At 39.3% G+C, this 72,089-nt stretch overlaps 3 protein-coding genes and 1 long non-coding RNA gene across 4 annotated transcripts; all 4 read left to right on the top strand.

Annotated features, from left to right (window-relative positions):
- Window positions 1-32,607: 32,607 nt before the first annotated feature.
- On the top strand, window positions 32,608-40,146 carry LOC120442722 (carcinoembryonic antigen-related cell adhesion molecule 5-like). The gene is made up of 9 exons (XM_039619863.1): window positions 32,608-32,701; window positions 33,062-33,214; window positions 33,747-34,025; window positions 34,398-34,664; window positions 35,032-35,304; window positions 35,457-35,714; window positions 39,294-39,325; window positions 39,461-39,543; window positions 39,909-40,146. Exons 1-9 carry the CDS (start codon window positions 32,608-32,610, stop codon window positions 40,027-40,029), a joined length of 1,560 nt encoding a protein of 519 aa, XP_039475797.1. The 3' UTR covers window positions 40,030-40,146.
- A 4,198-nt stretch (window positions 40,147-44,344) lies between these two features.
- LOC120442657 lies at window positions 44,345-45,545 on the top strand. Its single transcript, XR_005614835.1, has 4 exons — window positions 44,345-44,589; window positions 44,883-44,914; window positions 45,015-45,080; window positions 45,281-45,545. It is a non-coding gene; the product is annotated as an uncharacterized LOC120442657 (long non-coding RNA).
- Window positions 45,546-48,959: 3,414 nt separating this feature from the next.
- LOC120442652 (carcinoembryonic antigen-related cell adhesion molecule 5-like) lies at window positions 48,960-61,681 on the top strand. The gene is made up of 10 exons (XM_039619532.1): window positions 48,960-49,059; window positions 51,275-51,595; window positions 52,091-52,369; window positions 52,638-52,904; window positions 59,052-59,324; window positions 59,477-59,734; window positions 60,100-60,205; window positions 61,175-61,206; window positions 61,342-61,424; window positions 61,506-61,681. The coding sequence occupies exons 1-9, from the start codon at window positions 49,014-49,016 to the stop codon at window positions 61,386-61,388; spliced, it is 1,629 nt and encodes a 542-aa protein (XP_039475466.1). The 5' UTR covers window positions 48,960-49,013; the 3' UTR covers window positions 61,389-61,424; window positions 61,506-61,681.
- Window positions 61,682-66,937: 5,256 nt separating this feature from the next.
- Window positions 66,938-71,826, top strand: LOC120442654 (carcinoembryonic antigen-related cell adhesion molecule 6-like). The gene is made up of 6 exons (XM_039619534.1): window positions 66,938-67,055; window positions 67,819-68,139; window positions 68,830-69,144; window positions 70,072-70,338; window positions 70,915-71,187; window positions 71,345-71,826. Exons 1-6 carry the CDS (start codon window positions 67,010-67,012, stop codon window positions 71,617-71,619), a joined length of 1,497 nt encoding a protein of 498 aa, XP_039475468.1. The 5' UTR covers window positions 66,938-67,009; the 3' UTR covers window positions 71,620-71,826.
- The last annotated feature ends 263 nt before the right edge of the window (window positions 71,827-72,089 follow it).

The following is a 72,089-nucleotide window of genomic DNA, read 5'->3' as shown; positions in this document are numbered from 1 at the left end:
GCTTCACATAAACATCGTCATGGATTCCCTCTTACTTTTGCTGTTTTGCTTCCACCACGATAAAATCACACTTCATGCACAGCTCTCTCTCTCTCTCTCTGTATACTTAAAGAACAGTTTCCCGTCTAAAAATCTGTTTTCTGCATAATTCGCTTGCTACGCACAAGACTACCGTTGTTCACAGTGCTGTCGCTGTTTTTTTCCTTTTACTTACTTCCGAAAAGAAAACCTAATTTCTGCTGTTCAATGGGCTACTGAACAAATTTAAACTTTTTGAAATTATCCAAAATGCAAAACGCTTAGCCGTGTCTCTAATAAAACCGCTGTAACGTCAGAGGTAATGTTCATATGTTGATTAATGGTTTTCTTTTGTTTTTGATGTACTGAGGAATATTTTTATAAAATCCCAGGCCAGGAAAATCACCTTCATGTTTTTCTGTGTTTTATCTTCAGCTACTTTGACACAAAGGCATCTGTTGTGATGCTTACACCTTTGATAAAGTCTTGCGGGTGTCAGCTTTCTTTTTATAGATACAAAAATTATCTATTAAAAGAAAGCTGACATAGAATTATAATGTTTCTGACTGTCTGAGGCAAAATTTCCCAGATTCAAATCGAATTGAATCTGTCAAAAGAGCAAACACATTTAGATAAAGAAACGTACTTTTAAGCATAACATAATAAAAATCCCAAAATCCTGAAAGCCGAAACAGCTTCTGATTTTCTGGACCGGCTGCGCCCGGTTTTTAGACAGCATTCAGGCCTAGATTATGAAGAAGCCCCAGAGAGACCATACCAACAGCAACTAAAGAACGCATTCTTAAACGGTCTCCTTCCCCCAGTTAGGGCCCATGTTGAAAAACACTGGGTAACAATGAACACCGGTAACCTAGCAGATGCTCTGCAGTATGCAGAACATGCAACCCGAGTGGTAAAAAAGAAAGAGAAAGGAGGTGTTTTCACTGTGGATCCCGAGACAGGATTCATAGCATTTGCTGGTGGATACAGAGGACAGAGACAAGGACAGCAGAAAGGAAAGGGAAAGAAAAGTGGTGGTTATAAGGGTTATAAGGGAGACAGGGGACAAAGGGGTGAGAGAGACAATCGCTGTTATATTTGCGGAAAAGAAGGTCATTTTGCAAGGGACTGTAGGTACAAAAAGGAGGATGACTCAGGAGAGGGTCAGAGTAAGTGACTAGAACAGGAAACGAAAAAAGAAACAGAAATATTCAACATAGAACAGTTGCTCCTAGGTTCTGAACACAAACCTACAGTAACAATCCATGTGAATGGCCAACTCATGACCATGTTATGTGACACTGGAGCATGTAAAACAGTGCTAAATCAAAAGCCCCAAAATTTAAAATACTCAAGTGACAACCTGATAGTTAAATCTGCGTCAGGCCACACCAGTGTTAAATCACTAACAGAAGAACTGTTACTAGTACACAATGAAAGCAGCAGAAGTTGTAAAAATCAATGTATATATGACCCATCCTGCCCAGTCAACCTTCTGGGGAGAGATGCTTTAGAGAAACTAAAGATCGGTGTAGTGACAGGGCTAGAAGGCATGTACACTAAACTAATGTTACATGAAGAGCAAAGTCCTGAGGCCCGTCAGCTCAATGTGTGTAAGGGACAGGGAGAACCCTACTATTATTGGACACTAGACCTGCCTCCATTAGAACCCTTGCAGCGTATAGCAAATCGCTACTTGCCAACCCATTCAAGAAAGCTAGACTTTGCTGAGTACCACAACACCTTAAGGTTCAAACAAAGCCCAGGTCATGACCCCATATATGACCAACAAGTGCACAAACTAGGACCACAGAAACTCACACTGCAACACCTCTATGTTACCCAAAGCGGTAACGCAGTGTGCTCTGTAATACAGCCAGGAAAGGTACAAGAGCTAAACAGGATGCCAAAACCACATGTGTCAGTAGCACGCAATGACGACACGGACTGGAAAGACTTAGGCCACATCCTCACTCAGGTGGAAAGGGACAGATATGAGAAAACTGAAGAAACACATGAAGGGTGGCTTCAGGGCCGTAGAACAGGATGTATGAGGTACACATTAGGGTGGGTACGCACGACACAGCCAGCAACCCATATGACTGACTGCGCAGATGCACACATGCATGAAGTTAGTGAGGGTTGATACACACTCTTTTCCTCTAGTTCTCATCCAGAACTAGAGGAACTATCTGCTAAGCTGTGGTCTACAGGACCAACAGACGTAGGACTAATTAAAGGAGCAGATCCTGTCGTAGTAAAAACCACCACAACTTACAGGCCAATAAAGCCACAGTATCCCCTCACAACAGAAGCCAAAGCAGGAATAAAACCAGTAATTGCAGACATGGAAAAGGCAGGCATTTTGATAAAAACAACTGAAGTAACCTGTAACACGCCCATTTTCCCAGTGAAAAAAGCAAATACGGGAAAGTACCGTCTAGTACATGACCTCAGGGCAATAAATGAAGTAACAGCACAAATCCCACCTGTGGTAGCAAATCCACATACAATTCTGAATCAAGTGACCCCCAAGGAACAGTGGTTTTCAGTTATAGACCTGTCTAATGCATTCTTTTCTGTACCACTACACCCTGACTCGCAGCATCTGTTCGGGTTCACTTTTGAGGGTCAAAAGTACACATATTAGGGATGCACCGATCCCGATACTGGTATCGGGTATCGGTGCCGATACTGTAAAATGTGTGCGTACTCGTACTCGTAAAAGTCAACCGATACCATGAACCGATACTAATGTAGCCCGGATGGGAATTTGGTAGTACATACTCATAATTCCCATGGACTTGAACGCCACATAAGGTGTTCACAGTTCACAGAAGAGAACGGCATGGAGAGATGCACGAGGTTAGCTGAACCAAAGTGAGAGACTCGGCTAGTTTTACTGAGGTTAACTTGCACAAAAGAGTGTGTGACTAGAAAGCTAACGTGTGAGAGCTTCGCAACAGAGTGTGGGTGAAGTGACTTTTTGTTTCAACGGTCGCACCACCGTCCGTGGAAAACTGTGTTTCCAGCCATGACCGCCGAGGCTAAAGGCTAGCCGGACTGCTTGGCTGCGCCACGGAGGCAGCTGCTATGGACTGTCGGAGAGCTGGACAGTGACTGGCTAACGCGCTGTAGCAGAGACAGCATCGGGTCTGCAGGGAGTGGATTTAGTGTGGGACTGGTGAATGGCGACCTACCGAGCAACGGAACTGTAAGTCAGACTTTTGTGCTCTTACTGGGGAGAAGAGGATTTTTCTCCATCGTCCGGCGTGAGCAGCAAACAGGCCTGCAACAAGTGTGAATGTGAGTGTGTGTGGCGCCCATGTGTGAATATTGTATGTTTAGTGGATTTATATAACGTGTTTTGGAGTGTATATTAGTGAGTCACTTACCAAAAGGTGATAACATAAGTTGGGTTGTTTAATATAATTTGAAAGGGAATTATTTCATTTATACAGTGTATTTCATTTGGTTAAGGAATTGGAATATCATTTGAGTTTAAAAAAGGGATGTGTTGTACAGTATTTGTCTCTGCCCTTACGTTCAGTAAACGTTTCGTTTGTGTTAAAGAGTTGTGTGGGGTCGTTTCTTTACTAACTTGTGTGTGGCAGAAGTATCGGTTTTTGTACTCGGTATCGGCAAGTACTCAGATCCAAGTATCGGTATCGGATCGGTTTGAAAAAATTGGTATCGTTGCATCCCTAACACATATACGAGGTTACCTCAGGGCTTCCAGAACAGCCCCACTCTGTACGCAGAGGCTCTAAAGAGGTCCATGACACTGTGCACACTCCCCGCCCCGGGACAGTTTCTCCTGTATGTAGATGATATACTCATCACAGGGAACACACTGTAAAGCAAACACAATGACAGTGTTACACCATTTAGCTGAGCAGGGCCATAAAGTCTCACAGCACAAACTACAACTGTGGAGCCAAAAGGCCACATACCTCGGGCACGCACTCACTGGGGAAGGGAAAACACTGTTAGACAGCAGAAAACTAGCAGTACAAAACGCTCCAAAACCACTCACGAAACAACAGATGATGAGCTTCTTAGGGCTCTGCAATTTTTGTCGAAGCTGGATACCTGACTATGCTTTGTTAGCTCAGCCTTTGCAGAACCTAATTTATGGTAAAAATCTGACACTGAAAGATAAAATAGAATGGACACCAGAAGCAGAAGAAGCATTCAGTAATCTGAAACTTGCACTCCAAACTCATACAGTCTTAGCATTGCCAGATTATGACAAACCTTTCTGTTTGCATGTAGACGGAGGTGCAGGCTACATGAAGGCTGTGTTGACGCAGGCCTTCGGGGAAAAACAACGTCCACTTGCGTTTTATTCATGCAAATTAGACTCAGTTGCATCAGGTTTGCCCACGTGCGTGCAGGCCTGTGCAGCTGCAGCAGAGGCAGTTAAGAAGTCTGCTGATATCATTCTTGGACACACATTAGTTATCAAAGTCCCACACGCTGTAACCTCCATCTTGTTGCAAGCAAATTTGTCTTATCTCACACATGCCAGACAACTTTCTTATGTAGGCATTCTGCTTTCACAGTCACACATCAGGATTGAGAAGTGTGGACGATTAAACCCCAGCACACTTCTCCCAACTTCGCAAGATGGTGACGCACATTGCTGTATAGAGACGCTAGATGAGGAAACAAAACCGCGCGCTGACCTTCACAGCACCCCACAGGCTGGTTTCATTAATGTCTTTGTAGACGGTTCAGCGTCCAAAAATAGCCTTGGGCGGAACTGTGTGGGCTATGCGGTAACCACAGTAGACACAGTTTTAGAAGCAAAAGCACTAACTTCCTCACACTCTGCACAGAGTGCAGAACTCACGACCATCATACGTGCCTGTCAACTGCATGAAGACCGAGACATAAACATATACACTGACAGCCAGTATGTCTTTGCTGCTGTGCATCATTTTGCAAAAATCTGGCAGAATAGGGGGATGGTTACTTCTACTGGCAACCCAGTGCAACATGGGAATCTTTTAAAGGCACTGTTGGAAGTGATAATATTGCCGAAACAGTTAGCATTATGTAAATGTGCTGCACACCAGAAAGACAACTCAGAGGTCACTAAAGGCAATAACTTTGCAGATCAAGCAGCAAAAGCAGCAGCACAACAAACTATAGACACATTAATGTCTGACTCCTCAATGCAAATACCACTTGATGTGCTTATAAACGAACAGAAAGCTGCACCAACTAGAGAACAAAAGAACTGGTTAAAATGTGGAGCACGGCTAGAGAATGATTTGATGACTTGTAATGGCAAACCAGTACTACCAAAATCCCTACACAAAACAGCAGCATTAGTGACACACGGTTCTACTCATGTGTCGACAGGAGGAATGGTAGATATACTCTCTAAACATTTCTACACCCAAGATTTCGAAACTTCAGCAAAAGTATTTGTCAGAACATGCATGATTTGCCAAAAACATAATGCACAGGGAAACCTCAGACCAAGAAGAGGTAATTTTCCCACACCACCTCATCCTTTTCATACAATCCACATGGATTTTATTGAGCTAAATGAATGCCAAGGCTCAAAATACGCTCTAGTGATCATAGACGTATTCTCAAAATGGCCAGAAATCTATCCAGTAAAAAAAGCAGACGCCATCTCAGTTGCAAAATGTTTATGCAATCACTTCATTCCAACATATGGCATCCCCACTCTGATAAGATCAGACAATGGGACACATTTTGTTAATGAAGTAATCAGTAAGGTCTCTGAAGCACTAGGATTCAGCATCAAACATCACTGTGCTTACCACCCTCAAAGTGCCGGACTCGTGGAAAGAACTAACGGCACAATAAAACAGAGACTGAGAAAATGCATGAAAGAAACAGGGAGACCATGGCCTGAGTGTACAGGCCTAGTAAAAATGTGGATGAGACTGACACAAAGTTCTCAGAAACTCACACCTTTTGAAATCATTCGGGTAGACCATTTCCACTACCAATCACAAGTGAGCCTATAGATAAGTCAATAAGAGAAACTACACTAGCCGAATGGATGACTAAATTACTTGAAAATAAAGAGATTGTTCTAAACAACCAACTGCCAAGTGACATCTCTCCAGTGTCTTGCAGGTTGAAACCAGGTGATTGGATCCTGATCAAAGTACTCCAAAGGAAAAATTGGAGTTCACCAAGGTGGGAAGGTCCTTATCAAGTGCTACTCACCACACCTACTGCCTGCAAAATAGCAGAAAGACCATCTTGGATCCATCAAAGCCACTGCAAAAAAGTGAGTGACAACCTAAACGTTTAGACGCCGACACCCCTAACTCCTGGTGATCTATTGGTGGAGGGAGGGCTGATCGGGTACACCCCGCCTTCTTCTTCTTGCCGGTAGTCTACTCATCAGAGGTCACAGGTGTGTCTGGTCATCATGAAGACACTCGTCCTCCTAGTGGCTATTGTTGCACTCCTGGTGAGTTTATTAACACTCACCCAAGAGGAAAAGGATGAACAACCCCACCTGCAGACAAGATGGACACATGACAACTCACATCTTCGTGACATGACACAAGACCACATTCACCCATGGATGAACAACGCATGGTATCGATATATACATGACAGCACACCCAGAAAAGACTGCTATGTTTGCTCCTATATGCCCCCAACGACACAATACGCCACCTTGTATGCGAAGGGAATGGACATAATTCAAGCAAAGTGTGCATAAGCTACGCCAGCCTTGGGTATCAATTCCAGGGAATCGTGGTCAACCATGAGGAACCTCTCCAGATAGGACTGCGAAATGGCACATGTGACGAATGGTTCTGGGTTGACCTGAAAGTGAAGCACAGAAGTAAGGCTAAATCATTCCCAGTCTTTCTTGAAAACAATGGGAATTTGAGCCATAGCCTATGCTACCGCCAAGAGAACGGATCCACGCCAATGGGAAACACCACCAACTGCAAAGCAGTACAGACACACGCTCCTGGAGGGCCCGTAAAGAGCAACAACATCTCAAATGGCACCTTCTGGGTGCAAGGGATGGCCTGGATCTGTGGCCAACAGGCCTATTTTATCCTTCCTGGGAATTGGACAGGTCAGTGCGCTCCCATTTTCATATCTGACCACACTTTCAAGATAACCATGGACGCCACGTCAACTTTGACGTCAACAACAAGGAAAAGACGAAGCACCCCGGACCTCAACCAGCATGATTCTGTGTGGGGTTCCGATGTCCCAGAGGAATTCAAACTTTGGACTGACAGACAGAAAGTTACTCACGCACTCTTCCCATGGGTGGGGGTAGGAAAACACGCTTTAAGGATAGAAACTCTGAACTACCGCTTTGGACTTTTTCTGAATGCTTCATGTAAAATCGACGACGAACAGGATCAGGAAATTGACGCCCTGCGCATTGCAGTAATGCAACACAGGGTAGCATTGGACATGATTCTCGCCGAGAAAGGCGGACTATGTATCCTTTTTAACAACACATGTTGCACATACATTCCAGATAATGTGCACTCACCGAACATGACTGATGCTCTGAAAACACTCAGACAACTTCGGGATGCACAACAATGAGACTATGCCACAAACGCAGAAGACTGGCTTACGTGGCTTTTAAGCAGCTCTTGGAAGTCCCTGCTGATTAAAGGCCTTGCTTTTGTTGGTGTTCTTCTGCTGTTGTTGTGTCTGTTCACTTCATGTGTCATACCTTGTTTGAAGAACATGGTATCAAAAATGGTAACTGCTTCAATTCATGCTTACATCACCCTATCACAGAATGATGAAGATGATAATGAGATAGACACTTGGATATAACATACTCACAAAACCCACTATTTTATGATGTCTTGGCTAAAAATGTCTATAAGTGGCCATAGACTGATGCACTGTTAGTGGTTGCTATGTACATATATAGAAGGAAAGATCAAACAACAGGTGGGAATGTCAAAAGATTTCAGGATTTTGGGATTTTTATTATGTTATGCTTAAAAGTACGTTTCTTTATCTAAATGTGTTTGCTCTTTCAGTATTAAGCTTAAATGAAGTCACACTTTGTGCAGACTCCTAAATGGGGAAGTTACAATCTGTACACCACAGGAAGCCTGCACGCAGCACGGGTCTATTTTATCGCTTCCTGTATCTCTTCCTGTATGTGCTCTATGAATAAAGACTGCTTTTTTTTTACTGCAGGGTGTGAGTCTCCCTGAGTCTCACCCGTGTACACGTTAAACCTGTCTGAGCGTTTTTATTCTGACCTGAGTTGCAAAACAGGAAAACTCCTGACAGAATCGAATTGAATCGAATCGAATCGAATTAAATCGAATCGTGGATCAAATCGATTCGGGACCTTGTGAATCGATTCTAGAAATCAGTGACGATACCCAGCCCTATTATTGAGCGAGTTCCTGAAACTCGACCAGAATTATGTGCAGTATTATTCGGACAAGCTGACATTAGACTTTAATGAAAATAACTCAAACTCTTCAGACCTGCCATATTTCATGCTAATCTTTATATATTTCACAACTGTTTTATATGTTTGAGTAACAACAGCACTTTTCTATTCTTCTCCCGCAGGTTTCAATGAAGGAGAAGGTGTGTTGCCTGATGGCCCTCTGAATGCAGCTGTAGGAGAAACCGTGATGTTCACTACAGCACTGACTCCAACAGAGAAACCGTTTCAATATGTGAACTGGAGTTTTAATTTCTCTAAGCCTATAATATTCATAATTAACTCAGAAGAATCTATTGGACCTGGGTATGAAGGCAGGATCACCTTCTTCCCATCTAATGCGCCTTTGGAGCTCAGGAGTCTCACTCTGGATGACACTGGACCTTACAGTGTTAACATTGTAAAAGATGGAACAATCCCAAGTGGCCGAACCACTCTGGTGATATACGGTGAGCAGAAGTAGAAATTCAACAACCTAATTCCTTTTGCAATATTTAAGCAAGTTTATATTATATTGAACATGTAAAAATACCTGTAATGATTAGTACGTTTTTGTTACATTTCTATTGTGCAACAAGACATTCTTGCAATAATTTGTCTTATTCTTAAGACTGTGATATTAAAGACATTTAAAAAGTGGCTGTAAGAAACTGAATGGTTTATTTGAAGGTCATATTGATCCACATACAACAAAGAACAAGCTGAGAACTCAATTGTCTCATTTATTCTGTTCAGAATAGTCGATTAAAGGGAGTTGATTTATTTATTTATTTATACAAATTAAAATATTTCAAGATTTTGATTGGTACAGTACTTCTTTCAATTATTGCTATTCTGTCTTTGTAGGTTGTGTATGTAATATATCCTCCTTAACATGACATGGTTTACCTGGAATTGGATTTTAATCATTTTAATGCTTATTTTCTGTTGTTGATGCCAACAATGAAACTATTTTGTTTTTCTTTCACAGAGAAAGTCTCCAATGTGTCAGTAACTTCCAGCAGCACAGACTTGGTTGAGTTCAGTGGTTCTGTCTCTCTTTCCTGCTCTGCCTCTGGATCCTCTCTCTCTCTTTCCTCTGGTTACAGCAAGTGACAGAGTTCAGCTCACTAATGGAGGCTCCAGTCTGACTATAATCAATGTGACCCGCTTTGACCAGGGACCATTCAGGTGTCGTGTGTCCAATCCTGTCAGTACTGGTGCCAGTGATCCAGTAAACCTCTCCATCAGCTGTGAGTTACTACTTATAAGCTCATTAAGTGAAAATATTTGCATACAAACATCAGAGAAAGTTTAGATTATTGCTTCAGTTTAGTAAGAAGGATAAAACTTGATAAACATATTTTTCAGTCTAATCAACTCCATTGTAAAACTATGACAGTTTACATCACACAGTGTGTTGTTCTATTTATTTACACTCGATAGAGATTTATTAAATGGTGGGAAAAAATAACAGGTACTGAAGTTGAAATGAGCTACACAAATTCACAAAAGATGCTAAATATACTTTTAATTTTCATACAGTGACACTTTTTTTCATTTACTCTTATTTTTTGATGGCCCAGAAAATATCAATTTGATCTTATCTCCATCACAAGGATACTTTGATGTAGGGTCAGACATCAGCCTCTCCTGCTCAGTTGGATCCAGACCTCCTGCCCAGTTTAAGTGGTTTCTGAATGGAGATCAGCTGCCTGATACTGGATCAGAGCTCAGACTGATGAATGTTCAGATGAGTCAGAGTAGAAACTACAGCTGTCAGGCCTTTAACAGCAAAACTCTGAGATCTCAAACATCTCAGCCTTCAGCCATCACTGTGCTGGGTAAGTGTAATTTATTATTCATATATATAGCTGATAGAAAAAGCATCTCAATTAGATAAAATATTTACAACACAGCCATAAAATACCTTTAAAACAAAAGAAAAAACAATATGTACTGTTTGCTTAACACATGCCTATTATGATAATAAGGTTGGTTAGGATTTCATTACACGCTGTGAACTATACTAATATAACTAAACCTTTGATTACACTGTAGATTAAAGTGACTGAAATCTGATTTGGTTTATATTAGGGATGCAACGATACCAATTTTTTCAAACCGATCCGATACCGATACTTGGATCTGAGTACTTGCCGATACCGAGTACAAAAACCGATACTTCTACCACACACAAGTTAAACTTAACCGGTAGTAAAGAAACGACCCCAGACAACTCTTTAACCCAAACGAAACGTTTACTGAACGTAAGGGCAGAGACAAATACTGTACAACACATCCCTTTTTTAAACTCAAATGATATTCCAATTCCTTAACCAAATGAAATACACTGTATAAATGACATAATTCCCTTTCAAATTATATTAAACAACCCAACTTATGTTGTCACCTTTTGGTAAGTGACTCACTAATATACACTCCAAAACACGTTATATAAATCCACTAAACACACAATATTCACACATGGGCCCCACACACACTCACACTTGTTGCAGGCCTGTTTGCTGCTCACGCCGGACGATGGAGAAAAATCCTCTTCTCCCCAGTAAGAGCACAAAAGTCTGACTTACAGTTCCGCTGCTCGGTAGGTCGCCGTTCACCAGTCCCACACTAAATCCACTCCCTGCGGACCCGATGCTGTCTCTGCTACAGCGCGTTAGCCAGTCACTGTCCAGCTCTCCGACAGTCCATAGCAGCTGCCTCCGTGGCGCAGCCAAGCAGTCCGGGCTAGCCTTTAGCCTCGGCGGTCATGGCTGGAAACACAGTTTTCCACGGTGGTGCGACCGTTGAAACAAAAAGTCACTTCACCCACACTCTGTTGTGAAGCTCCCACACGGTTAGCTTTCTAGTCACACACTCTTTTGTGCTGGTTAACCTCAGTAAAACTAGCCGAGTCTCTCACTTTGGTTCAGCTAACCTCGTGCATCTCCCCATGCAAGGTCCCGTTTTATGCTACCTTCACAGGCCTCCAGAAAATTAGAACTCTGAAAAATATTTTAACTCCCTTCAGAGTTACATACCATAAAATAATACTTTTATGATTAACGTAACAGTTTGATTGCTCTAATTACCTGTATTTACCTTGCGACATATTACAGGGCAAATTATATTCAGGGTAGAGTTACATCACATAACATCAACTGTGAACACCTTATGTTACCGTGGCGTTTAAGTCCATGGGAATTATGAGTATCCACTCCCAAATTCCCATCCGGGCTACATTAGTATCGGTTCATGGTATCGGTTAACTTTTACGAGTACGAGTACGCACACATTTTACAGTATCGGCACCGATACCCGATACCAGTATCGGTATCGGTGCATCCCTAGTTTATATGCAATTTAGCGTTTTTTAACGGTGTCAACCAGAGATCCTACATAATTTGATCTTTTTAATTATGATTTGGTTTAGTCTCACGCTACTACTGCTCTTCCTCTTCATCCCATGTGGGACACAGGGCTGCCCATGATCTGTCATCTTACCATACCAGGGTTTAAGCTGCAAACACATCTAACATAATGTAATACTTAATATATAATATTAACATATAATATTAAGTATTGGCTAATATAACATAAATAGTTATTTGGATATCAATTCTATTTATGAACAGAAACAATAAGTCTCTGTCTTGACACCTAGAGGAACTCAAATAGTTTTTAACCTGTTTTAGCTTACTGAAGCTCTCACTACCTGAACAGTGATCGGCAGTGTGCCAAATATATACAGAGCCTGACACATTTGTGCAGAAATGATCTGGTTATGTGGATTATAATGATAATGTGTAAAACTTCTTTCCAACCTCTTTACTTAAGTAAAATAAAAAGTACAGGCTCTGAAATGTACTCAGAGTAACAAAGTAGCTCCTTAAAGGACAATTCTACCAACCATTTTTGTACAATGTTATGGAGGGCCCATCCAGTAAAAGCTAATTTAAAAAAAAATACTTTCTGTTGCCTACATATTAGAGGGTGACTTTGCCTCCACACCTAAACAGGAAAATGAGTGCAGTCATCCATGGGGTGAATGATGGGCTTCAGCAGGTGGGGAACCATAACATCTGTGTAGTGGTTCAGCATAGGGGAAAAAAAATCACCACTCACAAAAAATTCTAATTTGAGGTTCAGTAGGTTTTCTTTGTGTACATGATGTGATCAGCTGACCTGCTGTTCTTTGTTTGAAAGTTATAATTCAGTGAATGAATATAAATCTCATCATCTTAAATGTAAATTCATCTCTGCTACACTTGATGTAAACAAAATCTGACTATGAGGACCACAGGTACTGTGTATCAGTCCAACACAGAGCTTACTGTGAATTCACTAGATTACTGCAAACTAGCCTGTTTATCCTGGACAAAACTACTAGTACTACGAGTATTTTATGCCTTATTTGTACAAAAAGAAGTTAAATACAAAACATCATGTACAGATTCAATATGTGATTAAAATTATATCATTGCATATAAGCTTTTGTGTGTTTGCTGATGTTTGTTGAGCTGATAGAAACATACAAATTGAAATTACCTGACACTTAAAAAAAAAAAAGTCATTCCCTTGATGCTTCCTCCTCTTCTGTAACACTAGCTAGATTCTGAAATACTGCTTCGGACACCTGCACTCCTTCCAGCCCACTTTAACTCCTGAGTATAAACACTACAGATGATACCATTGAAGCTAAAGTAATGAGTCTGTTTTCAAAATGTAAGGAGTAGAAAGTACAGATAGTACAGTACAGATTGTTTTTTTAAAAAAAAAGAAAAGAAAAAAGACATACTTAAGCCAAGTATAGGATACCTGAAAATTCTACTTAAGTACATTAAAGAAGTATTAGTTCTTTGTTACTTCTCATCTCTGCTGATCATCAGTGTAGTCATTTGGGCCTCATTTAATCACCTACTTTTGTTCTTGTTCTCCTATTATTTTCTTTTATTAATATTTTTTTTTTGGCAAACAGAGAAAATCTCAGCTGTTTCTGTCACACCATCAACAAACCTGCCAGTTGAGGGGACCTCTGTCAACTTAACCTGTGAGGCTTCTGGCCCAGTCTTTACAAGAAACTGGATGAAGGATGGCTCCGAACTGACCCCGACTGACAACATGACCCTTTCTGACAATAACAGAGTGTTGACCTTTAACACTGTGAATAGGAAAGACAGTGGAGAATATTTCTGTCAAATCAGCAACCCCATCAGCAGTGATGGAGCTAAATACATAATGATTGTTAACTGTAAGTAACATCCTGGTCAGTCTACACTTCTTGTTCATGCATACAGTAAAATAAAGTCAAACATTGAGTTTTACTATTAATATGATATGTCGTCTAGTAATGTAGAATTTTAAAAGTAATGAACACATTTATTGGTTTTACCTGTTTTTCAGATGGACCAGAAAAAGTTCAAATAAAAGGTCCAAATAAGATAAATGTCAAAGGCACCTTAAAACTGATCTGCTCTGCTGAATCCACACCAACTGCCAGATTCACCTGGTTCTTAAATGGGACAGAAATACCAAGTACTTCAGCTGAGTACATTAAAGAAGAGGTTGAACTTTCTGACAGTGGCAACTACACCTGTCAAGCATGGAATAATATAACTGAGAGAACATCATCATCAGCTGTGCATGGACTGACTGTAACAGGTATCTGCATGTGTTTATACTTTTAGATGGTACCATTGATAGTTTAAAGGGTGGTACATTTGCTCTAGTTTTCTATCAACTAAACTTTGGAGGTTTATCTTCTGATAACATAACAGTTCGAACTACTCTTTAACAAGACATTAATCGTTGGCAAATTGTTAAGTGAAACCACATAGTGCATCCACCATTTTCACAGATACAAGTACTTTTCATGCAATAAGACATTTTCACCAATCAAAAGTCCTCTGATAGTTTTAAAATTATAAAATCAAATAAAGACGTAAGCTATTGGGTAGTTTTGAAATGATAAGACAATTGTGTGTCAAAAAATATTCATTATCTTCATTTATACTTTTCTAGATCAACTATCAGGATGTGCTGCTGGTTGCATCGCTGGAATAGTAATCGCATGTTGTGTCCTCATCGCTGCAGCTATAGGTGGAGGGTACTACATTTATAAGAAAAAGTAAGTGGAGAATTTATTTGAAATATCACCAGGAAAACATGTTTCTTCTTTAAACATACATAATAATAATATGAATAATAATGTAAATCATAGAAAAATGTCTAGAATTCAGTGGTACGATTCAACAAATGGTTCATATTCTGCAAACAGTCACTTTCTAACGTTCTACTTCTGCTGGTCTCAGAGTAATCACTAAGGAGAATAAATTCTTTTCACTGCTTGTTTATGTTAATCATTCAAAATAAACGTTTCTATAACAAACGTGGATTTCTTGTTAAATTCAAACATAACATCAGTGTTAAAGTTTTGTGCTGCATCTAATTGCATGACCACATTTTACTAATGCTTCATTTCAAATATTTAGATTCAACAAAAACTCTCAGAAGCAAAGCACAGGTATGTTATTTTTTTCTCTTTTTTAAATCTAAAGTCATCTTACGCATCTGTTATAGTAAAATAAAGAAATTAGAGGATCAAAATTATTGTCTTAATGGATGCCTACATGCACTGCAACAAATCTTTGTTTTCTTAGAACAAGGAGAAAATATGTACGTGAACATGCGCATGAGAAGAAAATAAAAAATATAAACCGAGTGATGACCTTCACTTTTCAAGGTAAGTTTGAAATATATTATCACTGTTAATTAAGAAGGAACAAGTTTCTTAATTAACAGGAATATTTTTCTATCTCTGTAGGTGGTGCATCTTTAGAAGTCTTCACCTGCTGCAGGAGGAGTAACATTATAGTTTTTGTTCGCTTAACATCCTATAATGTTTAACAAAATATGTGAAGATGTTTTACTTAATAGCTTATTACTCTGCATCAATAACTATTAATATTTTCTCTGTAATAAATTTTCTAATATTCACATTGCTATTTTATATAAATAAAGCTCCATATATGTGTGTTTGTTATCGTTTACTTTTATTGTAAAATAAAACAACCAACACATCACACTTGTGTCCCCAGCTTTTACGTAAACATTTTCCTTATCAGTCACCAAATGAGGTACTATACTGTTTTACATGAATTTGCACATTAATGTTAAAATTATAAAACATGTTTATTTAAAAGTGGAACTTTATGAAAAGCATCAGTTAAGACTGATAACAGGAGGTTGTCAGTTTGTGATTTTACTCATTACTCTGTCATACGTTTACCCCTCTTTGTGTCCCTATCAGGGACCAAGCAGCCAAGAATATACAGGCACAAGTATAATCCTCAAAAATGGGTTTTATTATACCCCAAAAAAGACAAAATTATCACAAAAATTCAAAATTACAGAAACAAACTATTTTAAGAACTAAGTTGGCTCATAAAAGAGGTCAACTTAACAAAATTCTACTCAAAAAACCACTTAAAAAAAACATAACTGAGCAAACTAACCTGCCCAAATGAGAGACAGCTAAAGGTTATATAATAAGCGAATGAACCATGTATACACCAAAGGTGAAAACCACAGAGATAATAGTTAGCCATGATACAAGAAGAAACCCCATTCCCCCCGGCGTGGTCACAACAGAAGTCCATTTTATTGACCTCTGCAATTAAACCAGCTCCACACTCAGCCTCCTCTTTTACTCAAAACAGGAAGGACTGGAGCAGCAGCCAGCTAACTCAGAAAGAACAGAAAATAATTAATACAGCATATACCCATGGTACCATAACAAACAATACAAAACAGGCTCTGTGACATCATTTGGACTATAGCGTACTGCTGTCATGTATTACAAACTCAAAAGTTTAAATTGGTTAATTTATAATCACTGAAGCTTTACAGCACAATATAAAAATAAGACTTAAATCGAGCCTTAGAAACCTCGGTGTCAGATTCGACAGCTCGACGTCTTTTGAGCAACATTCCAAGCGGCTGGTCCAGAACTGTTTTTATCATCTAAGGAATATTTCAAAACTCAGACTAATGGTGTCAAAGGCTGAACTTGAGATGATTATTCATGCTTTTATTTCTTCCCGTTTGGATTATTGCAATGGTCTTTTTACATGTTTTAACAAATCAGCTTTAAATCATCTTCACACTGGGCAGAATGCTGCAGCATGACTCTTAACAGGCATCAACAAAAGATCTCATATCACTCCAGTTTTGGCCTCCCTTCACTGGTTTAGGTTTCATTTTAAAATTTTTGTTCTAACCTTTTGTTCTAACCCAGTTCTAACTGGGGAGCTACATGGTCAAGCTCCCCAGTATATATCCCCCACGCACTCGATTTAAAACTAAAAAAGAGAATTCCACAACCATGGTGCCCCTGCCTGAAAGGCCCGATCACCACAGCTGTGGAATTCTCTTCCACTGTACATTGATTCTTTTAATACGCAGCTGAAGACATTTTTATATAGACAAGCTTTCAACTAATTTGTTGTTTTTATGTTGTATTATAGTGTTTTACATTGTTATATGTTGTATTTTCATTCCTTGTATTGTGAAGCACTTTCTGATTTTTATCTGTGAAAAGCACTATATGAATAAATTTTACTTACTTACTTTGTGTGTGATTGCATAGTTTGGGAGTGATCACTTTAATAGTGCTCCACAGAGTGCTGCAACCTTTGGCTTTTCTCTCTTTTTACAGACATGTGTTCATCACATATTGCAATATGACCATATATCATACTTGTTTTTAATCACACATAAACAGTTAAGGGTATAAACTTGAACCAGGCAGTTGATCATCTGTATTAAAACAACTTACATATTTTATTATTAAAATTTATTATTTGATTATTTAATCAAATGATCTCATTTCTCTCTCATCCCTCGGGGAAAACGCCAACGTGCACATTGGCGGTTGACCTTAGATCTTACTTTTACAATTAACTTTCTTTCAAGTTGACTCGAAAATGCATTATATCTTGGAGTGTGTTAGGAGGGCAGTTGGCATAGGGGGGAGGTAGTAAAGAGTTCAGTCTTCTGACAGCCTCGTGAATGGAGCTATTCAACAGTTTAGTGGGGTGGAGGAGAGATCAGGCCTTCTTGGCCACAGCAGCACAGCTGATGTTCAGTGGAAGATGCTGGGAATGACTTCTCCTGAAATCTGCCATAATCTCTTTGGTATTTTTCACATTCAGGAAAAGGTGTTACTCCTGGAACCTACAAGTTAAAGTTTTCATTCCCAGGTGTCTGAGTTTTTCTATTAGTTGCTGCAGAATGATTGTGTTGAATGCTGAACTGAAATCTACAGTTCTTATGATCTTTGGGTCAAATGATATTTGTTTGACCATGTTAGATATACAATAAAACGAATAGTTAAACAAAAACTAATGCAACATAGGAAGAAAACCTTTTGTTTTACAAATCAGGTAAAACCCTTCATTGTATTATCACTGTTAACGTTGTGTTGGCAGCAGCACTGCTACTCCAAACAAAAGGTTTGTCACAAACTAAGCAAGTGACCAGAATGTCACGTCCTGGGTCGGTGAGCCAGTGTTTTGAGTTTTGCATCATTATTGAATTTTGATTTTGTCATAGTTTATCTTTTCTAGTCTTTTGGTTTCTGTTTCTGTGTTCTATGGTCGCTGTCTCCCCCGTCAGCCGTATCCCTTGTCAAGTCCGCATCTGTTATGTTTCCTGTTTTACTTTGAAAGTCTTTGTCCCATGTCAATGTATTGAGTTTTGATTCCCCTTGGTCTTGTCATGTCAGATTACTCCCAGCTGTGCTCTCCTTCTGTGTCTCATTCCCCTCGTTATCCCACAGTGTATTTAAGCCCCGTGCTTCTCTTTGTCAGTGTCATGTCGTCTGTGTTCCACCCCTGTGTTATGTCTGGTTTCAAGACTCTGAAACATATACAAGAACAAGCAACATGAATCATGATCTGCACATAGTTCTTTCATGTTCTGACACAAAGTCTTGTTCATAGTCTTCACAGTTCGTAGTTTCTTCCCAATTTAGGTTCTTGTTTAGTTGTTGCTCCTGTTCTGCTCTCATTTTGTTTTGTTCATCATCTCCAGCCACAATAAAAGGCTCACTTTTTGTTTAAAGTTAATTTTGTCTCCTCTTCTGTGTCCGCACCTGGGTCCTCCAAGCACCCTCCATGCAGTGTGCCCCCGCTGACTGTGACACAGAAGGCCAAAGATATAAAGGTCTGGATGACCTCTAATTTTCTGCTTTTAAATTCAGATAAAACTGACGTTATTTTACTCGACCCTGACAAAAAAAAAATCTTAAATATGGTGCCTAACCAGATACTTTGGATGACATTACCTTGGCCTCCAGTAACACTGTGCGGAGTTACCAGATATATCCTTCAATGTGCATAACCTTCCTGTCGTGTTCGGGTCAAATCTGACCGATTTACAAATTTAAAAAACTCATAAATATTGTGTTTTGCATCTGATTGCCTCAAGGCCTTATGTTATCCTCCACACTATGCACTTGAACATATAAAAGTGATGAACACCTCTTTCGTTGAATTTTGACTGTTTTAATCAACTTTGTTACATCTGTGGTGTTCCTGGTAAAACGTGACCGCCATAGGAAATGAATGGAACCCCCCTTGGCCTCTGACCTACTGAGTTGCCCACTGAATGACCACTGAACAACCCACTGACCCACCCACTGACCTGAATTTGGTGGTGAAAAATGTTTCTTATGTTAATTTCAGAGCTGTTCAAACAGACCGGTCAATTGTGACACCTACTTACAGAGAAGTCCTCCACTCTCTTTACTAGCGTGTTGTCAGGTAGATCAGTCACTTCACACAGGTCACCCACAGTTCAAAAGGATACAGAAACAAATAAGTTAAAAAACTATTATCTTGTCCAGAGACAGGAGTCAGGCACTGCCTTAATTAAGAAGATACTGTAAGCCTGCACTTTTCCTGCATGAAGGGGTCAAAGGGTTAAACATAACAGGCACGGGTCAAAGAAAGCTGTTTCTTAGTATATAACAAACAATGTTCAAATTCAAATTTTTATTTGTCACATACACAGTCATACACAGTACGATATGCAGTGAAATGCTTACACAACTGCTCGTGACCTAAGGAAAAAAGAAAAGGCTATGAATAAGATAGGAAATAAAAATTAAAAAGGGTAAATTTAACTAGGAAGGAATAAAATAAAATATATATATGAATTTGTTGAAAATAAAATAACTGTACAACACAAATTAGAATGAAGGGTAAATTTAGCTGGGAAGGAATAAGATAAAATATATATGAATTAAAGTTTAAAATAAAATAACTGTACAGCAAAATACACAATACACAGTATAGAATTATATAAGAATGTATGAAGAAATATAAATATATATACAATAACAGCAGCATTTTACAAGTATTAAATGGAAATGGAGAAATATAATGTCCAGTGTTGTGCAAACCACATTGTAGGTGTCTTGTGCAGTGCAAATATGCTTAAAGTGATTAAGTGTAAACAAAGTCCAGACTGTCCAGTGTGTGTGTGTAAGAACCATATATGTGGGTCCGTTCTATGTGGTGGTGTGATGATTGAGAGACCGTATCGCCTGCGGGAAGAAGCTCCTCCTCAGTCTCTCTGTGTTGGTCTTCAGGGAGCGGAATCGCTTTCCTGACCTCAACAGAGAGAACAGTCCGTTGTTGGGATGGCTGAGGTCCTTCACGATCTTCCTGGCCTTGGTCCAGCACCGCCTGCTGTAGATTGAGTGCAGGTCAGGGAGCTCGGAGCGGATGGTGCGCTCAGCTGATCGCACAACCCTCTGTAGAGCTCGTCTGTCCTGCATGGTGCTGTTCCCGAACCAGGTTAAGATGTTTCCCGTCAGGATGCTCTCTATGGTGCACGTGTAAAAGTTCCTGAGCACCTTGGAGGGCAGTCGGAAGTCTCTCAAGCGTCTGAGGTGGTAGAGACGCTGTCGGGCCTTTTTCACTATGGTGTTGATGTGACAGGTAGAGACGCTGTCGGGCCTTTTTCACTATGGTGTTGATGTGACAGGACCATGACAGGTCCTGCGTGATGTGAACTCCGAGGTATTTGAAGCTGTCCACTCTCTCCACTGGGCACTCGTTGATGACGGGGTCTGGTAGTTCCTCTCCTGCTTAGTACTGAAGTCCACTATCAACTCCTTTGTTTTACTGACGTTTAGAAGGAGGTTGTTCCTCTGGCACCAGGTCTCCAGATTCCTAACCTCCTTCAAGTAGGCCGTCTCGTTGTTATCAGAGATAAGGCCCACCACGACGGTGTCGTCAGCAAACTTGATGATGGTGGTGGAGCTGGTAGTGGCCACACAGTCATATGTGTACAAAGAGTACAGCAGGGGGCTCAGAACACACCCCTGGGGGGCTCCAGTGCTGAGAGTGGTGGAGGCTGAGACATGTCCGCCCATCCTTACTGCCTGTGGTCTGCCAGTTAGGAAGTTGGAGATCCACTGACACATAGATGAGCTGAGTCCCAGGTGCTCCAGTTTGGTGGTGAGTGTGGAGGGATTATGGTATTAAATGCAGAGCTGTAGTCGATGAAGAGCATTTTAACATATAATTCCCCTTCTAGTGTCCAGGTGAGTGAGTGATGTGGAGGAGATGAGAGATGGCATCGTCTGTGGAACGATTTGGACGGTAAGCGAACTGTAGTGGGTCCAGTGTGTCTGGTAGTGAAGAAATGATGAAGTCTCTGACCAGGCGTTCAAAGCACTTCATCACTACTGAGGTGAGGGCTACAGGGCGATAGTCATTGAGAGAAGCAGGGTGGGGTTTCTTCGGGACAGGAACAATGATGGACTCCTTGAAGCATGTGGGGATCACCGACTGAGATAAAGAGATGTTGAATATCTCAGTGAACACAGGTGCTAGCTGGTATGCGCAGTCCCTGAGGATACGACCTGGGATGCCGTCTGGTCCTGCTGTTCTACAGAGGGTCAACAATTCTCTTTGGGAACAACCCCCACTAGAGTTTAAATACCTGGGATCCCCCATTTACCTGGGATCCCCCCCATTTACTTTTATAACTCACTTTCTTAGATGAGAGATGAAACATCTGCACAAAACTTCCCAAGCTCCTCAGACGACAATGACCTGGATGACTGAGAACCTACACAGATCTATTGATTTCTCTTAAGTTCTGTAAAAAAATAAATAAATAAATACTGCGAGAGGAGAGTTTTCTTTTCCTTTTTGTACATCTCTACTAATGCATAAAATATTTTGTACAAAAGAGTTTGAAAATTGAATAAAAAAACTATAATAAATGTAATGAACTTTACATTTAGGTCTTACTAATGACCAATACAAAACACCAGGCTGGAGGCACCAAAGAGTTTGGATACTCTGTAAACAACAGCTTAAATTAAGTGCTAAATTTAATATATGACATTATTGAGTCATTTTTACCTGCATAGATATTCAACATGATATCAGAGAAATGATTAAAACATTTTTAGCAGTCTTTTACTGCAACTTTTAAGCTTTTTTTAAATTTCTACTTTGTATTTTAAAGCTAAAGGTAGTATAATACAAACCTTTGACAAAAGCCTCAACTCCTCACCATGACATAATTCAGATAGACCTCAATGAAATATTTTAATGTTTATTTTCAGCCCTGTTGTTAGTTGAGATCAAAACCATTTTACTTTTTATTTTACAAAGTCAGTCTGCTCCTGCTCTGGATCCTCACCTCTTTCCTCTGATTCAACGGTTACAGTCATTTAGGAACTTGGACTCCATTAAAAGTTGAATGGCTGACAACTTCCTCCAGTTTTAATGAACAAAAAACTGAAGTCCTCGTTTGTTCCCCTGACAGGTTTATGCCTGTGCCTTTAAGCTCTGGTTCTCATTGCAACGTTTGCTAAATAGTCTCTCAGTCTCTGGGGTAACTTTTGACTCTGCTCTCAGTTTGTATGTTTTACTCAAATCTCTGGTTCAGTCTTATTTTTATCTCTTAAGAAATATTGTCTAGTTAAGTCCGATTGTGACACACTTTGAACTGGAGACTGTTATTCATGTATTTAATTCATTGTTCATTGGTCTAAGCAAAAACTCCCTGGGATGTTTACAGGTTGTTGAATTTCCAACACTGCTGATACTGCAGTTATTACTGTACAATAACATAGCATCCATTCATATATCACCAACTGAAAACAATTTGAGTGTCGTTAAGTATAAAATACACAAAGAAGAGCCAGGTCTCTTGAACAGATAGAATCCTATATCAGAAAACATAAGACAACATTCCCCTTTCAAAAAGTCAAACGCCTGGTCTGCTCACTTTTAAGATGTTTACAGACTGTTGTTAAAGAGGGATCTTATGGAGATCTTTCATAAATTATTTGTCTGTAACAATAAAAAATTGGAACATTATCTCTAAATTTTTAATTTTTTTAGTTGCTTCTATTTTCACAAAAGGTCTGCATCTAGCATCTTAATGATTACTTTAAATATAAAATAAATACACCCAATACACAGAGGTTGTACCCCTGACTTTCACATCAGCTTATCACTTATAAATGTGGTTCTGTAATTACACAGCGTTTTAATGCTGAAGCCTGTTCACCTTATAAAAAGTTTGGATTTACATAAAGCCTTCAAATTTGACCCTTTCAATTTATAAGCTACAACATACTGCCCTCATGTGGCATGTCTGTAGTTCTGCAGGCACTATAGTGTGTAAAGACACTGGGGAAAGCAGTATTGCAGCTCTTCATCTCTCCATCATATCTCAGTCTTCCCTCTCTAACAAGTACTGTAGCAAAATCAGCACATCTACGCAACTCTTGCTGCAAGTATGACAGTGATGCAAATAGACGCAGTAAAAAAGACTTTCAGCAGCATTACAAGATTTGAATGTAACTTTGTGTGACAGAGCTAATCAACAGTGTAGTGGAGTGGAGGAGATATTGGGCCCTCTTGGCCAGTGATGTGGTGTTATTCAACCATGAGAGTTCCTCAGAGATGTGCTCATCCCGCAACACTGTGCTGCTCACTCTCTCCACTGTTGATGTTCAGTGTGGGATGCTAGGAATTACCTCTCCTGAAATCGACCACAATCTCTTTGGTGTTTTCCAGGTTCTGGAAGAGATTGCGGTTTTTACACAAGTACTCTCACGTCACACTGTTGCTTATAAACGCTGCACTGGATCCCCACTGAATTCAGAGTCCATTTGAGGATTCTGGTTCTGCCTTTTAGAGCTCTTCACAGACAAGCACCAGCTTAGATCAGTGAACTTTTACATCCATACGTCCCCAGCGGGTCCCTGAGGTCAAGTGCTTCATACGAGGAGGAAAACTAAAGGAGACAGAGCTTTTACCACAGTGGACCCAACACTCTGGAAGGCTCTCCCTCTGAGACTGACATCTGTGGACTCACTTTTAAGCTCAGCTTTTAAGATGTTTGCATTTCACATGACCTCACAATAAGGCAAGACAAATGCATAATAACTTTCATTTTTCATTCAATTGGCTTTTTTTCTACATTTAGATGGTCTGGAAAATATCAGTTTGGTCTTATCTCCATCATATGGAAGATTCTGTAGAGTCAGCCATCTGCTGTACTCCAGTTTAAGTCATTTCTAAATGGTACTAAGTTCTCTGATAAAGGATCAGAACTCAGACTGAAAAAAATTCAGATGAGTTGGCATAGTAACTACAGCTGTCAGTCCTGTAACAGCAAATTTCTAAGATTTCAAACATTTCAGCCTTCACCAATCTCTGTATTGGGTCAGCTGTGATTACAAGGTTTTTTACATACAATATTGTCACAAGTCTTTACCTGCACCCTCAGTCATTTCTGCTTACTTGCTATTTGTCAAATCATTGAACCTTTGATATTAAACTGCAGTTGCTCTACCTGCCCAACACTATCTTCAGACAAACTGGTGTTAGTGTGAAGCTGATGGACAGAGAGCAGCACTTAGAAGCTACAGAGCCAAAGAAGGGTTAATTTTGAAATTGCTGTTCAGTAGAGTCTGTGCGGAAATGTTTAACCACACATTTTTTTTAAAATCGGTTAAAAAAATATGCCAGTTGGAATTTGCAACATACCTCAAAACTTGCAACAGGGACAATGAAATGTTTAAAAAAGCTAAGCAGTACTAAAAAGAAAAAGTTAGTGGAACATCAGTAACATGACTGAGTATAACGAAGCATCTTAGCAAGGCAAAGTTTTCCAAAGCAAAGATGGGCAGAGGTTGATCAGTTTGCAAATTCCTGAACAGTTTCAGAACTATGTTTTTATCATATTAAGAATTAAGACTGACTCTTTCATCATCAAATGTTGGTTCAAGCTTTAGGACAGAAGAAGAGCAATATGTGAACATCCTCCAAGAACACTGTGTTCATCTGTGGGCCAAAGCTCATTCAGAATGAGTTGAGGAAAAGTGACAAAACTGGGATAATCACTGCTAAAAGATATGCACACGTTTCAGAGCAACATGTGTTCCCATCCAGAGATCTTTTTCAGAGAAGGCCGGGCATATTGCAAGAAGAAAATGCTAAAGCCACATACTGTAACTACTGCCATATAATAGCATGACTTCATATATCATCAACTGAAAACATCATGAAATGAAAAATACAACAAATTAAGCCGAGGTGTGTTTATCAGCCCCGTCAGTTTATCAGTCCTAAATCAGACAACAATGATGTGTATTGTTATTTTGACTACTACTATTAAAGGTTGTATTTCTGTGAAAAACGAATACTTATGACAATAGAGAGGAGGATATTTACTTACTTTTATTTATTTGCTTTTTAATTACTTGTTATGTGTGCATTGCAAGGAGGGAATGAAAGGATGAGCATTTAGTAGAACACTGGGTTAATGATTAACAGGTTCAGGAATTTTAACTTAACAACTTCACTTCCTTATGACACAATATATTGAAATCAACATTCATGTACTGATATCAGCAAAGGAAAAGTGTGTGAAAAACACCGCTTTGGAAATGGAAACATTTCTGATTTACTTCATCATTCTCGGGACAGTCTCAGGTGAGCTCTCACTGCTTGATGTGGCAGATAAAACACTTCGTATGCTCACTCTCACTGCTTTCTCTGTACAAAACCTACTTTTGAAATTATATAATTGACTTTAAAGTTTCACTTCCTCATTGTCATTTTTATGTCCTCAAAATTATTTGTTTCAGTAACATTTCTATTACAGTCTTCATGAGATATCTGTTGTTTGTTTTGCCCATGCTTTTTTTCCTTTTTGGTTTTGCTTCTTTTCTGCTGGTGTACTCCTCTAGATCTCATTGTTGTCTCAATTAAATATTCTTTGGCCTTCCTGCTTTTCCTAATTTAAAATACAAAGTTCCTCATGTTCCTTTCATGTTTGTCTGTTCATACAAAATCTACTTCTGAAAATGTATTGACCTTACAGTTTTTAAAATATCCTCAAACTTTGTTGTTTGACTAACGTTTATATCACAGTCTTCAGGGGATATCTGCTGTTGGGTCTGTTCCCACAAACCCGCTAATTCTAGAGACTTATTCATCATGAAAGAAAACAAGACAGTCAGCGATCGATCGATTACTTGCGCAAGGGAGGCCTCATCTGTGCTCAGCACGAAAATGACCCCAAATCTGGCCTCCTCTCGCTGCCTTTTATTGAGAGACAGTGTCAGTGTAGATTTCATTCATACACAACTCCTCTTCATTCACCTTCTATCGATGCAAAAGTTCACAGTTAATACATGTAAGCAGTTAACCTGCTTCTCATTGATCTCATACACAGTAAACTACATCCTATACGTAAGCAAATCAGTGTCAACAGTCCAAAAACAGGAATTAATATTTTCAAAAGAAGATGCCACCAAGGACCAGACATTAACCAAGTTATCCAGCCTTGTGGTGCATCTACTCCTGTCGTGCGATTCATTATGTATTCCTGCAAGTAAACAACTGAATGTAACAGTCAACAAGAAGAATCAACATTCTCAAAAGTCATATGTCACTACAATACAACTGTATACAGACATAGACATTCAAACACATCAGTTGACTTTATCGTTTGTCCATGTGGCTCTCAGCTAACTTCAACTTCACTGTAGCCTGGTCAACACCCTTCTTTATGACTCCTATCAACACCCCCAGATCTTTTCACTATAGGCATCCTGTGGGGGTTAGAGTCAACTGGTGAATTATCCGCATTTACAACTCTTCTCCTGTCCTGTTGTCACCACAGGAAAAGCTTTGTAAAGGAAATTGGATCAAGGTGTTTTGATCTTCTTGGCTCACAACCTCAACCAGCTTAGAGAAGTGTTCATGATGTAAATGTAGATAAAAGGCTTCTCTGTTTGCATCCTTCTTGCAGAGGACAAAGAGAATACGTGATGTTGTATAAATTCCATGATAAATCTCCAAATTGGACTAATCCATTGCCCTTCATACACATAGGCAACTGGCCTGTTTCCAGTTTATTTAGCTGTTCAATGTCCTGCAGCAAGTCAGATACTTAGAGTCGGACTAGCAGGTCTGTCGTACCAGAGCAGTTCACCTTCCCAGCTTCTGGTGAATCAACCATCCATTCAGGTTCAGAAGTTGAAAAGTTGGCAGTGTTCCAAGTACGTTTACTCCTGGATGTGTTGCTAAGGCAACCAAACAAACTGTCTCACTCTCAGTGATGCTATATGGCCACAGTCCAGAAGAATGTGTAGCCAGTGGCATCACAAGCATAACCATTGGTCTCGTTCTTTATGTGAGAGGTTGTGTTCACAAACTGCCACCAGTAGTTGTTGAAAACCCCATGCGGGTACTGGGTGTGGTTTGCTCTGTCCCAGTGCGCTCCTGTCATCCCACTCTGGGTCCACAGGCACAAGAAGGCGAACAGCACATTCCCAGCCATTCTAAGTTGGGTTCAGGATCCATTGGTTTCTTCACCAGGATTGAGACGAGAGGTCCTAGAGATATACCCCCCCCTTTGTACCCTGGACTTTTCACCATCACCCAGAGTCAGCCACGAAGTGTGTCACCTTCTTGCAGTGCGCTTAATGTATCCAAGTGTTCCTTTCAGCAATCTTCACTGCTGTGGTCGTCGTCAGCAATTAAATATTTAGCTTGTCTAACTCCCAGCTCCACCCAGAGCCTGTATCCTGGAAGACAAAATCTTTAAATCAAACTTCACATTTTCAACCAACTATAGATCGTAAGAGTAATAAAGTATTCAGCATAAAAGACAAATATCATGTGCATGTTTTCTCCAATCATTAAATCACTATTATTATTATCATAATTTGTCCCAAATCATGAATCATCCCAATTTATTCCACAATTTAATCGGTGACTTTCCTTAAGCAATGTCACTCCACTCATTTTTATCACTGTGAGCTCAATAGTGGCCAGCTAATGAGCCCCATATTCAACTATTCTGTAACCACTGCACATTTGTTCAATTGTCACTTGTCTGTCTGTGCTGAATCCTTTACAAGCACTCTTAAAGAAAAACAAACATTAGCCAAACACATGGTTCATCCTGGTGGTCAGGCGTCGGCCATCCAGATTCCAGAGATGCTGTAAAAGGTCATAAAGTTAACACTCTGCTGTAAAAAGAAGTAACACTGGTTTCAGACAGTGTCACACTATATTCACTTCTCCCTTGTAACATTCATATTTTCTCCACAGCACAGTGTAATTTCATCATCAACACACAGCCTGTAACCACAGTTTTCTTCACACAAAATCTCAGTAATCCTGTGGTAGAAAAACATCATTAAGTTGTCCTGCTATAAATCACATGATCGAATCACATGATTAACCATCTGCTGTGAAAAGAAAGGTAAATGTTAGCGCTGCGCATTCGTATTCACTCTTTCTCACAGTAATCTCTGTGAGCAACACAAAGTAGTTAATAACACACCCATGGTGAATTCACAGACACAGAAAATTTTAAACTAAAAAACGTTAAATTTGCAGAGTTCACATAGTCGTGTAACCCAAGTTTCCTCCTGTGGTCTCCTTCTGCTCCTGCAATAGAGACACACACAGAGATACAGCCACACCTTTGTCAGGTGGGGGTTAACTTCACACAATGGTGTTAAGTCAGTCAGTCTTGTCAGCTTTTGTCAGTCAGTTTTTCCACTCATTCATTCATTCATTCTTTCTTTGCTGATAGTGGAAACTATCGTCGCATTCGTTTCCACGCTCAGCAAAATGACGTCATTTCAAAGAAAAAGAAGAACTTTAGAATCGGATTACGTCACTGAATCCTTTTTGGCAGGGACTTGTTTTCTGATTGTCCCAAATAAGTGGCTTTCTCCCGAGCCCATTTTAATTTTTGGAGAAACTCACTTTGCAACAGTTTTCTCGACGACGAGTCGTATAACGCTTCTGTTCTAATCGTGTGGATCTGCTCAAACAGAGATCATTAACCGAAACTTTCAGTGCACCATGAAAGTAACAAAATAAAAAGAAAGGAAAGCAAAGGAAAGAAAGGCCTTGTTTAACACTAGAATTACTGAGCCTTTTTTCCCTGGTGCAAGTCCCTACTACTAGATTTACTGGCCTGCGCAGATTTGCGTAAATTCCCCCCGACCTTAACACCTCTTGGCACGCCGCTGAGATTTTCACAGGTCGTCAGCTCCATTGTTCTCCTGCTTTTGTTGTGCAAACACACCCTCCCCCAACCCCTAACCATGAGAGATTCAAGTTTTTCCTTCCCTGCAAGGCTCCTTCCTTACCTGCCTGCATGCCTGTCCATAAACATATATACACAGAGTTGTACATATATTTATATATTTATATAGCCACACCTTATATAATATGCATAAAGTCTAGTTATACACACAGACACATCTATATCATATATACACACACACACATATATATATATGTTTCTTGCAGCATTTCTTGCAGCTGGCAACAACGGTCGTGCATTCAGTATAGTTGTGACTTCCGCAAAAAATGTGGTCAAAATCTCATGAGTAAGTTGAAGCATTTCTATCAGGCATTTCTGAAAGTTGTAACACAGAGGTTTGGCCTGCCTTGGATCTGAGTAACTCTGAGTGAGCAAATGCAAATGTGCCAGGCCTCAAGGACAATGGGTGGTTTGCACAACAAAAGCTGTAGGAGAAACAAGCTGACGACCTGTGAAAATCTCAGCAGGGGTGCTTAACACCTCGGGACTTGCGCCAGAAAATAAAAAAGCCAGTAATTCTAGGGGGTATTGGGTTTAGGGAAGTTACGCAAATTTGCGCAGGATAGTAAACCTAGTGTTAAGTCATGACACGTGTTCTTCATGCCAGGGGGATAAATCGTAACAACCCATTTGGCAGGCTCAACTTAGTAACAAAAGACAAATCAACAGCTAGATCAATCTCAAACATTCATCCAATCAGCCACACACAATATACAGCATAACCCTGTTGTCTCATCACATAATAAGTTTCTTCTCATGTATCCAAATGTGTGCCATGGTAAAACTTCTTCACACACCAGAAACTCACAATCAGCTCACTCATTTAAAACCCCTCATCAGCATTCTGTTTTCCTCTATAATGCAGTCATCTGTCCTACTAATAATATTCAGTCCACTAGTCTATGTATCACTTTCATCCTACTAGTGACTTGGACAAGATGACAAACAGAATCTCATGCTTAAGATGCTGTCTGGTCTTCATGAGTATCATTTATTCTATGTGCATGTAGGGTTAGTATGGTTGATGTATTTTCTGTATGTTTTTGTGTTCCTCTCTCATCACATTTTCATTAATCCCATCACTGCTTAAAACAACACACACATCTCTCTCTCTTTCTCTCTCTCATAAACAGAAAGTAGCATTACAGCTGTTTCAGGCTGAGAAACACCAAACACTCTTCATGCTATCATTCACCACACAACATATGTTATTTCTTTGTCCACTGGGCAGGTGACCTGCAGAATCACGTCTGCCCCAGCTGGATACCTTTTCACACACACCGTGACGTCAGACACACTCACTTCTGCTTAGAGCACAATTTCACTTCATTCTTCAACGATCCACACACCACGTGCTGCCCAATAAATACTTTGCAGTGTATTTCATCCTCTTTCAAGGCAGACTTCTTTTAAATTTGCAGCAGGCAACGCGACTTACACCAAAACCCAGGCTACGTGTACACAACAGGTCACGGAAATCCGTTAACACCGCTTTTCTTCTGTGCTGCTGCGTTCACTTACTGGCACTCACACACATATACGCTCATTCACACTCTTTTTAGGCCTATAATCCCCTTACCACCGCGCGAGCTCTTTCCTCCTTACCATTGGTGGAGAAACCATACACTCAACGCCCTTAACTGCGGAGAACCTTTTTTATCTTTATAGAGCTCTATCCTCCTTTCGGTGGAGAAACCGTCCTTACCCTCCTTCTATTCGGTGGAGAAAACTCTTTAAACCTCCTTCGGTGGAGAAACTGACTTAACCCTCCTTAAATAAATCAAAAAGATTAAAAACAAAACCAAAAGCACTGGCGGAGAAACCAGGCAGCTTGCATCTACACGCACAGCTTGCGCACTCACGTACCTGCTTTAACGCACGGGCACGTAGCCGCTCTCTAAGGCCTTCTGTACTCACTGTTCGTGTTGTTTCCGTTCATGGGAAGAGTCTCTGTATCCCGTCAATCGCCATCCATCCCGAGGAGAGTTCAGGCGCAAACTGTCATCTGCCATCGTCCCAGACGATGGCTGCTAGCAGACTGCGGTTGCGTCCTCTCCCTCTCCTCGCGGTGGATGCGATGTGTTAGGCTCCGGCTCCGAAGGACCAAATAAATGTTGGGTCTGTTCCCACAAACCCGCTAATTCTAGAGACTTATTCATCATGAAAGAAAACAAGACAGTCAGCGATCGATCGATTACTTGTGCAAGGGAGGCCTCATCTGTGTCCAGCACGAAAATGACCCCAAATCCGGCCTCCTCTCGCTGCCTTTTATTGAGAGACAGTTCACACAAAACACAGCAAAGCAACGCCCACATGGTTCTAAGGCATTGTATGTATATGTGTGAACTTTTATATGTAAGTAGGAATGTGTGTGTGTGTGTGTGTGTGTGTGTGTGTGTGTGTGTGTGTGTGCAACCTCCTGCTGACCAAAGGGTCGTAAAAGCAGGAAGCTTACAACACAAGAAACAGATCTTTCAGATAGGATGTATCTACAATAAAACCTCCCCCAACACAAAGTGGTTAGAGGTGTTCAGGATCAAAGGAATGGCTTTGATAATACTGCTTGAACTAAGACTGTACAAATTTAAGAAACACAATGGCAACATTCAACAATTAGACCTAACATCTGCCAAATACTTTCACTTCACATTTAATGATTTGAGACCTAAATACTATATACAGGAAGACTTTACCTTTTCTTTTCCTGCTCAGATAACATGGATCAGTGTCCTAAGAAGCAGGTTTGTATACTGATGATAAATTAAATGAGAAAAACAGAGCAGTGTCTCAGAATTAGTTTTCCTTTCTGTTTTTGTTTCTTCTCTGCTTGTGTATTTCTGTCTAGAACTGATTTATTCTTCCGCCTTCCTGCTTTTCCTAACTTTAAATACACAGTTCCTCGTGTCACTTTAAGTGATTTTACTTCTCTGCTTTAATCTTTATAAGTAAGGAGAGAAACCATTTAAATGAGACATCTATGCTTCTGAAGCTAACTTTAAAATCATGCTAATTAAATATAATGTTTGAAACAGCTGAATCATAAACTGTTTTCTTATAGCTTGACTTCAGTTTTATGAGCACAGATGTAACAGTGGTCATGACCTGTTTTATGTTTAGAGCTCCTTTTAATGAAATTCACATCATGGCTCAAGGTGACAAGATATCGTGGAAATTTTTAATCAGAGAAAGAATGAAGGGCAGAAAGATTCATCATGGGGCTGATTGTCTTAAAGGGCTAAAGTGGATGTATGATGATGATGATGAGATAGCCTTTATTTGTTAGTTGCAATTGCCCACAACCGAGATGACAGACTTTGCCGACCATAAATACAATACAAAAACATCACATTGGGGAGACAGGTCAGTCTAGATAGCGAAAAAAAAAACATTGAAATGTCTAACACAAAAGCATAATCCAGGAATGCACAGATATCAACACACCATAACACAATAAAACACAGACAAGCAACATGGGAGAATATTCCAGTGTGTACAGCTGGATCTGGGACCGCAGCAATCTTCGATTGCGCCTCCAGCTGATCCGCTGTCCACATCAGATGGGAGGTAAGCATGGGAGGAGGCGTTACTGGATTTCTGTGTACCTGCGTCTGTCAGTGTCACCTCAATATTGTTTAGTGGTTTATTCTTTTATTTAGTGGTTTAGTGGTTTAGTAATAATTACAGCTGATTACTTTCTTTTGTCAAATTGAATGTTTTAATTCAATTTTTTCAAATCCAATATGTCTCCTTCAGGTTTAATTAAAGCAGTTGGTGTGTTGCCTGATGGTCCTCTGTATGCAGCTGTAGGTGAAACAGTGATGTTCACTACAACACTGACTCCAACAGAAACACCGTTTCAGTCTGTGATCTGGACTTTTGATGACTCTAAGAATATAATAACCTCAAGTACTGCAAACATAACAGGACCAGAGTATGAAGGCAGGATCATACTCTTCCCATCTACTGGATCTTTGGAGCTCAGGAGTCTCACTCTGAATGACAGTGCGTCATATTCAGTTATCATTTTCCCAGCTGGTGCTACAGCACAGTTTGGGCGTACTACTCTGGCGATATACGGTGAGCAGGTGTTGAAAACTGACAGCATAATTGTTTTTTAAATACAAGTTTACGTTATATTAACATCATATAAACATATCTGTAATTATTAGTACACTTTTATTACGCCAGTACTCACTGTAATCCAATAATTCAGTCTTCCAATACTTTATTTTATTATTAAGATTGTTATATTAAAGGTTTTACAAAGTCTGCTAAAAACACTGTGTGGCTGTAAGAAATTGAATATTTTTATTTAAACGTAGGATTGACTGATATAAAGAACAAGCTGTGGGCCCAACTTTAAGGAAATTTATTTTATAAATTCAATTCAGACTAGAACCAGTTTAACCGAGTAGATATTATCAATTATCAGAATTAAATTATTTAAAGGTTATGACTGATTTACAGCAGTTTCTGATGATAATTCTATAATTGCTACTCTGTCTTTCTATGTTGAGTATATAGTATGATGGAAATCGTTGACATAAACACTGACTCCTCATGGATTAGTTGATGTCAACAATAAAACTATTTTGTTTTTCTTTCACAGATAAAGTCTCCAATGTGTCAGTAACTTCCAGCAGCACAGACTTGGTTGAGTTCAGTGGTTCTGTCTCTCTGTCCTGCTCTGCCTCTGGATCCTCTCTCTCTTTCCTCTGGTTGAACGGCAGCTCTGAGGTTACAGCAAGTGACAGAGTTCAGCTCACTGATGGAGGCTCCAGTCTGACTATAATCACTGTGACCCGCTTTGACCAGGGACCATTCAGGTGTAGTGTGTCCAACCCTGTCAGTACTGGTACCAGTGATCCAGTAAACCTCTCCATCAGCTGTGAGTTACAAAAGTAAATGCTCAGTAATTTATCTGAAAACATCTGGATACAAACATCAGAGAGAGTTGAGAAAGAATATAGATAATAAGAAAAGAAAATATTAGAGAATCCTGTCCCCTCCAACCCTGAACTGCACAAACTAAATGCTCAGTAATGTATCTGAAAGCATCTGGATACAAACAGAAAGATAGGCTTCATACAACGAGAAGGTCTTTTTTTTAATATATTACCCAAGAATCTTTTTTTTTGTGTGGAGTAATATAGTTGTAGTTAATAATTTCACAACGCAACAATAAGATAAACTGAATGCATTATACCTTGAAAGTTTTCATCGAGTTAACGTTAATTTTCTTTGTTCCCTCTACATTTAGACGGTCCAGAACATATGAATTTGATCTTATCTCCATCACAAGGATACTTTGCTGTGGGGTCAGACATCAGCCTCACCTGCTCAGTTGGATCCAGACCTCCTGCCCAGTTTAAGTGGTTTCTGAATGGAGATCAGCTGCCTGATACTGGATCAGAGATCAGACTGATGAATGTTCAGATGAGTCAGAGTGGAAACTACAGCTGTCAAGCCTTTAACGGCAAAACTCTGAGATCTCAAACATCTCAGCCTTCAGCCATCGGTGTGCTGGGTAAGTGTAATTATTAGTCAAAGCGTCTGGACTTCTTTAAGTTGCTTGAAGACGTTTCACCTCTCATCTGAGAAGCTTCTTCAGTTCTAAAGTCAAATGGCCATTTGACCTTAGAACTGAAGAAGCTTCTCGGATGAGAGGTGAAACGTCTTCAAGCAACTTAAAGAAGTCCAGACACTTTTCTTTGCAAGCTCCTTTGACTACGATGACCTGGATGACTGAGAACCTTCACAGACATGTAATTATTAGTCATCAAATAATCTCGGGTAGATAAAATATTGTAAAACACAGACATAGTTCATCACCTACTTTTTTTCTTGTTCTCAGTCTATAATTTTTCCCTGTTAATATTTTTTGGGGCAAATAGAGAAAATATCAGCTTCTTCTGTCAAACCATCAACAAACCTGCCAGTTGAGGGAACCTCTGTCAACTTAACCTGTGAGGCTTCTGGCTCAGTCTTAACCAGAAAATGGATGAAGGATGGCTCAGATCTGACCCCGACTGACAACATGACCCTTTCTGACAATAACAGAGTGTTGACCTTTGACACTGTGACTAGGAAAGACAGTGGAGAATATTTCTGTCAAATCAGCAACCCCATAAGCAGTGATGGAGCTAAATACGTCATGACTGTTAATTGTAAGTAACATCCTGGTCAGTCTACACTTCTTGTTCATTGATATAGTAAAATTATTTCAAATTTTGAATGGTACTACTAATATGATATGTAGTCTAGTAATGCAGAAATGTAAAAGTAATGAACACATTTACTATTTTTGCCTGTTTTTCAGATGGACCAGAAAATGTTCAAATCAAAGGTCCAAATAAGATAAATATCAAAGGCACCTTAAAACTGACCTGCTCTGCTGAATCCACACCGTCTGCCAGATTCACCTGGTTCTTAAATGGGACAGAAGTACTCACCAATTCTGCTGAGTACATTAAAGAAGAGGTTGGATTTTCTGACAGTGCCAACTACATCTGTCAAGCATGGAATAATATAACTGAGAGAACATCATCATCAGTGGTGCAGGGACTGACTGTAACAGGTATGTGCGTGTGTTTATACTCTTAGATGGTACCATTTTATCGTCACTGATTTCTAGAATCGATTCGTTTCCGATTCACAAGGTCCCGAATCGACTCGATCCACGATTCGATTCAATTCGATTCGATTCAATTAAATTCGATTTGAATCTGGGAAATTTTGACAGTCAGAAGTATTATAATTCAGATCAGTACATTTACATATTTTTGTATCTATTAAAAGGAAGCTGACACACGCAAGACTTTATCAAAGGTGTAAGCGTCACATCAGATGCCTTTGTGTCAAAGTAGCTGAAGATAAAACACAGAAAAACATGAAGGTGGTTTTCCTGGCCTTGGATTTTATAAAAATATTCTGCAGTACATCAAAAACGAAAGAAAACCATTAATCAACATATGAACGTTACCTCTGACGTTACAGCGGTTTTATTAGAGACACGGCTAAGCGTTTTGCATTTTGCATAATTTTAAAAAGTTTAAATTTGTTCAGTATTGAACGGCAGAAATTAGGTTTTCTTTTCGGAAGTATGTAAAACGAAAAAAAAAAAAACAGCGGCTGACAGCGCTGTAAACAACAGTAGACTTGTGCGTAACAAGCAAGCGAATAATGCAGAAAACAGATTTTTAGACGGAAACTGTTCTTGAAGTACAGAGAGAGAGAGAGAGAGAGAGAGCTGTGCATGAAGTGTGACTTTATCATGGTGGAAGCAAAACAGTAAAAGTCAGAGTGATTTCATGACGATGTTTCTGTGAAGCGTAGTTTGGATCTTCTTTTGCTGCTGGTTCAGTCAATATTGTTTGGAGAGAGATAAAACTAACAGCTTTAGAATCAGCACAAAAAGGGCGTAAACACAAAGCGCGGACCCGCCGACAGATCAGAATCAGCGAGCTGTCGGCTTTCAGCCCCGACCGTGTCCGTGCAGTTGTTGTGCCAAAAAGTGATTGTCTGCCAGAAAGTGATTGCCGTCCGCGGGAGCGCGCGCAGCCGCTTAAAGCTGCAGCGCCCGTCGGGTGAGAAAGGCGACATCTCACTGATTCTGATCCGCGGGTCCGCGGTGTGTGTTTACGTCCTTGTGCAGAATCCGTGTACCTGCTCTCATTTACTGTCTTAGCTGTTTGGTGGTTGTTGAAATTTTGTGAGGTTTCACCTGAGATTCTGGCGTTTCGGGCAAAATAAATTTATATTAAAAAATCGATTCAGGATTTTAATGAATCGATTTCACGTTATCCAAGCCAGAATCGATTTTAATCGATGAATCGATTATTAAAACCCACCCCAGTACCATTGATAGTTTAATGATGGTCAATTTCATGTAGTTTTCTATGAACTAAATTTTGGAGGTTTATCTTCAGATAATATAACAGTTGTTTCTAATACCGAAATACACTTTAGCAACACATTAATCGTCAGCAAATTGTTAAGAAATTGGTACATCCACCATTTTCACACACACAAGTACTTTTCATGCAACAAGAACATTGCACCAATCAAAGGTCCTCTGATAGTTCTAAAATTATAAAAATCAAATAAAGAAAGACACTATTGGGTAGTTTTGAGATAATAAGACAATTTACTGTCAAAATTTATTTGTTATCTTTATTTATACTTTTCCAGATCAACCATCAGGATGTGCTGCTGGTTGCATCGCTGGAATAGTAATCGCATGTTGTGTCATCTTCGCTGCAGCAGTTGGTGGAGGGTACTACATTTATAAGAAAAAGTAAGTGGAGAATATATTTAAAATAGCACCAGGTGTCAGACCGTGGAGCTGAAGAGAGAAGGGCCCAAAATATGGTACTCTGATGGTCAGTGTTGGGGAGTAACGAAATACATGTACCGCCGTTACCTATTTAGAATACAAAATATGAGTAACTGTATTCCGTTACAGTTACCCTTTAAAAAGGTGGTATTCAGAATACAGTTACTTTGTTGAAATAAATGGATTACACGGCGGTACTTTCCTGTTTCATATTGTCACGGGTCAGGACTGTTTGGGTTTGCTTGACAGCTATGTTCTGTTGTTCCAGGCGGCAGCGTTACGGTTGCCATGGTTACAGGGTGACGCTCTCTCTGCGTGTTTCCTGGGTGAGAGAGCGCTTTTTTGTTGTTGTTGTTGTGCTAAGCTAAAAGGCAGAATGCTACAGGCATGGCCCTAAAGAATGTAGCCTCATGGGCAGTGTAGTCCGTGCCGCAGCAAGAATGGACTGCCATACACGTTATGTGTCTGTGAGCGAGGGAGGGAGAGAAAGGAAAAGTCCGAGCTGTCACGGAGCAAAAACGGGAGCTGAAAGCATGTAAATATAATAATAACCACTGCAGCCAAGAAGAGTGCCTGACGAGCCCATTTGTAAGTAAGCTATTAAGACTCAACTGTACACTGTGTTCGTGTTTTCCTCCGGAAAAAATAAGTTCCGTTGGAGCAGCCTTTCAACGCCTCTCTCTGTCTCTGGCAAGCAAAGTTGACCCAGACAACAAAGTAAAGCTATTTTTCGGCTACCAGCCCGACACGGAACCCACCGTATTAGCCAGAGGTCCCTTTACTACGGTTCGGAGCCGCGGACCTTCAGTAACAGGAATAAATCACAGCAATAGTACATTCACGTAGTTGTAAACAGCACGATAATATATTAAGTAATCCAAAGTATTCAGAATACGTTACTCTCATTGAGTAACGTAACGGAATATGTTACAGAATACATTTTGGGGCATGTATTCAGTATTCTGTAATGGAATACATTTTAAAAGTAACCTTCCCAACACTGCTGATGGTGAAGAGAAGTGAGGGTTATTTACAGTGGACAAAGAAACATATTATGTACAAATCCCAGGCACTGTGGCTCCAGTGGCGATTCCTCCCCGAATCCCACACAGTGCAAATGTCTGTGAAAAGGTGAAAATACAACAGCTCCAAAAATTCCCGTTCCCAGACAGTGTCTCCACTCCCGATTCCTGGCAACACACAAACACACATAGGCTGGCAGGGAAATCAAACACTAGCGAGGCCTTTCATGCACATTAGTCTACGGTTGTACTAACAAGTTCTTAAATAGAGCGCTCTTAACGAGGCCATCAGCTGCAGCTGTTGATGGGTCGCAATCCCTCAGCAATCCAAAACATCCAGGAGTGTGAACCAACATAAACACACACAGGGAGACGGAGGAAAAAGGAGAAAAAAACAACCAAAACACTACATACGGAAAAATAAATATAAGTACATAAATACATGAGCCCTGGGTCCCTAGAACCAGGCCATGACACCAGGAAAGCATTTCTCTTCTTTAATCTACATAAAATATTGTAATCATAGAAAATGTCTAGAATTCAGTGGTACAATTCAACAAATGTTTCATATTCTGCAAAGAGTCACTTGCTAACGTTCTACTTCTGCTGGTCTCGGAGTAATCACGAAGGAGAATCAATTCTTTTCACTGCTTGTTTATGTTAATCGTGCAAAATAAACACTTATTGTAATAAATACTGGGATTTCTTGTTAAATTCAAATATAACTTTAGTGTTGTAGTTTTGTGTTGGATCTTATTGCATGACCACATTTTAATTATGCTTCATTTCAAATATTTAGATTCAACAAAAATCCTCAGAAACAAAATACAGGTAAGTTAGTTTTTTTCTTTTTTAATTCTAAAGTCACCTTACACGTTTGTTATAGCAAAATAAAGAAATTAGAGAATCAAAATCATTGTTTTAATGGATACTTACATGCACTGTTACAAATCTTTGCTTTCTTAGAACAAGAAGAAAATATGTATGAGAACATTTCCATTACAAGAAAATAACAAATATAAACTCAGTGATGACCTTCCCTTTTCAAGGTAAGTTTAACATTTATTATCACTGTTAATTAAGAAGGAACAGTTTTGATAATTGACAAGAATATTTTCTCATTTCTGTAGATTTTTAGAAGTCTTCACCTGCTGCAGACAATTAACGTTATAATCTTTGTTGGTTTGATATCATATAATGTTAAACAAGATGTGTTAAGATGTTTTAACTAATAGATTATTATTCTCCATGTAAAATAAATATTAATACTTTCTCTGTAATAAATATTCTAATATTTGCTACTTTATTTTAAATATATATAAAACAACCAACACATCACAGTTGTGTCTCTTGTTTTTATGTTAACACATGTAATTACATGCATTTGCACATTAATGTTAAAATCTGATTACAGAGTGATGTCCAACGTGTGGACTGAGGCCTCTTGTCAGGACTGCAGGTGTTCCGCAGTGATAACAGAAATTCAGTTTGAAATTATAGTACTTACAGTTACATATCTATTTAAATTTAATTAAAGTGGAAATTTATAAAAAGCTTCAATTAAAACTGATAACAGGAGTTTGTTAGTTTTAGTCGTTACTCTGACCTAAAATTACTCCTCTTTGCGTCGCATTTGCTTTGTATGTGAATCGGTAGCATTAGCAATTTTTAGCCATAAGCCTGTGTTGTTTATGTGTTTTGATTAAAACATTCAATGAAATACATCACTCTTTCATTTGTATTTTGATTAGAGTAAAGATTTAACATTGGGTGGACCGCACAGGATTTTCTGGTTTAAGTGGGCAGCAGTACTCTTGACTTTGGGAATGGCTCTACCTACATGTTATAAAAGGTCTCAATGATTAAATAAAACCGGAATCTGACACTTTTGTTTTATACGCTGCATCATGCTACCCACAAGTGGATTTTCTGTGGTTTTGAGGGCAGGATGCTGAGTAAAGATATTGGGGAAAGCGGTAAAGTTGTATTTTACTGATTATAATATTTAATTGCCCCTGAGGTTTGACAGTAGTTTCTGCAAACTGTAAACCGCTTACTGAAAGTTCAGAATTGGATGTTGCAGTTTTCAGTCTGTCTAAATTTTATATTAGTGATGTAAATCATGCTTCTGTTGTGTTTCAGTTTATCTTTTGTTTTTCAATATGAAACTCCTTGAATAACAGAAGCTTAGCCTAATGTGGAAGTTCTTAAAACTTTGGCAGCAAATTTTTACTGAACCCTTAAATGTATAAAACAAGATGATCGATAGGATTATAAAAGCCACAGAAATGATTCAAAGAAGTGGGCTAATGGTTTTATAGCCACTGATAAGACCTTACAGTGTGCAAAGGATGAAAGTCCAACCATATAAATCAGAGTCAGCCAAATGGGTCACTGTGTTCAACAACTCTCAGGTTACATGTTGTTTTGCATATGTAATGTTTGGGAGTTTTAGGGCGATTCATCAGTACTGGAGAATTATGGATGTGTTATTGGGAGTTTCTCACTTAACAGAAGGCAGTGCATCACGTTTATAGGATTCTTTGTCTCAATCTTGAGGTTGAGACAAAGAATCCTATAAACGTGATGCACTGCCTTTTTGATTTTGCACTGGTGATTTTTGAGAGGTCACTTTAATAATATTTCACAGTGCTCCAACCTCTGACTGTAGTGCATTGTGTTCTTCATCCTGATTGGCTGTCCAGTACAGATTGTGTTCAGTTTGTCAAATTTACATAGATCTTCAATCACTGGGATTGTGACTCTGAAGTGCTGTACTGTTTGTAAGTTTTCTCCCCAACAAGCAGACCAATGTCGACAAAACATTTTGCACCATCAAAGGCACCTGCGGTAGCACCCAAAAGGCAGAGGAAGATTCTAACCATCAGCGTACCATTGATTCATTAATGTTGAATTCTCTCGCAGCTGCTCTTTTCCCATGTTCTGGACCTGAAAACAGGGTTTAGTCTTTGGTTTCATTCTATAATACTGGACTTCTTTTTCTACGAAGGTTTAAACTTTGAGAGTGTTTAAACAAGAGAGAAAAGTGTGAAAATGTTCATGCTTGTCTGAGGAAAGTGTATAAAGTGTGTAGTGAGGGCTTTTACAGCCTTAAAACATCTATAATAATTGTAAAAAATAAAGTTGGCTACTTCGCGGATTTCACCTATCCTGGGTTATTTTTAAAATGTAACTCCCGTGATAAACGAGGGACCACTGTACTTCTTTTTAATCACACAAAAATGAGAAAGGGGAACAAACAGCCACCTACACTGAAACAGAGTATATTACAAAGACCACAGAGTGCAGGAGGCTTAGCACTCGCAGATTTTTTGTTGTTTAACTGGGCATCAAATATAGGGGCATTATTGTCCTGCGTAAAAGAACATGATAATTTATTTTCATGGGTAACACTGGAAAAGTTGTCAGTGAATCGATGCTCCCTGTTGTCCTTGTTGTGTACCAGATTACCCCTGGCAGGACCTATCTCCAGCTTCACCACAAAACCTCTTGTTATTCATTCACTGAAGTTATGGTATCAGCTCAGAAGGCACTTTAAACAGACTGAACTCTCCCTTATTGCATCACAGGTCTCTAGATGTGCAAAGCTGGTAGAGACATACCCTAAAAGACTGGCAGCTGTAATTGCAGCAAAAGGTGGTTCTACAAAGTATTGACTCAGGGGGCTGAATAATTACGCACACCCCACTTTTCAGTTATTTATTTGTAAAAAATGTTTGGAATCATGTATGATTTTCGTTCCACTTCTCACATGTACACCACTTTGTATTGGTCTTTCACGTGGAACTCCAATAAAATTGATTCGTGTTTGTGGCTGTAATGTGACTAAATGTGGAAAAGTTCAAGGGGGCCGAATACTTTTGCAAGCCACTATATATATACATAAAAGTCACTTATTAATAAATAGCTGAAAAAGGAAGAACATGTGCAAAAAGGGTGTAGCTACTGCAGTAAACAGTGTGTTAAGTGGATGAGTTGTACAGAGCGATGGCCACAGGCAGGAATGATTTCCTGTGTCGTTCAGTGGTGCTTTTCGGTAATCTCAGTCTCTCACTGAACGTGCTCCTGTGACTGACCAGCATGTCACGGAGTGGGTGGGAGGTGTTATCCAACATTGTCTTTATCTTGGACAACATCCACCTCTCCGACACCACCTTAAGGGAGTCCAGCTCCATCCCCACAACATTACTGGCCTTACGGATCAGTTTATCAAGTCTGTTGGCATCTGCGACCCTCAGCCTGCTCCCCCAGCATGCAACAGCATAGAGGATTGCACTGGCCACAACAGACTCATAGAAAATCCAAAAAAGATCCATATCAATATCAAAGACACCTTAAATTTGACCTCTATCCAACTGTTCATGTTCATCTATTTTCAATGGTGTTCCGTCCTTTGGGGCATGCCAGCCAAGTGATAGAATCTCTCCAGTAAGTCCTGGAGTCATCCTATTCAAATGCTTATTTCTGTCAAAGCTTATTTCTGCTACTTGTATCCACAACCTCATTCTTTCAGTCACTAGCAAGAGGTTGCGACCATAGATAAGGATAGAAATGCTAAATGACTGGTAAGTCATCACCTTCCTATTCACACTTAGTTCTCTCTTCACCTCAGCAGACCGTACATCGTCTGATTTGGTCTTAATATCATGGTCTCAGACCATTATAAAATGCATTATATCTTTAAATAAAGTATTGTCAAGAGAAATAGAAAGCGGTACCTCTTTAGTTAGAAATATTGTAGTATAATAATATATAAGAAGCTCAAGTTATTCATGTCTATTTATTTAAAAATTATTTTCCATTACCCACTCCTCCATAATGTTTTTAAGATAAGAAAAGATAAGATTTTATTGATCCCATGACAGGGAAATTTTTGCGTTACCTCAGCTCAGGTACAGATATCAGAAGGAAATACAAAAAAGTACAATCAATGAAAAAAGATAATACACTATATACAACGGTAGCATACACAGTATGTGATTATGGATATGGTTGGAAATATGCAAGACATAAACTAGCTTAACATAACTATTGTACCACTACTATTCCTATGTATAGACATGTACACACACACATGTACACACTAAATTGATTTTGTAATCAATGTAAACATCTATCATGCCACCCATATCTTATTTGTACTGCACTACAAACTTCTTAAAGTAGATTTAAAAAGAACAAAGAAGACAAAATGTAATTTGTTAAAAATATAATACTATTGCCTTTAAAGTACTTACTCCCAGAGAGTGAGCTGCAATGCACTCTCTGAGTGCTTCTTATTTTTTATTCATCATAGATGTTGTCAGAATCCCTTACCCAGGACCAATTTGCCTTGGGGGACCCTGCAAGGGCAAATCCCTCAATTCAATTCAATTCAATTCAATTCAATTCAATTCAATTCAATTTATTTATGTAGCACTCTCCACAGGATAAAAACCCCAAAGTGCTTCACAATACTATAAGAACAGATATACATAAAAAACAGCAAAATCAATCTATGAGTCTTGAGCTACTTTTTAAAAGAATAAATACAGTCAAGGCTATGCAATGATGGAGGGAGAGCATTCCACAACCTGGGGGCCACCGCTCTAAAAGGTCTATCTCCTCTGGTCTTAAAACGTGTTCATGGGACTACCGTGGGGTTCTAAAAGATCAGAAATGTAGGCAGGGGCATCACAATTCAAAGCTTTAAAAGTCAGTACCAAGATTTTAAAATGAATTCTAAAATGTACTGGAAGCCAATGTAATGAACGTAAAACTTGTGTAACATGCTCTCTTTTTCGTGTCTTAGCTAAAAGCCTTGCAGCAGTATTCTGGACTAACTGGAGATGGTCAAGATTCCTGACCAAAAGTCCTCTGAAACCTGTGCAATTATGAAATCAAACAAAGAGAGAAATTATTGGAGAGTTTTGAGATGGTGAGACAACTTTGTGTCATCTTTATTTTATCTCTATTTGAACTTCCCCAGACCAATCATCAGAATGTGCTGCAGGTTGTATCGCTGGAATTGTAATCGCATGTTTTGCCATCGTTGCTGTTGCTTGTGGTGTAGGATACTACTTTTATAGAAGAAGGTAGGTGGATAATTTCTGAATGATTTTATTAGTCTCAGAATCTGTGTACTCAGTCCACTTCTAAACACCTTTGGTACATGAGCATAACTTATCAATGTTATATGTAATTAATTTAACATCATATCATTTCATGAAATAAGTATACAAGTATTTCAGTGCACTTTTTGTTTGAACAAACAAGTCTTTTATCATTTGTCATTAAGATTGGCTTTAAATAAATGTAAATGTTTAGTGTTACAGTTTTGTGTAACTTTGAGGACAGATTTTGATAATGCCTCATTTATTATATTTAGAACCAACAAAAATCCACAGACACATAATACAGGTGAGTAATATTTTAATATACATTTAACTTGTACATTTTTAATAGCAAAATAAAGAAAGTATAAATAAAATTACTGTATCAAAATCTGTTTTTTGACAAGGAGAACATGTGTATGAGAACAGTTCCCCATGTGACAAGACAAGTTGAACTGTATTTCTATGTTAAGGTAAGTATTAAATTCACTGTTGTGCTTTATTAAGAAAGAATATACATTATACTTATACAATAAAGAAAAGAGTGAAAGATTTTTTCTCTGTATAAAAATCTGTCATTTTTCCATTAGTGTTAAAAGCTAATGCCCACTTGCATGCAGTTTATAAAGTGTTTTGTTTACTAGAAAAAATTGTCTGTTTTCTTGTATTGCAGATGAAACATTTGTGAAGTCTCTATCTGCTCCAGGAAGACAAAAGTTATTGTTTTTGTTAGTTTGTTGGTTATAATATTTTTGGGAGGTCATTATGAAAATATTTTAACAGGACATATGAAGATTGTTTATAAATTATTAGCCTACAACAATAAATATGAAGGTTTTCTCTAAGTTTGAATTTTTTAAGTTGCTACTATTTTGATATAGGTTCTCTGTCTGTAGCCCCTTATTGATCATTAAATGTAAAATAAATACAACCAATACACAGAAATTGTAGCCCTTGCTCTTACATCAGTTTATCACTCATAAATGTGGTCCTGTATGTTTTAATGCTGAACTCGATCTACATGTTGTAAAAATCTGGATGATTACAGAAAGCCTTCAAAGGTTTTGCAGGCCTTGTGCTGTCTGAAGACACTGAGAAAAGCAGTACTGTCAAGTTTTATCCTGAATATTTAACTGCCCCTGAGGTTTCTGGAGTGGTGCAGCAGATTACTTAATGTTCCAAGGATATTGTTAAAAATGGGATCCAAGTCATCTTCTTCTTCTCTACTCTTCTTCTAGCTGCTGTCTTTCAAGTCAAGTATCTGCTTCCATCTCACCCTATCTCTAGTCTCATTTTATCCCTTTGGTCAATATTTCGGTACATGTACAGGACATACAAGAGAATCAAACTGCTGTCGGTGGAAATGGTTGCATTAATGTGCCGAAGATTTTCAGCATCATTAAAAGAATAGAATGTATCTTGTGTGTGAGAGTGTGTTGGGGGGTAGGGGAATAGGGGGAAGGTAGTAAAGAGTTCAGTCTTCTGACAGTCTCGTGAATGGAGCTATTCAAGAGTTTAGTGGAGTGGAGGAGAGATTAGGCCTTCTTGGCCACAGCAGCACAGTAGATGTTCAGTTGGGTATGCTGGGAATAACTTTTCCTGAAATCTGCCATAATCTCTTTGGTCTTTTCCACATTCAGGAAAAGGTGTTATTCTTGGAACCTACAAGTTAAAGTTTTCATTCCGAAGTGTCAGAGTTTTTCTATCAGTTGCTGCAGAATGATTGTGTTGAATGCTGAACTGAAATCTACAGTTCTTATGAACTTTGGGTCAAATGATATTTGTTTGACCATGTTAGATTTACAATGAAACAAAAAGTTGGAAAAAAAAAATACAACAATACTGGTAGAAAAAAGTTTTTTTTTCCAAATCAGGTAAACCCCTTAATTGTATTATCACTCTTAACATTGTGTTGGCAGCAGCACTACTACACCAAACAAAATAAGGTTTCTCACAAACTCTCACAAACTAAGCAAGTGGCCTAAAGCCCAAAGATATAAAGGTCCTCTAATTTTCCGATTTTAAATTCACCTGAAACTGAGGTTGTTTTACTCTAAAAACCCTAAAAACTCATAAAAAAAACATGGTGCCTAGCCAGTTACTTACTTTGGATGGCATCGCCTTGGCCTCCAGGAGAGTTTTCTTTTTTTGTTTTTGTACATCTCTACTAATGCATAACACATTCTGTACAAAAGAGTTTGAAAACTGGATTTTAAAAAAACTATAGTAAATGTAATGAAATTTAATACATTTAGGTCTTATTGATGACCAATATAAAGACCAGGCTGGAGGCACCACAGAGTTTGGATTCTCTGTAAACAAAGCTTAAACTAAGTTCTAAATTTAATATATGACATTATTGAGTCATTTAATCTGAGTAGATATTCAACATGATATCAGAGAAATGATTGAAAAAATTTTTAGCGGTCTTTTACTGCAACTTTTAAGCTTTTTTATTTAAATTATAGTTCTACTTTGTGTTTTTAAACTAAATATAATATAATACAAACCTCTGACAAAAGCCTCAACTCCTCAGCTTGACATAATTTAGATGGACGTCAATGAAATATGTTAATGTTTATCTTCAGCCTCGTTGTTAGCTGATATCAACGATGAAACCATTTTACCACTTCTTTTACAGAGTCACTCTGCCCCTTCAACTTTCCTCTGATTGAGCGGTTACAGTCATTTAGGAACTTAGACTCCATTAAAACTCGGATGGCTGACAACTTCCTCCAGTTTTAATGATCAAAAAACTGAAGTCCTTGTTTGTTCCCCTGACAGATTTATGCCTAAGGTAATGGTAAATGGACTGGTTCTTATATAGCGCTTTTCTACTCTGTCTGAGCACTCAAAGCGCTTACACAACCAATCACTTCTTCTAAGCTTAGTGCTAATTATCTAACATTCATACACATTGGATGGATGCATCAGAGAGCAACATGGGGTTAGTGTCTTGCCCAAGGATATTTGACGTGCAGACTGGAGCAGCCTGGGATCGAACCACCGACCTTCTGGCTAGTGGCTGACCTGCTCTGCCACCTGAGCTACAGCTACCCCAAAGCTCTGGGTTTTATTGTAACATTTCACTAAAGTGTCTCTCAATAACGTCCCTGGGGTAACTTTTGACTCTGCTCTCAGTTTAGATGTTTTATTCGAATGTCTGGTTCAGTCTTAGTCAGTCTCTTTTATCACTTGAGAAATATTGCCAAGTTAAGTCCCATTGTGTCACACTTTGAACTAGAGATTGTTATTCATGTATTTAATTCACTGTTCATTGGTCTAAGCAAAAACTCCCTGGGACGTCTACAGGTTGTTGAGTTTCCAACAGTGCTGAGAGGCTTCTGACAAAATCTTCTAAGTACTTTCATGTCATACATTTGCCAATCCAGCTCCATTGGATACCTCAAAATTTGGGACAGGGGCATCAAAATGTTGAAGATCTGAGCGGTACTAAAAGAAAATGCTTGTGGAACATCAATGACATAATTGAGTATAAAAACATCATCTTAGAGAGACAAACTTATTTAAAGTAACGATGGGCAGACGTTAATTAATTTGAAAAAACTGTGACTGAAAATTGCTGAACATCATTCAGTAAAACCGCCTTCTTCTCTGGGCCAAAGCACTTTAAAACTGGCTTCATAAATGCTGAAAGGTGTACGCATGTTTTACAGAAACATGTTCTCCATCATGTTACTCCATAATAACATAGCTTCATATATCACCAACTGAAAAAATTTTGAGTGTCATGAAGTATAAAATACAGCAAAGAAGAGCCAGGTCTCTTGAGCAGATAGAATCCTATATCAGAAAACATGAGACAACATTCCTCTCCAAAAAGTCCAGAATCTGGTGTCTTCTCTTCCCAGATGTTTACAGACTGTTGTTGAAGACGGGATGCTACACAGCCAAAACTTTTTAAAGATGTGTTGCTGCCATCACATTCAAAATGACCTTATTTTTTAATCATACTTTAAATGGTGCAGATGAAGATTTGTACATCATTATATTTTGTTTTTATTCATATTTTAAACCATAGCCAACTTTTATGGAATAGGAGATATTTTCCAATTCTATTATTCTATTCTATTCCTACTACTACTATTAAATGTTGTTTTGGGGGGGGGGGGGGGGGTTAAACCGAACACATATAAATATAGAGGACAACATTTACTGAAACAGGTTATTTATTTATTTATTTGATTTTTGATTGCTTGTTAACTGTGCAAAAAGAAAATGAGGGGATGAACATTTAGTAGAAAACTGTGTTGAAGATTAACAAGTTCAGGAAGTTAAACCTTTCAAAATAAAACATTTACTTCCTTATGACACCATATATTGAAATTAGCTTTCATGTACTGGTATCAGTAAAGGAAAAGTCAGTGAAAGACACCACTTTAGAAATGGAAACATTTCTGATATACTTCTTCATTCTCGGGTCCATCTCAGGTGAGCTCTCACTGCTTGATGTGGCAGAAAAAAACTGTCTGCTCACACTGACTTTAAAGTTTTACTTTCTTTATTGTTTGTTTGTTTTTCACTTTATGAGACATCTGTTGAATACATTTCTAGTTCATGTTTAATCATATGTGACCTTAATATTATAAACAGAAAAAAAATTTTCCTGCTCAGATAACATGGATCAGAGAAGAAGCAGGTTTGTACTAAAGTATTTTAAATGAGAGTAGGAGAGCAGTGCCATGATCCTTATAATTCTCTCGGGGCTTCTATAGGAATGCTTAGTTTTCCTCGTCCTTTGTGTCGTTGTTCATTGATCGTTAATTGTTCATCATGCGACTTTAACTCTTTTTACTTCTCTGATTTGTTCTTCATGAATATAGAGAGAGAAGAGTGGAAACAAAAGACATTTAAAAGAAAGTTGAGTGCTTCCTTCTGAATCTCAGTTTGAAGCCATTCCAATTAAACCCTACAGTTCTTGTCTCCTTTCTCCTCCGGATGCAGGACTTGGGACACCTTTCTCAAGACTGATTTCAGATGTAGGACAGAGGAGACAGGAGAAATATGGGAAGCCTTTAATCAGGTTGCTTCTGTTGGCTCCCCTGTTGGCTACCTGTTTCTAGATTATGTTGTATGTGAATCTGTCAGTGTCAGTTTTGTTTCTTGAATTAACCTGCCGTGTGTGCTTCTTTTTCTTTTTTCTTTTTCAATAAAATCTCTAATGTAAATAACGTGACCTTTTCAGACTTGCTTTATTTTCTACATATTAATTAAACTTTTTGAGATTTTTTAATGTGACTGGACATCAATGTCTTTATAGCAAAATTTCAAGTTTTACATCTTGCATTAACACAGTTGGACCACATGAGGGAGGCATCCTGCAAGTTTTCTGGTGCATGAAACTGTACTATGCCCTGCCTATATGTACTTCCAGCTTCCAACAAGGCTTTGTGTGTTTAGCTGTGTTTTGTTGTGTGACTGATTTTCTGCACAAAAAAACAAGATTAATTAATTTGTACATATTGTAACTATTGCAAATGATCAATTTGAAGACAACAGACCTGTTAGCTGTATTCTTTTAAAATGTTTTCTCCTGTTTAGTCTAGGGAGGCAGTTAAAAGGCCTGTATTTTGTTTGTTGTTTTGGTTATGCCTCCCCTGAAACTCTTTACCTTAAAAGGAAAATAAATGGTTCTGTTTTTTGAAATAGAAATTTATTCTTCGTCTAATGTTGGCCTCAGGGCATGCTAGACACTATTTTGCCTTGCTTCATCATCTTACTCAGAATTTTAAATACTCACAAAACCTTATCAAGATTTTGGCTCAAAGTTTGACTTTTAGTTTTGAAAGCAACAGAAATGAATTGTTTCAACATTGGTTGCATTCTCTTGATAGTTTTAGGTCGTTTTGGATGGTTATAAAACATTCTCGGTATCTTTCTGAGTATTTTTCACTAAACAAATAACTAGGGCTGTGGCATGCAGGGAGGAATATATTACTGCATAGTGATTTGTTTTCTATTGATCAATTAAACTGTGGGATAATCGGAAAAACATCCTGTGACTGGACATCAACATCTTCATAGCAACATTTCAAGTTTTATCTTGCACTAATGTACCACATGAGGGAGGCATCCTGCAAGTTTTCTGGTGCATTAAATTACACACACAAAAAAGAAAATACAAAAAAAGAAATCTAGGACTCTCTTTGCGCATGAAACTGACACTGCATCTTGTTAAGTAGAGTTTCATTCACCATACTGAGTCAGTAGATTTTTGGTCAGTTTTATAGCAAAACATTCCTAACTGCACACTTCACGGATATTTAATTAATGGCTTTGTTACTACCACTTCTTGTTGTCTTTGTGGCATTTGCAAGTAAGTCTCAAAATTAAGATGTTCAGTATAACTTGTGGTCTCTTTACAAAAAGTCAGATTTTCCTTCGGTTGTTCGCCAAGGGCTTAGAATAGCAGAAAGTCACCAAAAGCAACAGCTGGTTAACAGTTTTAATAACCACGCGATTATTGAACGATTCCTGAAACTCGATCAGAATTATGTGCAGTATTATCTGGAAAAGCTGACATTAGACTTTAATGAAAATAACTCAAACTCTTCAGACCTGCTATATTTCATGCTAATCTTTATATATTCCACAACTGTTTTATATGTTTGAGTAACAACAGCACTTTGCTATTCTTCTCCCGCAGGTTTAACTGAAGGAGTTGGTTTGTTGCCTGATGGTCTGAATGCAGCTGTAGGAGAAACAGTGATGTTCACTACAACACTGACTCCAACAGAGAAACCGTTTCAATCTGTGAACTGGAGTTTTAATTTCTCTACGGCTATAATAATCGTAATGAACTCAGAAAACATTATTGGACCTGAGTATGAAGGCAGGATCACCTTCTTCACATCTACTGCGTCTTTGGAGCTCAGGAGTCTCACTCTGGATGACACTGGAGAATACGCTGTTAACATTATACAAGATGGAAAACCCCATAGTGGACGTGCTACTCTGGTGATATACGGTGAGCAGATGTAGAAATTCAACAGCTTAACTGTTTTTGCAATATTTAAGCAAGTTTACAATATATTGAACATGTAAAAATACCTGTAATGATTAGTACAAGTTTGTTACATCTCTCCTCACTGCAGTAAGGCATTCTTGCAATAATTTGTCTTATTCTTAAGACTGTGATATTAAAGACTTTAAAAGGTGGCTGTAAGAAACTGAATGGTTTATTTGAAGGTAATATTGATCCCCATACAACAAAGAAAAAGCTGAGAACTTAATTGTCTCATTTATTCTGTTCAGAATAGTCGATTAAATGGAATTTATACAAATTAAAATATTTCAAGATTTTGATTGGTACAATATTTCTTTCAATTATTACTATTCTGTCTTTTTAGGTTGGGTATGTAATATATCCTCCTTAACATGACATGGTTTAGCTGGAATTGATTTGTAATTATTTTAATGCTTATTTTCTGTTGTTGATGCGAACAATGTTTTTCTTTCACAGAGAAAGTCTCCAGTGTGTCAGTAACTTCCAGCAGCACAGACTTGGTTGAGTTCAGTGGTTCTGTCTCTCTGTCCTGCTCTGCCTCTGGATCCTCTCTCTCTTTCCTCTGGTTGAACGGCAGCTCTGAGGTTACAGCAAGTGACAGAGTTCAGCTCACTGATGGAGGCTCCAGTCTGACTATAATCACTGTGACCCGCTCTGACCAGGGACCATTCAGGTGTCGTGTGTCCAATCCTGTCAGTACTGGTACCAGTGATCCAGTAAACCTCTCCATCAGCTGTGAGTTACTAAACTAAATGTTCAGTAATTTATCTAAAAACTTCTTCAGACAAGCATCAGAGTGTTTAGACATCATTTTAGATTTCAGAATATTAGATATGTCCGATAAGCTGAATAGAAGATAGATGAGATCTTTTTTCTGTTGAGATGATGTGAAGCAATGTAGTTGTGTGAAATAATTTTACGATTTCACAAGAAAAACTGAATTTAATATACTTTTACATTTTCTATCCACCCAACGTAACTTCTATGTCCCCTCTACATTTAGATGGTCCGGAAAATATAAATTTGATCTTATCTCCATCACAAGGATGCTTTGCTGTGGGGTCAGACATCAGCCTCACCTGCTCAGTTGGATCCAGACCTCCTGCCCAGTTTAACTGGTTTCTGAATGGAGATCAGCTGCTTGATACTGGATCAGAGCTCAGACTGATGAATGTTCAGATGAGTCAGAGTGGAAACTACAGCTGTCAGGCCTTTAACAGCAAAACTCTGAGATCTCAAACATCTCAGCCTTCAACCATCACTGTGCTGGGTAAGTGTAATTTATTAGTCATCATAATCTCAGGTAGATAAAATGTTGACAACGCAGACATAGAATACCTTTAAAATAAAAGAAAAAGCAATATTTACTGTTTGCTTAATACGTGCCTATTATGATAATAATTACATTACATGCTATGATCTATACTAATATAACTAAACCTTTGATCACATGCAGACTAAAGTGGTTGAAATATGATTTGGTTTATCTACGATTTTAACCTTTTTTAATGGTGTCGACCAGAGATCCTACATAATTTGATCTTTTTAATTATCATTTGGTTTAGTTTCATGCTACTACTGCTCTTCCTCTTCATCCCATGTGGGACACAAGGCTGCCCATGATCTGTCATCTTGCCATGCCAGGGTTGAAGCTCCAAACATATCTAACACAATATAATACTTAATATATAATATTAAAATATAATATTAGGTATTGGCTAATATAACTTACATTTGGATATCAATTCTGTCAACAGAGACAATATGTCTATGTTTTAGCAGTGTGCCAAATATATACAGAGCCAGGTGGGGAACCCTAACATATGTTTAGTGGCTCAACATTGGCAGGAAAAATCACCACTCACACAAATTTCTGATGTGAGGTTCAGTCGGTTTTCTTTGTGTAAAAGATGTGATCAGCTGACCTGCTGCTCTTTGTTTGAAAGTTAGAATTCAGTGAATGAATATAAGCATCATCATCTTCAATGTAAATTCATCTCTGCTACATTTGATGTAACATAAATCTGTCTATGAGGACCACAGCCAATGTGTGTCAGTCCAACACAGAGCTTTACTGTGAATTCACCAAATTACTGCAAACTAACTGTCACGATGAGTTGTGTGGCTGTCAGTGGCTGGACCCACGTGCAGGACTCGGAGACAAAACATGAACTAAACGGCAGCTTTATTTGCTGGTGCGTCACGCTTGGCAGTACATAAACAACAACTTTAACTAGACTGGAGATGCTGAAGGTAGACGACAATGAATACACACACAACGAACGTGGAGGACGCAACAACTGGCAGGGGAAAAACACAGGGCTTAAATACATACTGAGGTAATTAGGGAATGTGAAACAGGAGGAGAGCACTGCTGGGACTCAGACATGACAAGACAAGGGGAGGCAAAAACTGCACACACACACACACACACACACACACACACACACACACACACACACACACACACACACACACACACACACACACACACACACACACACACACACACACACACACACACACACACACACACACTAACATAAGACAGATTTTCACAATAAAACGGGAAACAAGAAACCACTAAACAAAGAAGCAGACACGACACAGACCGAATAGACACTGAACAGAAACCGCAATACACATGAGAACCCAAACCCTAAGAACTGATACCTCACCAAGAATAACTGAAACAGATCAATAATAATAATAATAATAATAATAATAATAATAATAATAATAATAATCAAAAGCACTAGAACATCAGAAAATAATCCATAATGCAAAAGTAAACCAAAACATAATAAACTCAGAATACTGGGTCCAACGGACCCAGAACCGTGACAGTACCCCCCCTCTAAGGGCTGGCTCCTGACAGCCCCAAACAAAAAAGCACAACAAAGCACCAGGCCAGGGTGGGCGGAGGGGGTCCAGGATGGAGGGACAGAAACCAAACAAAAAACAAGGAGCAAGAGTGTCCAAACAGTCCAAAAAAACACAGGAAAACACATCAAAACGAAACCAAACCAAAGCTCAATAAGAGTCCACGAACAGTTCAGGGGGTCGACCCGGAGGTCGACAGCACAAGAGCCAAAACAGTTCAGGGGGCCGACCGTGCACACGGCAACGGGCAAACAGTTCAGGAGGCCTACCACTCGGAAGGCAGTGGCGGCCACTGAGCAGATCCGGAGGTCGGCCGCGATGCCAGCAGCGGCGACGATCTCTCTCCGGAGGCCGCCCCCGACGGCCATAACGCCCAACTAGAGGCCTAGAAAGCGGCCAGCAGAGGCGAGGCGGAACAGGATGGGCTGGGTCCCATGACAGTGTGGCAACTGCAGGACCGGACGAGGTAGGGCCAGACAAAGGTGGAGCAGAAGCCGGGCCAGGCGTGGACGAAGACTCAGAGGCAGGGCCAGGTGGCAGCGGGACGGCTGCAGAACCTGACGGCAGCGGGACGGCTGCGGAACCGGGCGGAGATGATGATGGCTGGACAGCCCTCCCCGGACCGCCAGCAGACGGGAGGATGTGCTGTCTGGGTCCTCCAGGACCCTCAGCTAACGAGGTGTGGTGCTGGGTGGGCTCCTCGGACCCACCAGCAGACGTGGCATAAGGCTGGACGGGCGACTCGGGCCCTCCAGCAGACGACACTTGAGGCTGGCTGGGTTCTCCCGAACCCCCAGCAGACGAAACCTGAAGCTGGACGGGCTCCTCGGGCCCTCAAGCTGACGTGGCATGAGGCTGGACGGGCCCCTCGGGCCCTCCAGCTGGAGCAGATGCAGGACCAGAGGCCATTGGGACCCCTGGCTGCATAGGTATCTGGATTGGTGCTGGCACTAATTGCTGAGTTACCGGCTGGGCAGTTGACTGAAACAGAAGTTGTAGTGGTGGTCGTGATGATGGTTGTGCTGGGTGTAGTGATGGTTGTTGAACTTGCAACAGAGCGGGTAACCGACTCCCAGCAACTCTTCTCCGGGGAACAGGGACGGGTACTGGGCCTGGCTGAACATCAGCCATCCCCACCTGAAGAACAGATTCAGGTCCAGGGAAGAGCTGTGTTTTGGCTGCCTTACCCCCTGGGGGCCGGTGTGGGTGCAGGAGCTAGCTGGACTGCCGCTGCTCCCACCCGAGGAGCTGAAACGGGTGCAGGAGTCAGCGGGGTCTCAGTTGCCCCCACCCAGGGGACCAGAACAGGCACAGGCAATGACCGGGTGCCTGCCATCCCCACCCGAAGAGCAGATACGGGTGCAGGGATGAACGGAGCCATAGTCTGCCTGGGAACCGGAACTGGATGCGGAGAGCAGAGCAGAGGAGCTGTAACAGTCACAGGGAAAACCAGGTTTATGGTACCAGACATGGTTCTAGAAAACCGAGACTTATGGCAGGTTGACCTTGGTAAAACTGCCATTCTTAAATTGTCCAGGGTGACGTTAGCAGTCTTAGAAAAGATGAGTTCAGGGGCAGTCACAGGTGCTGGAGAAATCATACAAGCAGTATCTGAAGAAACTGGGTGTGAAGCAACATTAAACACAGTCTTACAAAACTCAGCCTGGGAAGTTGCACACACAGTGTCCAGGGCTACTGGCTGAAAAGCATGGCGCACAGAGTTGTACAGACATGATCGTGGAACCGAAACTTTAACTTGAGCAACCAACTCAGCAGTGTTCAAACCAAGTATTTTTGCCAGCTTGTTAACCGCAGATGACACCTTGTTGCTCTTAACCTGGACAGTCACAGAACGCATAGTCTTGAAGAGTTCACAATGAGCAACACAAACAGTCCTTGAATGAGCATACTCTGGGCTTGTGAAATTTAACTTAGGGGAGGTTATGGAAACATGAGGTTTATCGCAGGCAGCCTCAGAATGAACTGGCTGGTGAGCCACGTAACACATAGGTGAAGCAACACCAACAAGTGTCTCATGAGGTGTAGCCTGAACAGCATAGATGGAATTCAGTTGGGAAATTGAACTGTCCCTGTTTAGTTTAGCAGTAGGAGAAATTGTCTTTTGAACGGCATTTTTAATGTCCTGAGTGAGATTATGATTGTCCAAATCAGAAAATTCCATAACAGATTCACATGTGTAATCTACACCTGAAAGCTCACTATTGACTAGTACTCCCGAAGCCATCATTGCACTATTAACTGATCCACAAACAGGTGGCTCGGAATCAACATAACTTGGCTGAGAAGTGAAAACAGAAACCCCAGTCTTTTCAGAATGAAACCCAGAAACACCACTCTCAGTTACAGAACACAAAACTTCTTTTGACTCTGAAATAAGGTCATCTGATTCCTGAATTTTCTCAAACTTGGGAGAAACAAAAGAGGGAAAAGTAGAATGCTCAGAGTCCCGAAAGACAGCCACAGAGTCAGCCATCTTGGGATCATCAGTTTCTATCTTTGCAGACCCTGAGTTAACAGTCAAAAAGTTAACCGACTCTGAATTCACTGGCTCAGAGCTAAAAAGTCCCAGCGTGGAAGAAGCCGGGTGACAATTGTTCTGCTCACTCACCACGTCCAGCAGTTCAGAGCAGGAACTGGACTCGGGTTGCGGTGAGGGACGGCGACGACGAGAACGCCGCTTTCTCTTGGAAACGGGAGCGGCAGAGGAAACGGAAGGTGTCGGAGCAACGGTGACCAGACCCTCCGACCACATTCCTGCCAGGCATGAGGTAGGTGAAGGGTGGTCGGAACCAGACGTGAGGGAGGAAAGAGTCCGATGCTGCGACTGTGGCTGCTGCAGCGGGGCTGACGAAAGCTCCGTCCGCTGCGGCGGCGTGAGAGGGCTTGCTCGCTGTGACTGAGGCAGTGTGGATGAGGAGATGAGGGTGAATCGGGCCAGCTCCCGGGCTTTGACTGCCTCCTTAGCCTGGGTCAGCGAACGGCTGAACTCCGAGGCAATAGAAAGCTGGCGCAGTTGAGGACTTCTGTCGAATATGGCTTGTATGGCATTCAACCCGACTGAGAATGTCTGCAAATCCGAGGCGTGGCTTATGCGAGTCACCAGTCCGAGGATGCGAGCAAGGTCCACCTCTCTCTCGAGGTGAGCTGAGTCCGCTGGGTCCATGTTATGGTTGCGTCCTTCTGTCACGATGAGTTGTGTGGCTGTCAGTGGCTGGACCCACGTGCAGGACTCGGAGACAAAACATGAACTTAAACGACAGCTTTATTTGCTGGTGCGTCACGCTTGGCAGTACATAAACAACAACTTAAACTAACTAGACTGGAGATGCTGAAGGTAGACGACAATGAATACACACACAACGAACGTGGAGGACGCAACAACTGGCAGGGAAAAACACAGGGCTTAAATACATACTGAGGTAATTAGGGAATGTGAAACAGGAGGAGAGCACAGCTGGGACTCATCAGACATGACAAGACAAGGGGAGGCAAAAACTGCACACACACACACACACACTAACATAAGACAGACTTTCACAATAAAACGGGAAACAAGAAACCACTAAACAAAGAAGCAGACACGACACAGAGACCGAATAGACACTGAACAGAAACCGCAATACACATGAGAACCCAAACCCTAAGAACTGATACCTCACCAAGAATAACTGAAACAGATCAATAATAATGATAATAATAATAATAATAATAATAATAATAATAAACAAAAGCACTAGAACATCAGAATATAATCCATAATGCAAAAGTAAACCAAAACATAATAAACTCAGAATACTGGGTCCAACGGACCCAGAACCGTGACACTAACCTCTTTATCCTGGACAAAACTACCCAGTATTTTCATTTAACATTTTAACAACACAAAGTTAAACACAAAACACATTATGTACAGATTTAATATGTGATTAAAATTATGACATTACATTTAAGCTTTAAATTTGCAGTTTATCAAGTGTTACTGAGCAGTCCTTACATTTAAATATATTCTCTCCTCTCACACACAGTTTGTGTGTTTGCTGATTTTTGTTGAGCTGATAGAAACATTGAATTTGAAATTACCTGACACCTAAAAAAACATCACCCCCTTCATGTTTCCTCCTCTTCTGTAACACTAGCTAGATTCTGAAGTACCGCAAACACAACTTACAGACACCTGCACTCCTTCCAGCCCACTTTAACTCCTGAATATAAACAGTACAGATGATGCCATTGAACCTAAAGTAATGAGTCTGTTTTAAAAATGTAAGAAGTAGAAAGTACACATATTTGTTTAAAAATGTAAAAGTGAAAAGTTGTTTGAAAAAAAAAATACTCAAGCCAAGTACAGATACCTGAAAATTCTACTTAAGTACATTAACGAAGTATTAGTACTTCGTCACTTCTCATCTCTGCTGGTCATCGGTGTATAAATTTGGCCCTCAGTTCATCACCTATTTTTCTTCTTGTTCACAATCTATAATTTTTCCTTGTTAATATTTTTTGGGGCAAACAGAGAAAATATCAGCTGCTTCTGTCAAACCATCAACAAACCTGCCAGTTGAGGGAACCTCTGTCAACTTAACCTGTGAGGCTTCTGGCTCAGTCTTTACAAGAAACTGGATGAAGGATGGCTCAGATCTGACCCCGACTGACAACATGATCCTTTCTGACAATAACAGAGTGTTGACCTTTGACACTGTGAATAGGAAAGACAATGGAGAATATTTCTGTCAAATCAGCAACCCCGTCAGCAGTGATGGAGCTAAATACATCATGATTGTTAACTGTAAGTAACATCCTGGTCAGTCTACACTTCTTGTTCATTGATATAGTAAAATTATTTCAAATTTTGAATGGTACTACTAATATGATATGTAGTCTAGTAATGCAGAAATGTAAAAGTAATGAACACATTTACTATTTTTGCCTGTTTTTCAGATGGACCAGAAAATGTTCAAATCAAAGGTCCAAATGAGATAAATATCAAAGACACCTTAAAACTGACCTGCTCTGCTGAATCCACACCGTCTGCCAGATTCACCTGGTTCTTAAATGGGACAGAGATACTCAATAATTCTGCTGAGTACATTAAAGAAGAGGTTGAATTTTCTGACAGTGCCAACTACACCTGTCAAGCATGGAATAATATAACTGAGAGAACATCATCATCAGTGGTGCATGAACTGACTGTAACAGGTATGTGCATGTGTTTATCCTCTTAGATGGTACCATTGATAGTTTAATGATGGTCAATTTCCTGTAGTTTTCTATGAACTAAATTTTGGATGTTTATCTTCAGATAATATAACAGTTGTTACTAATACTGAAATACCCTTTAGCAACACATTAATCATCAGCAAATTGTTAAGAAATTGGTACATCCACCATTTTCACACACACAAGTACTTTTCATGCAACAAGAACATTGCACCAATCAAGAGTCCTCTGATAGTTCTAAAATCATAAAAATTAAATAAAGAAAGACACTATTGAGTAGTTTTGAGATAATAAGACAATTTACTGTCAAAATTTATTTGTTATCTTTATTTATACTTTTCCAGATCAACCATCAGGATGTGCTGCTGGTTGCATCGCTGGAATACTAATCACATGTTGTGTCATCTTCACTGCAGCAGTTGGTGGAGGGTACTACATTTATAAGAAAAAGTAAGTGGAGAATATATTTAAAATAGCACCAGGTGTCAGACCGTGGAGTTGAAGTGAGAAGGGCCCAAAATATGGTACTCTGATGGTGAAGAGAAGTGAGGGTTATTTACAGTGGGCAAAGAAACACAGTTATGTACAAATCCCAGGGACTGTGGCTCCAGTGGCGATTCCTCCCCGAATCCCACACAGTGCAAATGTCTGTGAAAAGGTGAAAATACAACAGCTCCAAAAATTCCCATTCCCAGACAGTGTCTCCACTCCCGTCAGAAAATGCACTCCACTCCCGATTCCTGGCAACACACAAACACACATAGGCTGGCAGGGAAATCAAACACCAGCGAGGCCTTTCATGCACATTAGTCTACGGTTGTACTAACAAGTTCTTAAATAGAGCGCTCTTAACGAGGCCATCAGCTGCAGCTGTTGATGGCTGATGAGCGGCAGGTGTGGCAGCTTCTAGTGAGGGAACACTTCCAGGTCGCAATCCCTCAGCAACCCAAAACATCCAGGAGTGTGAACCAACATAACCACACACAGGGAGACGAAGGAAAAAGGAGAAAAAAACAACCAAAACACTACATACGGAAAAATAAATATAAGTACATAAATACATGAGCCCTCGGGCCCTAGAACCAGGCCATGACACCAGGAAAGCCTTTCTCTTCTTTAATCTACATAAAATATTGTAATCATAGAAAAATGTCTAGAATTCAGTGGTACAATTCAACAAATGTTTCATATTCTGCAAAGAGTCACTTGCTAACATTCTACTTCTGCTGGTCTCAGAGTAATCACGAAGGAGAATCAATTCTTTTCACTGCTTGTTATTGTTAATCGTGCAAAATAAACACTTATTGTAATAAATACTGGGATTTCTTGTTAAATTCAAATATAACTTTAGTGTTGTAGTTTTGTGTTGGATCTTATTGCATGACCACATTTTAATAATGCTTCATTTCAAATATTTAGATTCAACAAAAATCCTCAGAAACAAAATACAGGTAAGTTAGTTTTTTTCTTTTTTAATTCTAAAGTCACCTTACACGTTTGTTATAGCAAAATAAAGAAATTAGAGAATCAAAATTGTTGTTTTAATGGATTCCTACATGCACTGTTACAAATCTTTGCTTTCTTAGAACAAGAAGAAAATATGTATGAGAACATTTCCATTACAAGAAAATAACAAATATAAACCCAGTGATGACCTTCCCTTTTCAAGGTAAGTTTAACATTTATTATCACTGTTAATTAAGAAGGAACAGTTTTGATAATTGACAAGAATATTTTCCCATTTCTGTAGATTTTTAGAAGTCTTCACCTGCTGCAGACAATTAACGTTATAATCTTTGTTGGTTTGATATCATATAATGTTAAACAAGATGTGTTAAGATGTTTTAACTAATAGATTATTATTCTCCATGTAAAATAAATATTAATACTTTCTCTGTAATAAATCTTCTAATATTTGCTACTTTATTTTAAATATATATAAAACAACCAACACATCACAGTTGTGTCTCTTGTTTTTATGTAAACACATGTAATTACATGAATTTGCACATTAATGTTAAAATCTGATTACAGAGTGATGTCCAACGTGTGGACTGAGGCCTCTTGTCAGGACTGCAGGTGTTCCGCAGTGATAACAGAAATTCTGTTTGAAAGTATACTTACTGTTAAATATCTATTTACATTTATTTAAAGCGGAAATTTATAAAAAGCTTCAATTAAAAATGATAACAGGAGTTTGTTAGTTTTACTCATTACTCTGACCTAAAATTACTCCTCTTTGCGTCGCATTTGCTTTGCATGTGAATCGCTAGCATTAGCAATTTTTAGCCATAAGCCTGTATTGTTTATGTATTTTGATTAAAACATTCAATTAAATACATCACTCTTTCATTTGTATTTTAATTAGAGTAAAGATTTAACATTGGGTGGACCGCACAGGATTTTCTGGTTTAAGTGGGCAGCAGTACTCTTGACTTTGGGAACGGCTCTACCTACATGTTAAAAAAGGTGTCAAATAAAATCAGAATCTGACACTTTTGTTTTATACGCTGCATCATGCTACCCACAAGTGGATTTTCTGTGGTTTTGAGGGCAGGATGCTGAGTAAAGATATTGGGGAAAGCGGTAAAGTTGTATTTTACTGATTATAATATTTGATTGCCCCTGAGGTTTGACAGTAGTTTCTGCAAACTGTAAACCGCTTAGTTCAGAATTGGATGTTGCAGTTTTCAGTCTGTCTAAATTTTATATTAGTGATGTAAATCATGCTTCTGTTGTGTTTCAGCTTATCTTTTTTCTCAATATGAAACTCCTTGAATAACAGAAGCTTAGCCTAATGTGGAAGTTCTTAAAACTTTGGCAGCAAATTTTTTACTGAACCCTTAAATGTATAAAACAAGATGATCGATAGGATTATAAAACCCACAGAAATGATTCAAAGAAGTGGGCTAATGGTTTTATAGCCACTGATAAGACCTTATAGTGTGCAAAGGATGAAATTCCAACCATACAAATCAGAGTCAGCCAAATGGGTCACTGTGTTCAACAACTCTCAGGTTACATGTTGTTTTGCATATGTAATGTTTGGGAGTTTTAGGGCGATTCATCAGTACTGGAGAATTATGGATGTGTTATTGGGAGTTTCTCACTTAACAGAAGGCAGTGCATCACATTTATAGGATTCTTTGTCTCAACCTCAAGATACAGAGCTGATTTAACACAATCTTCCTTGTGTAGTTAAATTGCTAAATAGCTAAATAAAATGCTGTAGCAGATTAGCTGGTGATGTTGGGCTACATGTTTTTTGGTGATTTTTGAGAGGTCACTTTAATAATATTTCACAGTGCTCCAACCTCTGACTGTAGTGCATTGTGTTCTGCGCCCTGATTGGCTGTCCAGTACAGATTGTGTTCAGCTTGTCAAATTTACATAAATCTTCAATCACTGGGATTGGGACTCTGAAGTGCTGTACTGTTTGTAAGTTTTCTCCCCAACAAGCAGACCAATGTCGACAAAACATTTTGCACCGTCAAAGGCACCTGCGGTAGCACCCAAAAGGCAGAGGAAGATTCTAACCATCAGCGTACCATTGATTCATTAATGTTGAATTCTCTCGCAGCTGCTCTTTTCCCATGTTCTGGACCTGAAAACAGGGTTTAGTCTTTGGTTTCATTCTATAATACTGGACTTATTTTTCTACGAAGGTTTAAACTTTGAGAGTGTTTAAACTAGAGAGAAAAGTGTGAAAATGTTCATGCTTGTCTGAGGAAAGTGTATAAAGTGTGTAGTGAGGTCTTTTACAGCCTTAAAACATCTATAATAATTGTAAAAAATAAAGTTGGCTACTTTGCGGATTTCACCTATCACAGGTTATTTTTAAAATGTAACTCCCGTGATAAACGAGGGACCAGTGTACTTTTTAATCACACAAAAATGAGAAAGGGGAACAAACAGCCACCTACACTGAAACAGAGTATAAATACAAAGACCGCGGAGTGCAGGAGGCTTAGCACTCGCAGATTTTTTTGTTGTATTACTGGGCATCAAATACAAGGGCATTATTGTCCTGCGTAAAAGAACATGATAATTTATTTTCATGGGTAACACTGGAAAAGTTGTCAGTGAATCGATGCTCCCTGTTGTCCTTGTTGTGTACCAGATTACCCCTGGCAGGACCTATCTCCAGCTTCACCACAAATCCTCTTGTTATTCATTCACTGAAGTTATGGTACCCGCTCAGAAGGCACTTTAAACAGACTGAACTCTCCCTTATTGCATCACAGACATTGTATGTTTCCTCCATCCGAGGCATTTAACATATGGACAAAGCTCGGAGTAACTTTGATGAATGCTCTTTTCGCGGACAATGTCTTCTGTTCATTTGGACAATTGGTGACTAAGTTCTAAGTTCAATGGTGACTAAGTAAAGGAAGGACAGGATAGAATAGGATACTCGATAGGATTTTTTTTTCATCATCTATCTGCCTCAAAAGCATGTGGTGGTTTCAATTTAAAGTGGTTCATCGTCTCCATTTGTCAAAAACTAGACTGAACAAAATCAAGGATGGGTTTGACCCCACATGTGACCGAAACTCTTACCCTGGGCTTGTGGAGAAGATAATCTTTTTTCTAATCAAATGCATTAGCCATTTGAAAAGTTGGCAGGCATTTTTACAACTACTGTCTCTTGCAAGAAATTTTGCAGATTTCTTTTCTCATGTATTAACCACATATTTTAATCATATCACTTTAGTATAGCAAGAGCCCTCTGATAGGTTTGTATCTTGAACCTATTCGCTGGAACGTTGAAGGCAATGTAATTACACAGCAAGCAAGACCCGAGTAGGCAACATTCTTTATGTTTCACGTGCATGGGAGAGAACTGGACAGGCGCCGTTCCTTCGCTTGACCCCAGTTGCTCTCGTCCGCTCTCCCGTAACACTGCTCTTTTATTGTGGTTACATGAATATGCATAGGTTCATTAACATATGACCTCTTTACATGTGAACAAAGAATACCTTGTGTGTGTGTGTGTGTGTGTGTGTGGGGTCAAACTGTGACCCCAGGAAGACTCCCCAGAGCCGTCCATCTAAACAAAAGGCACTTAGCCTAAAACAGATATACGTGTGTTTGTTATACCATATATAAGCAAGAGAAGATACGACCTCTCCTAGGAGGTGTGTGATCTATGCCAGAACACTCTGAAGAGGAGTGAACGCACTCCCCTCTTCATGCTACACAGAGTTGTTACAGACTATTAAGGATCAAACCTCCTATCACTACACAATCAATTATATACTTCTAAGCATATATGTGTAATTATTTCTAAGTATAAATGGCAATAAACAATACAAATCTAACACCCTCTTTGTCTGAGTCTCTGTGTATAAAGGTCCATGGGCGGCAGCCACAATTCAGAGATGATCCTAGTGTTCTGGCTGGGATGCTTCTCTTTTGGATTTTGTCAAATCATACTTGTCTTGTTGTAGAAATCAACTTTTGAAGTGTGAAATTCCTCAGAAGGTTGGTGTAGTCAACATAGTTCAGACATTATCAGCTCCTGGGACTCCTGGCACGACTCATTGCTTATCGAAAGAAGCTGCTTGACCAAAGTGTAAAGGTTGGGGTGATGGCTGTGGCCCGGGATGTGGAGTGATGGTGTATGAAGGTCAGTGGTTGGCTCTTACAGTCCACATGTCAAACACTGGCCACAAATGCTATCTGTATATTGGCATTATTTAGCTAACAGACCCAAATTCATCTATGTCGAGTTTGCTTGTCAGTAGGTTTATTTTTTTAACAAGCAGCAGCAAAATGAGAAAGGCTAGAAACTTTAATCAGGCAGTTGAAAATCTTAATTTAAACAACTTATAGATTCAAGCAACTGTTTGGCTGAGTCCACACATCATTAGTCAATTCAATTTTATTTATATAGCACCAAATCACCATAAAAGTCGCCTCAAAGCGCTTTATATTGTAAGGTAGACCCTACAATAATACATACAGGGAAAAAAACCAACAATCATATGACCCCCTATGAGCAAGCACTTTGGAAACAGTGGGAAGGAAAATTTCCTCTTTAACAGGAAGAAACCTCGGACAGAACCAGGCTCAGGGAGGGGCGGCCATCTGCTGCGACCGATTGCGGTGAGAGAAGGAAGACAGGATAAAAGACATGCTGTGGAAGAGAGACGGAGATTAATAACAAGTATGATCCAATGCAGGGAGGTCTATTAATACACAGTGAGTAAGAAAGGTGACTGAAGAAGAAATACTCAAGAAATACTGTTGTCCTGTAATTATATGAATGTGTCAATGAAGGCAGAAACTCTTACTCTGGGCTTGTAGAGGCAATAACTTAATGTCCCAGGGAATTAATATCTCAGCACAAGTACCAGCACTGGTGCAAATAATCTGTTACTATTACTCTATTTTATCAAATGTATTAGCCATTTGAAAAGTTGGCAACCATTTTTACAACTGCTGGCCTTTTGCAATAAAGTACAATTTCTCATGATAACATTCAACTAGTTTTGAAAAATCTTCAGTGTCAAATCATACTTGTCTGGCCTCGTAGAAATCAACTTTAGAAGTGTGAAATTACTCAGAAGCCTGTTTAGTACATATAAACATTTTTAGGTTGGTGTGGCCAACATAGTTCAGACATTATCAGCTCCTGGGTGAATTCCTGGCACTACTCGTTACTCATCGAAAGAAGCTGCTTGATCAAAGTGTAAAGGTTCGGGCTGTGGCCCAAGGATGCAGAGTGGTTGTCTATGAAGGTCAGTGGTTGGCTCTTAAAGTGCTTGTTAGTAGGTTTATTTTTTTAACAAGCAGCAGCTCAGAGTTCTGGTTACCCTGCAAACTGTCAGTGAATATTTGCAAATGTTGTTTCCATTTGTGTCCCTTTTATATGAATGTGCTCAGGAACTCATTGTCTTAAATTTCACTTGTGTCCCTAACAGTTTTAGCAGTTTAATAGAGCTTAATTCATTCTTTTTATGTGAATTAAAAGCAGGAACTTCAAATAAAACATGGAATTTAAACTTTAAATTGAATTTAAAATGTAATGTTCTGATTAATCAAATTGCTTGGGATTTGTCAACAGCAAGAACAGAATGAGGAAATGAAAGTTTACCATATAAATCTGTTAATGATTAATAATAATAAATAAACCTTTGTGAACAACATGATTACTTCCTTGTTCTGCCTTCATATTCTGTAACATCGTGCTGTTCATGTATCATGAAATCATAAAAGGAAAAGTCAAAGAGGGAAAGACCACATTTTGAAATGGAAATGGCTCTGATGTACTTCATCATTCTCGTGATCTTATCAGGTGAGCACTCACCTCATCATACACCAGATAACATTTATTTTTCATTCATTTTCACCGTTCTCACACATTTATTCACACACAGATAAACAGTGACGGGTAGAAAGTTTAGTCAGTTGTTAATCTTACAAACTATAACAACTTCTGGATTCAGATCATTCTTTGTCTGAGCCTTCCTCACACCATGATTTATCTTTTCCAGCTGTCTTACACCTCATTTATACACTGAAGATATAAAGGAAGAATGAAACAACATCTGCAAAAAATAGGCCAGTGCATCTTTGATTATAGCTACAGATGTATCTCCTCTGGCACACTACTCTGTCGTCCGGATGCATGTTAAAAATAGAAACAGCCTTCAGCAGTACTGACACAGAAATGTGGGTCACAGTCCAGAGGACTAAATTAAAGACAAATTAATTTAGTCCTCATCAATTAAAGAAATGAGAAAAGCCTTTGGTCAGGTTGTTCTTGAGTCAATCACTCCTTCTTCTCAAGTTTTCACAGTTTCTCTTATGTGTTCTGCATTTCCCTGTTTTCTTAGATATGTCAATGTATTTAGTTTGGGGTTTTTTTTTAGATTTTAAATAAAAACAACTACTTCAGCATCATTCAGTGATTTATTCTTCTTTCATATTGAAGAATTATAGAACATTTTTTCACTACCTGCTTTCTCTTATGGGAAAAAAAATCAGCCAGTTTCTTATATTGCAATTTTCCCATTAAATTCTCCCTCAAACAAATAATAATAATGAATCTCCTCTAGGTTTGACTGAAGGATCTGGTGTGTTGCCTGATGGTCCTCTGAATGCAGCTGTAGGAGAGACGGTGATGTTCACTACAACACTGACTCCAACAGAAACTCCTTTCCTGACTTTGGCCTGGACTTCTGGCGCTAAGAATATAATAACCTCTAATACTGTAAACATAACTGGACCCGAGTATGAAGGCAGGATCACCCTCTTCCCATCAACTGGATCTCTGGAGCTCAGGAGTCTGACTCTGGATGACGCTGGAGAATACTCAGTTGTTATTGTACCGGCTGGTGAAGCGGCTGAGATGGGACGGACTACACTGGCAGTATATGGTGAGCAAGTCCTGAAATCCAGCATAGCAAAGAATTGTTTTTGACGTAGAAATTTTGAGCATACATTATTTTATATTGTTGTTGTAAAATGATATTTTTGATCTGATTTATGTTATTTCATATAATTTAAAAAACTTGTTTTGCACTTTGCTTTTTGACTTGTTGTGTTGACAAATTTCTGTGTCTTGAAAGATTTCTTTTATTACTTAATAATGTCATTAAATGTATTTTATGTTCACAATTTTTTTTACTGATTCTTGATGCATGTTCAATCATCCAGGTAAGGAAATCCCAGAAAGTTGATTCTGTTCATCTGGACATTTTCGGTGGGAGAAACTTTTCGTCACTCATCCAAGTGACTATTTCAGTCTCAGCTGACTGCAGGTTTCCCCAACCTTATAATGACTGAAACTGAAAACACTACTACACTACATCCAGATGAACAGAATCCACTTTGGGGGATTGTTAAGAACAAGAAGCTGTTTGACTAAACATTTGTTGTCAGATTTGATTAAACTGAATTGCGTCATTTTTAAATATGGAGTTAGACACTAACATCTCAGAATATCATATAATACTAATCAATGATACTCATCATGACGTGGTTTAAATAATCTCATTTTTACTCATTGTTTTGTTTATTGTTTGGCCCAATGTTAGATGACATTGTTTGCTGTTTTTCTTTCACAGAGAAAGTCTCCAGTGTGTCAGTAACTTCTTTCACAGAGAAAGTCTCCAATGTGTCAGTAACTTCCAGCAGCACAGACTTGGTTGAGTTCAGTGGTTCTGTCTCTCTGTCCTGCTCTGCCTCTGGATCCTCTCTCTCTTTCCTCTGGTTGAACGGCAGCTCTGAGGTTACAGCAAGTGACAGAGTTCAGTTCACTGATGGAGGCTCCAGTCTGACTATAATCACTGTGACCCGCTTTGACCAGGGACCATTCAGGTGTAGTGTGTCCAGTCCAGTCAGTACTGGTACCAGTGATCCAGTAAACCTCTCCATCAGCTGTGAGTTACTACTTGGAAGCTCATTAAGTGAAAATATTTGTCATGAACCGGCTGTGTGGCAGGCAGGGAGTGGACCCAAACGCAAGCTCGCGGAGGCAGGAATGAACTCAAAACGCAGCTTTATTGCTGGACAGGAAGACCATACAAACTAAACTGGAAACTAAACATATTGCACGGGGAAACACACGGCCATGTATGAGGGAGAACGCGACAACGAACTGAAAGAGGCGCAGACATAAATACACAGAGGGTTAACGAGGGGAGTGGGAGCACACGGGGAACACAGGTGACACTGATAATCATAACGGGACAGGGCAGGAGTGAACACAACATGACGCATGCTAACGAGGGACTGTCAAAGCAAAACAGGAAGTGCACAGAGGTTCAGACAGGAGGAGAGAGAGCACGGGGAGAGCACAAACATAACGGGCTGGGGAAAACATGGAATAAAACACAAGGAGAGACGAGGGCTCAGATACACAGAGGGGCACACAGGGGGTAAGAGCCACAAGGGGGGAAAAACACATAAGGAACAATGTAACGGGGCAGGAACCATGGCCTAAACACAGAACAACATACCAAAAATACAAGAGAACCAAGAATGCTGGGCCAACATGGCCCAGGATCATGACAATATTTGCATACAAACATCAGAGAAAGTTTAGATTATTGCTTCAGTTTAGTAAGAAGGATAAAACTTGATAAACATATTTTTCAGTCTAATCAACTCCATTGTAAAACTATGACAGTTTACATCACACAGTGTGTTGTTCTATTTATTTACACTGGATAGAGATTTATTTAATGTTGGGAAAAACTAACAGGTACTGAAGTTGAAATGAGCCACACAAATTCACAAAAAAAAATGCTAAATATAATTTTAATTTTCATACAGTGACACTTTTTTTCATTTACTCTTATCTTTAGATGGTCCAGAAAATATAAATTTGATATTATCTCCATCACAAGGATACTTTGCTGTGGGGTCAGACATCAGCCTCACCTGCTCAGTTGGATCCAGACCTCCTGCCCAGTTTAAGTGGTTTCTGAATGGAGATCAGCTGCCTGATACTGGATCAGAGCTCAGACTGATGAATGTTCAGATGAGTCAGAGTGGAAACTACAGCTGTCAGGCCTTTAACAGCAAAACTCTGAGATCTCAAACATCTCAGCCTTCAGCCATCACTGTGCTGGGTAAGTCTGATTTCAACAGAGAATTATTGCTAATTTCAGTTGCCTTTAACTCCGTGGTGCTTTTTGTTGCTTTTTGCAAGGATTAATAAAGTATTCTGACTCTGACTCAGATTTAGGTTTTACACCTCAAAGCTGGAACTTTTTATTTACTACCACTCATTGCATAAATACTGGTTATAGCCAGCCAGTTTTCATTAAGTGAGATGTTTTTCATCTTAAACAAACAGTGCACTTCCTGTTCAGCATCATTCAGCATCATGTTGGTGTGAAGCTGATGTACAGAGTGGAACATTTAGAAGCTAAAGAGCCAATTGTCCCTCATTAATCAAAGAGGAGCAAAACAAATGGTCCTTTTTCAAACTGCTGCTCAGGAGAGCATACGCTGGTGTGTAACCTGTGCATTACAATACCTGTAAAATGACATAAAAACTCAAAAGGTAGTCTAACAAGAAAACTAGAACCAATAAGAGTCAAGAGAATGGTAAGGTGCATGTGTATACCTGTGTCTACAGAAGCAGTTATTATGCAATTACTTTTGTTCAAATCTATTTTTTTCTTCTATCTTTTGGCAAACAGAGAAAATATCAGGTGCTTCTTTCACACCATCAACAAATCTGCCAGTTGAGGGAACCTCTGTCAGTTTAGCCTGTGAGGCTTCTGGCTCAGTCTTTAGAAGAAACTGGATGAAAGATGGCTCCTACCTGACTCCGACTGATAACATGATCCTTTCTGACAATAACAGAGTGTTGACCTTTAACACTGTGAATAGGAAAGACAGTGGAGAATATTTCTGCCAGATCAGCAACCCCATCAGCAGTGATGGAGCTAAATACATCATGATTGCTAACTGTAAGTAACATCATGATCAGTTTACACTAATTGTTCATGCATACAGTAAAATCATGTTGAATTTTGAATGACACTATTGATATAATATATAGCCATGAATTGCAGAATTTTAATTTAAAAGTAATGAACACATTTATTGTTTTTACCTGTTTTTCAGATGGACCAGAAAATGTTCAAATCAAAGGTCCAAATAAGATAAATATCAAAGGCACCTTAAAACTGACCTGCTCTGCTGAATCCACACCATCTGCCAGATTCACCTGGTTCTTAAATGGGAGAGAAATTCCCAATAATTCAGCTGAGTACATTAAAGAAGAGGTTGAATTATCTGACAGTGGCAACTACATCTGTCAAGCATGGAATAATATAACTGAGAGAACATCATCATCCGTGGTGCATGGACTGACTGTAACAGGTACCTGCTTGTACTGATACCCTTTTATGTTGTGTATACATGATAAAAATGATAGTTTATCACTCAGTAGCTTTATCTGAACATAATAACACAACAGTTGTTTTTAATACCTTCACAAATGCTGTCCATCTAATCTGACTGAGCTGGAGCTGTTTTGCAAAGAAGAATGGGCAAGGATTTCAGTCTGTAGATGTGCAAAGCTGGTAGAGACATACCCTAAAAGACTGGCAGCTGTAATTGCAGCAAAAGGTGTTTCTACAAAGTATTGACTCAGGGGGCTGAATAATTACGCACACCCCACTTTGCAGTTATTTATTAGTAAAAAATGTTTGGAATCATGTATGATTTTCGTTCCACTTCTCACGTGTACACCACTTTGTATTGGTCTTTCACGTGGAATTCCAATAAAATTGATTCATGTTTGTGGCTGTAATGTGACAAAATGTGGAAAAGTTCAAGGGGGCCGAATACTTTTGCAAGCCACTGT

The sequence above is a fragment of the Oreochromis aureus genome, linkage group 11 (genome assembly GCF_013358895.1).
Source record: "Oreochromis aureus strain Israel breed Guangdong linkage group 11, ZZ_aureus, whole genome shotgun sequence".
Lineage (NCBI taxonomy): Eukaryota > Metazoa > Chordata > Actinopteri > Cichliformes > Cichlidae > Oreochromis > Oreochromis aureus.
The sequence above is the reverse complement of the archived record's forward strand: the minus strand, read 5'-3'. Positions and strand labels throughout refer to the sequence as shown.

Bases quoted from the DNA above. Each gene is read 5' to 3' on its own strand.
- LOC120442652 (XM_039619532.1), top strand. From the start codon at position 49,014: ATGGAAACATTTCTGATATACTTCTTCATTCTCGGGTCCATCTCAG. The intron at 59,325-59,476 runs GTAAGTAACATC...CCTGTTTTTCAG, and splicing joins ATACATCATGATTGTTAACT to ATGGACCAGAAAATGTTCAA. The intron at 60,206-61,174 runs GTAAGTGGAGAA...TCAAATATTTAG, and splicing joins TACTACATTTATAAGAAAAA to ATTCAACAAAAATCCTCAGA.
- LOC120442654 (XM_039619534.1), top strand. From the start codon at position 67,010: ATGGAAATGGCTCTGATGTACTTCATCATTCTCGTGATCTTATCAG. The intron at 69,145-70,071 runs GTGAGTTACTAC...TCTTATCTTTAG, and splicing joins AGTAAACCTCTCCATCAGCT to ATGGTCCAGAAAATATAAAT. The intron at 70,339-70,914 runs GTAAGTCTGATT...TTTGGCAAACAG, and splicing joins TTCAGCCATCACTGTGCTGG to AGAAAATATCAGGTGCTTCT.
- LOC120442722 (XM_039619863.1), top strand. From the start codon at position 32,608: ATGGGAGAATATTCCAGTGTGTACAGCTGGATCTGGGACCGCAGCAAT. The intron at 33,215-33,746 runs GTGAGCAGGTGT...TTTCTTTCACAG, and splicing joins TACTACTCTGGCGATATACG to ATAAAGTCTCCAATGTGTCA. The intron at 34,665-35,031 runs GTAAGTGTAATT...TGGGGCAAATAG, and splicing joins TTCAGCCATCGGTGTGCTGG to AGAAAATATCAGCTTCTTCT.